The sequence below is a fragment of the Silene latifolia genome, chromosome 5, assembly GCF_048544455.1.
Source record: "Silene latifolia isolate original U9 population chromosome 5, ASM4854445v1, whole genome shotgun sequence".
NCBI lineage: Eukaryota > Viridiplantae > Streptophyta > Magnoliopsida > Caryophyllales > Caryophyllaceae > Silene > Silene latifolia.
The window spans coordinates 57645056-57717144 of NC_133530.1; the positions used below are offsets into that span (position 1 = coordinate 57645056).

Consider the following 72089-nt stretch of genomic DNA (forward strand, 5'->3'; position numbering starts at 1 on the left):
TACTTCAATGGAACTGCAAGTCTGCAATCCACCCCATCAACCACACCTCCAATTCACCTCCTTATCAACGACGACTTCACGTTGCCTCTGCCGCCCCTTCTCACAATCGCCACCTAATCTGCCGCCTCTACAATATACATCTTCATCACCTTCGTTTGCGATTGTTATTTTCGTCCCTAATTCACCATTGTTGATGTTGTCGCCACCTACTATAACCCTTTCTCTACTTCAACCCAACGATTAAAATCAAAAATAAAGAATGTTGACTAGCTGCTGCTGCCGCCACCGCCAACTACCTGGTTTGTATTGATCTTAAGAGTTCAGATTTTAAAATTAAATTCCAATAATCTTTTTAGTTATTGTTTTAATTTGAATACTTGTATTTTTATATTGAGAACTTTATCTTTTGTTTTCAAGGAAGATTCATGGTTTATGTAGAAAACCCTGACTTTTAAATTGAAAATTGGGTTTTATATTATTTCAAAATCTGCACATAAACTTTATAATTTAACAAGTTTACAAGTCAACATCTTAAAACTTGCATCTCATGGGTTTTTTTATTTGTTGTTTTGGGCTTTGTCTAATGTATTGGTCTTATAGTATAAGACCGTCTCATCTAACAATTTGTGTATATTAAATAGTAGCAGATAATTTGTGTTTTTGCTAATGGCTCAGTGGCCGCACAATCTACCTACAACACTTAACTTTTTTGTCTTTCATCGCGGGTTCGAAGTTTATTTGTCTCTTCAACTGAGAATGTCTGACACTGAGCTACTACTATATGGAATACCCTTACTATTTTTTGTCCGTAATTCGTATTGTACTACCCCAAGTACTCGTAGTTTTCTTCATTATGCTATCGATAGGAGTATAAAAAACCTATAGAAAATTACAGTAATTTCTAAAATGTGAAATCATGAATATTTTTAACCTTTAACTTTGAAATTTTTTACATAATATATCGCATTCGTAAGATAAAATATTTTATGCTAAAAAATTTAGTTTTATACAAAGTAATATACTTAGGGCCTCGTTTTTCGTTTGAAAAATTAAAATATTTTTGTGTTTTAATCCATAGGGCCTCATTTTTCGTTAAGAGGTAAACGACTGGCCAAAGAATTTGCTCCATTCCCATTGGGAGGGATCGAACCCCTGACCTCATGGTTAAGGGATGAGGTGAGCAACCACCACACCAAACACATTTGGTTAATTTTGTTTATTTGTCATCTTATAATTGACCATCTCATTTTTCCTTAGTCTTACGGCCAAATTAAAGGATAACAATTGATGGACGGAGGGAGTAAAAGATTAGCACGTAATTTTTTTTTTTTCTTATTTTTTTTTTATTATTACGTTGAAAGTAAACCCGTTATTTGAAGATGTAGGAAAAAACTAGGACCATAATTGAGAATCGCGTTGAGGAAAGTAAGAAGATAAATTATAGGGTAAAGGCGTTAAGAAGAGAGACACGAGAAGAAAGAATAGAAGGCAGAGAGGTAGGACGTGCAAAAGATGGGAAGCACGTCTGGGAGATGAACAACAAAAGGTTGTTGGTGCATGTAATCATATGTTGTTGTTATTATATGATTATATGACGCGACTTTCGCGCCCAACTACTTTCTCTATATCTTCCTCCCTATCAATCCTCCTTCTTCTTTGATATCTCCTGCTCGTTGACATCTTCATCTTCATATTCATCTCTGTCTCATCTCCATTTTCGCAAATATATTCTCCAACATTGTACTTGTCCGCGCCTTCCAATCATTTCCCATTGTGTACGTTTTCTTCCTTAAAGAGTTAGTGTTACGATTTTTCGGGTAAATCTTTTAATTTCATGTAATCATTTTGACGCCTTTTATTATATATATTTCATGGAAAAATGATGGTTTCCTCCTTTTTTTTGGTGGCTGTGTTGGTACATATATTAGAATGCACAATTTCGATGGTGGGGTAATACAGGCATGGATAAGGTTGCAGTGTGACCAATTAATTACCTCTCAATTTATAAAAGCCCTTGAGACAGTAGGGTAATATATTTGTTATTGTTGGATTGGGGAACAAGGTAATGTGGTTAGGATAATCGAAATTGGCAAATTATGTGAGATAGCCATTCCAACTAAAAGGCTAACTGGTTGATGGGTATTAATGTTGGATCAATGATGCTTATACATTAACGCGCCCCTACCCCTTAGATGAATGCGCTATGGGCCTGAAAAGGTCACTACGAAACTTTAAATGTTTGAATTAGGGACTTGGGGCCATTCATCTTTGATAACAGCAAGTCATCTCAAGCAAAGCCTAAATTTGAAGGCCAAGTCCACATTTATTTGTAAAAACATCATGTAGCGTTCTACTTATCTCATATTTCTTTGATTAGGAATGAGTAACACATTTTCTCACTTGAAAATGCAGGGGAATTGAATTAGTTGAAGTTAGCGCCAAAAAAGTGAGATTAAAGCAGGTGATAAGTTAGAGTTTAGTAGATAATAAAGGGAAAGCTTAAAAGAGAGCAACTTTAAAAGTATGTTCTGCTGTGGAGGTGCAGAAGAGGAATTCGTCCCACCTCCGAATCAGTATACCGCCCCTCCTAGAGGACCAGCCGGAGGTTCATTTCTAATCTTTTTGCCATTTTTATTTTCCTTCACTAAATATTGTGCTTGCACTCATACAACATAGTCATTCACCATTTTATGGTTTATGAGGTCTGCAACGTTAAATGGTTTGGTTGTATGTATTGAATTTACTTGCTTCTGGTTTGATATCATCATCATACTTTTGTCATTAGTTACAATTCTATCGCTAAACTAGTTTCACTTCTTTTAATTGTAACGTAGCAATTACATGATGTCTCGGAGAATTTTTCTTCAGGCCTCGCCTACAAGTGGATTCTGTGTTGTTAAATGTTAAAACGCCACTAGCTGTTAATCAATTTGGTATGAAATTTGAGTCGGAAATTAAAAAGGGTTGGACTTCTAAACGAGTATTTAGATCAGTAGACGTTTTAAAGTGGCGCTTTGCAAAGATACTACCGAAGAATCATCAATGAACTCTAATACCAAACACATTGGCAACTTTTAATCTCCTAAATTGATATCGAAAATTTGTGAAATATTATAGGTGGGGACAGAGGGGAGCCCAAAGCAGCCAGAAGTCAAGTGAAAGCATTGCCAATAGAGTTACCAGCTTTGTCACTGGATGAACTAAATAAAGCTACCAATAATTTCAGTGAAAAGACATTGGTTGGGGAAGGTTCTTATGGCCGCGTTTTCCATGGAAAGTTAAACAATGGCTTAGAGGCTGCGATTAAGAAATTAGACACTAGTTCTGCACAGGATACCGATGATGATTTTGCAAATCAGGTAATATTCTAATCTCTTTCTTAGCAGAAAATTACTTTTGATTTTTTCAGATTATTGACAAGTGTTTTATTTGTCTCGTCTCGTTTGTTGTTTGTTTACAGTTGTCAGTAGTTTCAAGAATGAAGCATGATCATTTCACTGAGCTACTGGGTTATTGTTTGGATCAAAATAACAGAATTTTGGTTTACCAGTTTGCTACTATGGGTTCCTTACATGATGTCTTACATGGTATTATTTTTACACTCCACTCAAGTCTTTTGGTTTGTTTTCCGGCATGTTTCTGTCTGATTTCATCAATTCCTGATGTTCCCTGAACAGGGAGGAAAGGAGTGCAAGGCGCAGAGCCAGGACCTGCTCTTACATGGCCCCAACGAGTTAAAATTGCTTATGGTGCCGCGAGAGGTCTTGAGTACCTACACGAGAAGGTGCAACCGTCTATAGTTCACCGTGATGTCAGATCCAGCAATGTCCTTTTGTTTGATGACTACACGTCAAAAATCGCCGACTTCAACTTGACTAATGCATCATCAGAGACAGCAGCCCGACTGCACTCAACTAGAGTCCTTGGAACATTTGGTTACCATGCCCCTGAGTATGTACTTTTCCTCTCCCATTTCTCAATTATAGTGTACGATCATCAGAGCTTATGTACACTTTGAGCTTAGGCTGTAGTACTCTCCTTCCATGAAAGCATCTTGTCGTGTTATTGGCAGGATATATACCACAGCGATCAGGATCAGGCCACAATATCAGTTTTTTTATCATGACTGAAACCGACATTTGATGACTTGTATCTAGTAAATTTTTAATGTGGAATAGGCTTCCACTGCACCACTCTAAAATTGTGATTTTTGCGTTTCTCGTGTGCGCTTGTTACTTATCCATTGCTTTAATATTATTCTAGGTACTTTGCTTAAATTATGACAGAGGCCTTAAGTGTGTGTCCTTTTCTGAACCAGGTATGCCATGACAGGGCAAATAACTCAGAAGAGTGATGTGTACAGTTTTGGTGTTGTTCTTCTTGAGCTTTTAACTGGAAGAAAGCCGGTTGATCATACGATGCCAAAAGGGCAACAAAGTCTTGTTACTTGGGTAATTGTTTCTTTTTCATCTTTAATATTATTTACCACATTCATAAGGTAATTCTTTTAACATGTCTCTTTTTTTTTTTTTTTTTTAACCGCAGGCGACTCCTAGATTGAGTGAAGACAAAGTGAAGCAATGTGTTGATCCCAAACTGAATGACAGCTATCCACCAAAAGCAGTCGCTAAGGTTCTCCTCATCCCCTTGCTTTTAAATGAGCCATTTTACTGTATAATGTCCATTGGTAGCTCTTGTAGTTAAGTTCTCAGATGTTTCCTTATGATTATGGTTATTTTGGTTTTCAGATGGCAGCAGTTGCAGCACTGTGTGTTCAATATGAGGCTGATTTCAGGCCAAACATGACGATTGTGGTGAAGGCTCTCCAGCCTCTTCTCAATGCTAAACCACCAGGACCTGAACAACACGCGTGATCATTTTCCGACATGAAAATACTTGTTTTCTCCTTGTTTATTTCCTTTTTCCCACTTCTGTGTATCTCTTTATATTCCAAAACAGTTCCCCTCAGAATCTCTGAGAGTCAATGTAACCATGCCAATAGCATTTCAACAGTTTTTGTCCCCTTGATTTAGAAGCACTATTTCTCCAACTTCTTCCTTCATGTGAGATTCATATTATTTCCGTCGATTTATAGTGCACACTACTGCACTGGAATATGCTTTCTCATGAGGTATAAAATACCTTGTATTTCCTTCTGGTTTACGGAGTAGATTTGTAAGCTTTCTGCAGCACAGTACAGGAATATGTTGTATCAGAAATTGTAAAGCTATCATTATCTATCGTTATCAGGCTCAAACAGGAGATTCTATACATGAATATACAATTGATGTAATCCATGTACCCGGGCTTCAAAGGTCTCGAGTCTTGTCTATCGCAACACAAGTGATGTACGCACATGTACCCTATGTTGGTTTCAATTGCAGATACTTGAAAAAAATGTAAAATCGATATTTTTCATATAACAATGACTTGGTATTTTTAATAGGACATGATCAACAAATTTCCATGGTCTGTCAGTAGTTGATATAGCGCGCAGAGTGACAGTTTACACATTGGTCGGGGAGCGGGTGCTAACAGGATCTTTTTGCAATTCGCAACCCCAAAAAAAATTATACGGAGGGTCAGAGGATATTTAATTTTATTTTTGTTAAAATTCGAAACAAATAAATTAGGATTATGCACAACTGATTAGTGATTACCAACTTCGGTTTATTAAGCCAAGAAAATCATGTTCACGGGCTCATGACCATGGAGACGACAATGAAGTAAATTTGGATTTGCGAACAACTTTTATGCAGCAGATAAAAATGGTATAAAAAACGTCGCCTGAGAGATTCGAACTCTCGCGGGGAAACCCCATGTACTTAGCAGGCACACGCCTTAACCACTCGGCCAAAGCGACTTTGTTGATTTAATTGTCAGTTGATTAAATAAAAATGTTACGTCGATGCCTGGTTATAGTGAATCAACTTAACGGATGACCTTTTGACCCACAAACTGGCGTTTTTACATATGCACATAATGGAGCATATAGCAATGTAGCATGCGCCTTTTATTCTAGTAATAATATGATATTTTGTAACGATGACATGTATACAAAGTAATTATCGATTTGAAAAGGTGAATTAACTTTCTAAAATTTAGGCCGCCAAAATTAGATTGTGTAACATATACAGCAGTATTCAACTGATTTACATGTCCGATTATAAATTTCAGCTCGTCTCATACTATATGATATTCCTAAAGGAAGATTGTCATTATAACATACTAAGGGGACTTCAGTCACTTCACTGCACGGTGATTTACGCGTACCTTGATGTCCACACAATCCTCTCTAGGAGAAACATTATTTACCTTCTCTTTTCCAACTTATCTTCTACCTTCTTCTCTGATAACCGATTAAAATATTGTTTATTTTGATTTATCCACTGGCCTTTTGATTCCACACGATGTATACTAAATTAATCGATTGTGAGAGGGTAAAGGAAAAAGGTGGGAGAGAAGGTTAGAAGAAGAAGGTGCATAGTGTAAGGAGCCGCACTTTTAGCCGCATAATTCCTGAGAATTGCGCGGGCGGCCCTTTCACTCCGAACCCTTAGATTTTTATTTGTACTCATGTAATTTTATTTTTGTTTTTAGTTTCATTTAGTATTTCAAGACTACTTCCTGCGCGTCGAATCTTGGAGTCCCGTTTTTAGTTTAAGATACGTTTTTAGGTGTTTATAAAACGCATCGCTATTCTGCACAATCAATGTATTCTGCTACAACACTCAAACTATCAAATTTGCTTCTATGAAAGGTGCTAGTCAATCAAAACCGCTTCTCATCTTTAAGCTTGATAATTTGATATTGCTTGTCTCTTGTTTTCAATAATCGTATTGCTCACTTTTATTGCTTCCGTGTACCGGGCTTTGATAATCGTGACTAGAATTCCCGACACACGCCAATCGAGACCGATTATAAATGTACTAGTGGTCCCTCACTAGTGCTTGCCGCTCTCGCTTGCATTCTTGTCGTGTGATAGACAAGGGTGCACGCCACGTTCCGGCTCAAAGTTCCGGACCGTGACGCATAGCATATAAGGTTTGAGTTGAAGGTTTGTATTGTATGTATTGATAATAGCTGAGTTTACAGGAGTTTATATACTAGAGTTAAATCATTAAACTAAGCTAAAGATAAGCTACCACTAGCTACCATTAAGCAGACAAATAAGAAACAAACTCCTTGAACAAAGAGGAGAATATATGCTACACGTTTTACAGAAAAGGGAAGAGTGGGAGATATTATTGTTTTATATTATCAACACTCCCGCGCAAGATGGACGGTCGGAGACGAAGGCCAATCTTGGATGTAAGCTCGAAAAATCTAGACTTGTGAAGAGGCTTGGTTAGATTATCAGCAAGTTGATCATCAGGTCCATCATAGGGACCATGAAGAGAAAGGGTTTCAAGGTCTTTGGTGATGTGGTGAGAAGCACCACTGTCAACGAGGTAGGTTGCGTTGGAGGTGGAGGGAGTGGTGACTGTATGAGCTTGTGGGCGAGGCTGCTTTGGCGGTGGTGGGAAGGCTACATCAGGGTAGTCACGACGAAAGGCAGGGCAGTCACTAATGACGTGTCCTGTTTCGCGACAGTATTGGCAGCGGCCCTTAAAGGGGCGAGGGTTATTGGGGGGTTGGGTTTGGTTTCGGTTCTGATTAGGGGCGGGTTGAGAGTGGCGTTGGTGGTTATAGTGGTGGTAGGATTGGTTGTTGCCACGGTTGTTGGGAGGTCGGGTGGCAGCATGAGCACTGGGTTGGTAAGTGGTTGGGGTTGGTGCTCGTTTGACGATTAATTCATGTTGAATTAACCGTTCGTGAAAATCATCGAAGGATAGTATTGTGTCTCGGGCCCTGACTACATCAATAACATGTTTGTATTGATCAGTAGGAAGACCACGGATAATGTGGTCGATGATATCTTCATCATCCACCGGTTTGCCGAGTTGCGCCAGTTGGGTGGTACAAGTCTTAATAGCGAGCATGTACTCGGAAATGGTGCTATCTCCGAGGGTGAGGTGACGGAGGCGATCTTTTAGTTGAAGGATATGCCCCCGAGAAGGATTAGCATATGTGTGAGCGAGGGTTTTCCAAGCCTCGTGAGAAGAGTTGGCTTCTAGAATAATTGGTGAGACGGATTCATGGAGGGTGCCGGCTAAAGCACCGAGGATGAGGTTGTCTTGTTTGTACCAGGTGATATAGGCTGGGTTCGGAATGGGGTCAGGGGTTGGTTTAGCGGCAGTGGCGGTGGGTGTGATGGTGGTTGGTGGTGACGGCAGAGAGCCATCGAGGTAGGGAAACAAGCCATAACCACGAAGGAGGCGGGTTATCTGGTACTGCCAGGTTCGAAAGGTGGTGGGGGTTAATTTGGTGCAGTTTGGGAAGGAGATTGAGACAAGAGGTTTTGTAGGTTCGTCAGGGTTTGGGATAAGACCATTGCCATTGGTTGCCATGAGTGTGACTAGGTGAAGCAAAAGAGAGGTTGGATCGATTAAACGTCTGATACCATATAAGGTTTGAGTTGAAGGTTTGAGTTGAAGGTTTGTATTGTATGTATTGATAATAGCTGAGTTTACAGGAGTTTATATACTAGAGTTAAATCATTAAACTAAGCTAAAGATAAGCTACCACTAGCTACCATTAAGCAGACAAATAAGAAACAAACTCCTTGAACAAAGAGGAGAATATATGCTACACGTTTTACAGAAAAGGGAAGAGTGGGAGATATTATTGTTTTATATTATCAACATAGCAACCCTCCCCCTCTAGTGGAAAAATAAGTTAATAACCACCACCTCCTATGTTATCTTTTTGGAACTCTCTCACTAACTTTTGGTCCAAATATTCACTTACAAAAGTACCCAAAAAAAAAATTGACAAGGGTTCTTTCGGAGCTATATAAGATAAGTGTATAGCTTAACTTAGAATGTACAAGTAAAAGACATGTTTAAATACAAAACATTGTAATTAGGCAATTTTATATTCATGAAAAAAGAAAATTGGTTGTTCTAGAAAGGTGAAGGGAGTACGTTTAGAACATACTCCGTATTATATTTACAAATTCACAAATATACCGGAAAATTGGAAATTTACACGGAGATAATGGGAAAAAGAGGGCAGTAGAGTGCTACTTTAAGATTAACTGAAATCCTGTAGCTTTATATGTACTCTTGTATCATTTGTCTCACTTCCTCCATTACTAACCAAGCTTTGTGACCGCCAATTACTTCTGCTTTCATTTCACCATCTTTCCATAACTGCCAATAAATTTATAAGACATTTTTTATAACATTCTCCAACTTCAATCGTTATAAGAATGCATGAAATCTGCAGAATGCAAAGTGTAGTTGACAGTTCTCACCTGAATTGTGGGCATTTTCTGATGATACATGCAAAACACGAAGACATTAGTTACTCCAGCATTTGTAAGTCAACCAGACTGCTGTAATATTCTATTTTTGATTGTGGAAGTCAATAGTTTACGTTTCTGTGTTGGACATATTTTGTGTCGTGGAGAATGAAGGTAGGACTCTCTAACGCACTTGCATCGTGTTCCAAAAATAAATGTAAACTATCTGCAAGGGTAGAAGGAGAAACAACTAATAGAAGATGCCTTACAGAGATATTTCCCCGTTTGACAAGAGCTTGAGGCACACTGTTCACATCCACGCAGTAAAATTTGATCCTTCAAATGGGAAGGGGATACAAGAAAAAAAAAATGATGAAGGCAATATAGAAACAAGGCATATGAAATGTATGATAGCATGGTACTAGAAGAAATTTTACAATTGCTACTATGCACACCTATGTTACTTGAACTATTATCTGATATGACGCAACACTACACTTACACGTGCACACACCTTATTCGAACAAAAGCCTAAAAACTTTTCAGTAAAACAGTATCCGACACTCAAACACACGCACATCTTAGACCCAAAACCAAGTCCATGTAAGAAGTCTGATTATTAAAGACGCAGAAAGATATTGTTTATACTTTTCGCCTCTGGTACTCATTTACTCAACACAAACCAGAAACTTAACTACTGCATTAAATTCTTGACATAATAATGGTAGTCCAAATTCTAGGGCCTGAGAGCAATGTGCAAGACCATTTATTTGTACTGAGCTTTCAATTAGAGGGCAAGAGCAAGATGCTATGCGTAGATGCAATATTTTAAGGAGTCAAGTCTTTGATTTCATAAACACACTTGTGATAAATTATTTTTCTCAAGTAAAAACACACCCGTGATATCAAATTCAATAATCTTAACACTTGCATGTTAAATATCAAAGCACCTCTTCATGTGGAAAATCACAAATTCACAATCCCTCATGTTACTGACAACTCACTGTTCATTGTACGGAGTACTTGATTTACTTCAGCAGATTCTATGTCAGATGTAAGTATGGTGATTGTTCCTAGCAAATGGGATGAAGAAGACTTTCTACCTATTGGGTTTGAACCTTTGTGAACCAATTCTCGCAGAACAAAGAGTTATAAATTACAATTAACAATCTCTATGTTGGAGTGCTTCATCATTGAAAGAACAACCCCCAACCAAAAGTCTTCTGATTTACATATGTTGCTGATACTTACGCTTTGACCCAAGAAAACAACAGAAGTTCCTTTTGTCTCCTTAATAATAACGCGTAGCCCAATGGCACTATCTGTCCTACCTTAGTAGTTGTGCTCGGTGGGGAAAAAATAGGAGCTATATGATACATTTGAAGGACTTTCTGAAATTGAACTTTTTTTAAAGACAAATTTTCACAAGGAGTCTAAATACGACATTTGTAGAGAAAGGAAAAGGAAGTGACCAATTTCAGGGATTAGGGTAAGGGTGTGTGAGAAACCGAGGATCCAATTTCTTTCCTCTTTAATGAACCATCTAATAGTTTAATACCATGATTAAAAAGATTTGAAGGGAAAATAAATCTCCATCTCTTCCCTCTCTTTCCTCGCATTATATCGTTCTTTTACATTTCCCTCTTCCATTGCTATTCAAACATAGTGTTAGACAATCATCAAATGTCATGGACCTGAAACTGAACTAAGCATTGCTTATCAGCCACAAATAGAAAGGGTAACAAAAAAAAGAAGAATGGTCCACTCTGCCCAGATAGCAGGGAATAAAATAAAGGTTGTTTTCCCAGAGCAGTGCCCAAGGATGGAGTGAGTGCCTACTTCTCGCATATTAGTAGTACAAGAGGTTTTGCAAGGAAGAAATGTACTCATCAATGAAGCGAACCTCCATCAGGAAATTAGAATAGTTAGATATCGCTTATTAATTACTAATGCTATGTTTTAAAATTAATTTTCGTTTTCATTTAGTTCCTTTCATTAAGATATCATGGTGTATTAGTCAATTTCCTTACTTTTACACTACTTGTATAGGGCAACCTCCTTCTTTTAACAGTCTACTCTCAGGCATTGAAAAATGCAACGAGACAAAAAAAGGTGCATATTTAACACTAACAGAAGGGATCATCTTCACACCCAATTGAGTCCAGAGTCACAATTCAAAAGTATGCTAATTTGCAGTGCTTAATTACAACTTGCAAAGTTCAAAGGTATGCAACCTTACGACTGAGAGGCTTAGGTCTAGATGGAAAGGATTGTTTAACAAAGCTCATTAATTCACTATGCAACTTTTGATACTCTACTACTCGAACAACAAAACTGCACAAAACGCTCAAAGGTATGCAACCCTACCATCAGTCCATCACAGGCTTAAAGGTCATTTTCAAGAGTATATAAAAAGGGGTTGGTGATAACAACTCAATATATGCAATCAATTACAATGATAAATGAGTGCTTCCAATGTATTATAGTGTAATTTGGTGTTGCGATGAAAATAAAAGACAGAAGTTCCTACTTGGTATCGAATTCAGCAGCCATTTTTTCAAGTTTTGGCTTGAGATATATGCATTTCCTGCACCAATTAGCCATCCTGGCAAACCAAAAAAAATTAAAAACAATTTCACATTAAATCTTTCACAACCACTGCATGCTTATGATCATGATTAAGCTCCAAACAATTAAGTTACTCCACAACCCAGGTTCTCAATTTTAAAATTGAAATCAAACACACATCCAGTGGCGGAGCAAGAAGCTTAGTAAGCGCTGTCAATTTCAATTTTTTGTTTACAGTCACTCAATCGCATTACTAATTCGCCCACTAGAATATTAATCGTATCTTTTAGTTATTCTATCGCATTACTCCTCAACACACAAGCATAACTAGTGGCGAGTATTAGTTATCAATGAAAATATGAATCTTTTAGTTAAAATTTTCGATTTTTTCCTAAAATTCCAATTTGTTATAGCCATTTGTAACTTGGAATCTTGGCTCCGCCACTGCACTCAATCAATCAATCAAAACCCACATTGTATCACTCCATCCCGGTCATTTGTTTGCGTTTGTTTTTGGCATAAAGACCAAGGAAAGAGGAGGGGTCAATTATTAGATAACAAGTGGACCAAATTGAGGGTGGAGCATCAAATTGTCAAACAAAGGCATTCCTAAAATAGAAATGTAAACAATTGACTGAGACACGGAATAGGTAAACAAGTGGCCTAGACGGAGGGAGTATCAAATACTGAAAACAAGATTAAGGAGCCAAATTGAAGAAATGGACAAAGTCAAACAAATGTAAGTATGGTAAAACCAAATAATCAAACTGAAAATGAGTAAAATACCAATCAATAACAATGGGTTGAGAATGTTCCTTAGCCTGCTCCAAAATCTGGTCCAACTGATCAGAATCCTTAATTGATTCCATATCAACCGATTGTGGCTGTGACAAATCTGCCCATAAAGCTTGAACCTTGATTACTCTCTTATTAATCCTTTTATAACCATGATTTCTTTGTTCTATACCAAACCCAGATGATTTTACCATAAATAATAACTGCCCATTACTCCATTTTTGCTGATTATAATCTCTTTGGTACACATCTCTGCATAAAAGTTGACAATTTGGAGCTAAAACCGACATTTTATCGTATGATTCTTTTGCTTTTGCTTTTGTTATTGTTTTGAGGTTGACTTAGTGGTTAATGCATGTAAAATGGTGCATTTGAATTGGAGTTGGGGCATATATGAAGTTTAAATTCTTATGGTGGTTAAAAAAATTGAGAAATTTGTGAGTGATACTTTGGAATTTCAAGTATCAATAAGATATTTGTTATTGTTATTATTGGGTTGGCGTTTACTAAAGCATGGAAGGAAGGCTTATCCGGAAAATGAGTTGGAGAGCAAGGGGGCTACAACTTGGAGAATGGTGGAGCCATATTAGCCTCTTCATCGCTCCATCAATTTCTAATCCACTAAAATTGGTTGGTGTGAGCGGTAAGGTTATCATCTCTTAAATAGATAGTTAGGGATTTGATTCATAACTCTTGCAAATGAAAAAACTAAATTTGGGAGGGGTATATTATTAAGTTGCCTTTAGCACCCCTATGGAGATTGCTCCAGCTGTCGGTAGAAGATACCCCGCCATTAGTATGAGACCATTGAGAAAGAGTCCAGAAACAAAACCTACAGGTTTAGCCTAAGGCGGACAATATCATAGTATTGTGACATAGTGGTGGAAGCAACAATCCAACAAGTGGTAGCAAAACCCGGTCTTCGAACGGGTTTTTGCGAGCCACATTTGTTCATCGGTGATCGAGAGAATGGGTGAACCAAGTATTGAGGACCGAGTAGAGTCCTTGGAGATATTGTTGGATAAGAAAATTCTTTTTCTCAAGGGCATTGTGATCCGAGTGGCAGAGGGCATCGAGAAGTGGATAAGACAGTTGTTAGCCTCGAGTCGGCGATGGACGGGATAAATACCCGTCTCCAAGCAGTTGGTGATGCGATCCTTACAGACACAAGAAACAAATCGCTCACCTCCATCGAAAGATCGAGGAACTAGAGAACACTTTTGCCACGCTCTAGAAAGCGGTGACCAATGACGGGAAATCTTTGGGCGTTCGTAAGGTGAAAACACCCCACCTCGTAACTACCATGGGTCGAGGGATTTGAAAGTTGTCGATAATTTCTTTTTCGACATTGATCAATTCTTCCGGGTAAGTGGGCTCGACGAAGAAGTGAAGGTCGACACAACAAGTATGTACTTGATGGACGATGCCAAGAAGTGGAGGCCAGGTACAAGGAAAATGAACGGGTACGACCGTGGTGGAATCGTGGGCCGACTTCAAGAAAAATTTCAAGGACCAATTCTACCCCGAGAACACATATTTTATTGCTCGGAGGAAGCTGAAAGAGGTGAACCACACCAATTCAATCCGGGATTATGTGACGGGGTTCTCAGAATAGATGCTCGAAATCTGGGACATGACTGTGACGGGGTTCTCAGGATAGATAACCTCTACTCTGGTTCCCATTAACAAATCCCTTTCCCTAGCCTCCCACATTAACTTTGCAATCAGTAATCTTATGACCCATTTTCCCGCATCTATAACACGTGACACCATTAACGCCTATGGTCCCAATTCGGCTGAAGCCTCCATGGTTCCCACTCCCGTTCTGCCCGTTGTTCGAGAAAAAGGATCGGTATAGATTTACATTCTGCTTCGTATTCCTAACACTCTCACTTGCAGCCTCAGTCTTTCTCTTCTCACCTTTTCTTTATTTTCTTCCTTGAGCATATCTGCAATTCTCTCAGCGTGCCCAACTCTTTGATACACATCATCCATGTTACTTGGTTGACCAGCTGCCAGGCTCTTCTTGATAGTTGTGGTCAACCCCTTCTCAAATCTAAGTGCCAACATCTCATCACTGAAGTTCAAGTCTGCAACATACTCTGATAGCTCCATGAATCTATTGTAGTAGGTTTCCACTGTCATCTCAGCCGTCATCTTGAAAGAATCAAATTCTGCTCTCAATCTGCTTTTAACGTGCTCTGGAACGAACACAACCTTCATAACCTTCTTGAATCCAGACCACTTCACATAATCACTTCCATTATTTGCAGCAGCTTCTCTCACATCCTCTTTGCTACGGTTCCACCATAAATCAGCTTTCCCTCTAAGATAATAAGCAGCCTGATACACTTGCATCTCCGCAGGACACTTCAATAGCTCAAATAGATTATCAAATTCTCTGTGCCAATCTCCCAATAAGAAAGGTGCTCTCAGTCCATCATACTTCGTCGGGTTGTGCCTCGCAATAGAAGCACTCACTTTAGCTGAATTCTGCACTGACCTCTTTGCTTTCAATGCAGCTGTCAAGGCCTCATTCATAGCAATCAGACGATCAACCTCTTCTTAAAACATAGAAGTAGGTGTAGGTGTAAATGTAGCTCTCTTTGGAGGCATGGTTCTGATATAAGGAAAAATGAACACATAAGCTGCTTAGGAATTTAGGCATAAGGTTTTTAAATATTACACCTGCAAACAAAACAACATGTGGTTGATTAGACTGGCCTAAGACCAGTCAACCACGTGACTCACGGGCTCCAAAACCGCCACACCACCATGTCTTTTAGCCGTCCCATATTAGCCTATCAATTAAAATTTTATTGCTTTTATCGTCAAATTACTACAACTAATTATGGTTCAGGGATCACATAACCGCGTATCACTAAACATAATATTTCTAATTCACATAACATTCATTCATGTAAATTAATAATTCATGCTATTAATCAATTCAAACTAATTTATGTAATTCAACCAAATAATCCAATTTACTATTTGATGCATATTATCATCCAATTTCACAAAACACTCCCCAATTATCACGCCAATTCACACGACCTTAGGCCAAAAATACCGTCACATATTACTTACCTCAATCCGCGTCCTGCAACAAGGTTATAAATTTTCTATCTTAAGACAAACAATTGACCTTTAAGACAGAAAATACTTTCTAGTTACCCCACTCTTTCAATTTCTCTCAAGGTGACCAGTTCAAAACTGGAAGGGCTAGAAGTTTGGTATGAGGGGGCTCCTATTTCTCATCCCAAGCCTTAAGGGGGTTCCAAACAGTTTCTACCCAGGTTCATTTTATTAGACACATCTAAATTCATTGAGTTCATTTGTTTTAGGCCTGAGGAACATCGGCTCTGATACCACTTTGTAACACCCCCATTTATATAAGAGCCTTTACTAGGCAGTCCTAGATAAATGAACGTGTTACCATCTCAGTTGCCTGAGGTAGTGAATGCAAAGGTAAACGAAACCACAATACTTTAAATAAATATAACGTTTAAATGGCCTTATTACATAATCCAAAATAAATAATTGTAATTAATTAAAATACAACTGCAGCGGAATTAAATAAAACGATTATTAAATACTCTTTGCCCATTCCAGGTGATCTAGACAGCTAAGTAAATGTCACAGCCTCTTGCCCTTCAACTCCCCTTCTAAGCCAACTCAATTACCTAAACTCAATCTGCTCCCCAATTATTGTTTCATCACAGGTGTTTACCGAATACATGGTCAACCCAACGGTTGAGTAGGAATATCTAAACAACAAGAATAATGCAACAATAAGACTGTAATACCCCGTATTTTATAATTATATATTTTTTATTTTTTCTACGAGTTATGCATGAGATGGAATAATAATATAATAATAATAATAATAATAATAATAATAATAATAATAATAATAATAATAATAATAATAATAATAATAATAATAATAATAATAATAATAATAATAATAATAATAATAATAATAATAATAATAATAATAATAATAATAATAATAATAATAATAATAATAATAATAATTAAGGGTTGGTTAGGAGAGGGTTTCTCTCTAAAAGAAAGGCGTTTTTCCGGCGATTGCAACTGCGATGATCTCTGATTAATTTCCTTCCTTTCCAACCATGGGACGACCGAAGAAGCTTGTTGTCACTGTTCTGCAGCCACGGCGGGGTAGATCTGAGACGGAGGATCAAATTTCTACACCCATAGCTAAACCTAATTCTGTTAACTCTTTAATAGTTTCGGCGCTTGAGAAGTCTGGGGGTAAAAGTTTAAGTGGGAAGACCATCGGAGTTGCGAAATCGACTCCTAATGTTAGAACTTCCGGGAGTAAGGTTGTCAGTTCTACGAAGGATGGGCAGTCCTCGACTCCTGTAGTTATTGCTGCGACAGTTGTGGGTGAGCCTGTTGTGGAGGCTCCTGTTCCAAAACCCACTTCTGTGACTCAGGGTGCTGTTCCTATCGAGACTGTTCCTTCTGTAGCGGGGAAAACTCGCTGGGTGGATAAAGTTACAAATTCTGCAGTGGGAATGGAATTACATTCTGTTCCTGATGCTTGTTCTTCTGGGGTAGTGGTAATAGAGGTTGAGGATATTCAGAGTCAACTTGTCTACTGGCAGAATACTTTAGTAGGTCAATTTATTGGAGGGAAACCGGCTATTGCACAAGTTAAGGAGTTTGTGAAAAAGCAATGGACTCATGTTAGTCCACCTGATGTTCTTTACTTCAAGAAGGATTGGTTTTACTTTCGTTTCACAAAGTTGGAAGATATGCATACCATTCTAAGGGGTAATGCCTGGAACTTAAATGGACACTCTCTCATTCTTAAACAATGGACTCCACAGTTCCCTACTGAGCTTGACAAGATATCCAAGGTGCCTGTTTGAGTCCTTCTTCATAATTTAGACCCACATCTCTGGTCTGCCAAGGCTCTTAGTAAGATTGCCAGTCAAATTGGGACTCCATTGTATGCTGATCCTGTGACTACAATAAGGGGAGACTATCCTTTGCCCTTGTCATGGTGGAAGTGGATTTAGCTCAACCTTTGCCTGATTTTGTGGCCATACACACTCCTTTTTTGGGTCAGATTCTGCAAGGAGTGGAGTATGAATGGCTTCCATTTTACTGCACTCACTGTAAGAAGCTTGGTCATGAAGAGAAAGTGTGCAAGTTAAAGAAAAAGGAAACTAATCAATCTCAGGGAGAACAGATTAAAGATAGTGGGAAATTGACTGTTGAGGAACCTACTGTCATCATTTTGGACAAGGATGTTCTTGTTCCTAATGTCACTAAGGAGGTTGGGGATATTGGGGCCCCTGAGGGGAAGTGGTGGCTACAATGTCTGATGGGGGTGGTCAGTCAGGTACTGTGCCTGCCCTTTCTTCTCCTAGGGTGTCTAGTGGGAGGGCTTCCTTGGAGCATCATGAGCATGATGTTTGCCCAGCTCATGCTCTACCCAATAGGTCACAGATCACTAGTACTGAATTGGTCCCTGGTACTCAGGATGAGACTGGGGGGAGTCCCAAGCTCAAATTCCTGTTTCACCAAACCAGTTTGCCCTGCTGGAGGTTAGGAATGTGGAAAGTGCTATTATTCCTGATTCTAAAGACTCTCATAGGGCACAACTAGTGGTCACTCAGATTCAAGTTCCTGCCAGATCTTGGGCAGAGCAAGAGGTTAGAGATGAGGATCCCCCCCTTTACATTCCCCATGTATATAGGGGTTTGGAATATTAGGGGGATGAATAAGCTACTAAAGCAATCAGACGTTACTTCGTTTTTCACTTCAGCTAGGTTAGATATTTTGGGTATTGTTGAGACTCGTATTAGAAGGAATAAAGCTAATAAAGTTCAAAGGAGGCAGTTCAAACATTTCTTTGTTCTGGATAATTATTCCTCCTATATAAATGGTAGAATTTGGGTTTTTTGGAAGGATTTCAGTATTATGGTCACAGTTCAGCAGAGCACAAGTCAGTGGATTCATCTTTTGGTTACTAAGGGGGCTCTCTCTATGTATTTAACTTTTGTGTATGGGTTTAATCATCCTTCACAACGGTTGCCTCTCTGGGAGTTTATGGTGGAGCATCATCAGAGTAATATGCCTTGGCTGCTTCTAGGGGATTTTAACTGTGTCAGGACTCTGGAGGAAAGGATCAGTTCTGATCCTCCAAATCTGGTGGCTCTCGTGGAGTTTAATGATGTTATTTCTCATGCTGGTTTGGTGGAGTTGAACACTCAGGGCTGCTGGTACACCTGGACCAACAAGCAGGAACATGATGATTGTAAGTGGATGAGGTTGGATAGGGCTTTGGTCAATTCTTCTTGGCTTTTGACTTATCCTGATTCTAATGCTGAAGTTTTGACCCCTGGTATTTCTGACCACTCCCCATTAGTGGTTAACTTGGGAGTTCGAACTCAAGTTAAGAAGGCTTCCTTTCAATATCTTAATTGTTGGGGGCAGGATAGACTTTTTCTGCCTCTGGTGCAGAAGGAATGGCACAAATTTATCAGAGGATGTCCTATGTATAGGCTGACTCAGCACCTTCATGGGATTAAGAATCAGTTGAGGAGAATTCATAAAGACAGTTACTCTAACATCACTGAAAGGGTTGCTAAGCTTAAGCATGACCTTCAGTTATGTCAGCAACGAGTCCATTCTGATCCTACCAATATGGCCTTCCATGAGGAGGAGGAGCTGTGCAATAAAGCGTACTTCACTCTTAGAAACACTGAGCTTAATATTGCCTATCAAAGAGCCAAGGATTTTGATATTAAACAAGGGGATGCTGGGACTGCTTATTTTTATTCTAGGGTGGCTTCTAGACGGAATACTGCTAATATTTCCAAAGTTATGGATATTCATGGCTAACCTTGTATTGACATGGAGGGCATTTCTAAAGCTTTTCTGGAGTATTACACTGGTTTGCTGGGAAGCAAGGAGTCTGTTGAAGTTTTTGATGGCAGGGTTATGGCTAATGGGCACTGCCTTACCAGGGATGAGGGTCTTGCATTGCTGAGTCCTGTCACCCCTTAGAAGGTTCAGGACGCTTTATTCTCCATTGATGTTAATAAAAGTCCTGGACCTGATGGTTTTTCTGCTGGGTTTTTTCGTGCTGCTTGGGGTGTTATTCAACATGAGTTCACTGCTGCAGTTTTGTATTTTTTTGCCACTGGGAAGCTCCTAAAGAAAGTTAATACTACCATTATCTCCCTTATCCCAAAAAGTGCCTTCCCCTCTTCAGTGCTTGACTATCGACCTATCTCATGTTGTACTACCATTTACAAGACCATAAGCAAAGTTTTGGCTGTTAGACTTAAAAAAGTTATGCCTCTTATAGTTGGTATGGAGCAAGCTGCTTTCGTTTCTGACAGATCTATATTTGATAACACAATGCTTGCCACTGAGCTGGTGAGGGGATATAGCAGAGCTTATAAGACTCCTAGATGTGTGGTTAAGGTTGATATACGGAAGGCTTTTGACTCTGTTAGTTGGGATTTTCTTGCTTCCATCCTTCCCCGTTTTGGCATTCCTCAGGGCTTCTGTAATTGGATAATTACCCTTGTTACTAGCTCTAGGTTTTCTTTAAAAATTAATGGGAGTTCGGTTGGTTTCTTTGAGGGTAAGAGAGGACTCAGGCAAGGAGATCCCCTTTCTCCTCTTCTGTTTGTCCTCTATATGGAAGTTCTGACTAGGAGCTTGAAGGACCTCAAGTTTTCACCTCAATTCAGTTTTCATCCTAAGTGCAGTAAGTTATCTCTCTCACATTTAATCTTTGCTGACGACTTGTTGGTTTTTGTGAGAGGTGACCTGCCCTCTGTTCAGGCTGTTCATAATTGTCTTGCTCAGTTCTCAAGGGTGTCTGGACTTACCCCTAATCCAGCCAAAACGAATATATACTTTACTGGTGTGACAAATGTGGTTAAACAGCTTATCCTTGCTAATACTGGGTATGTGGAGGGCTCCTTTCCATTTAAATACATGGGCACTACTTTGCATTCCTCTAGGCTTACTCGTGCTCTTTTCCAGCCTTTAATGGCTAAAATCAAAGGTAAGCTTGGCTATTGGACTGGACTGCAGCTTTCTTATGCTGGGAAAGTGCAGCTCATTAACTCATTAATTTTTAGGATGGAGTCTTTTGTGTGCTTGCATGTTGCTCCCAAAGGGTATTATTCAGGAAATGGAGAAGGTTTGCAGGCAGTTCCTCTGGGGGACTTGTGAGAATAGAAGAATGATTTTCTTTAGTTGGGAAAATGTTTGTCGTAGAAGGAAACAAGGTGGGTTTGATATTAGGGAAATCCTAAGTTGGAACAAAACCTTGATGCTTAAGATGTTTTGGAATTATAATCATAATTGTACCCCTATCTGGATGATTTGGTCCAGGGAGTACATTTTTAAGAATCATTCTTGCTGGGAATTAACTCCCACAGATTGTGTCTCATTCATTTGGCAGCGTATTTTGGGAGTAAGGGATGATTTCGTACTGAAGATGAGTTCTCAGGATGCTGCTCAACTGCTTTTCCAAACTTGGCACCAACAGGGTAAGTTCCCCTTGAATGAGGTCTATGATATCTTTCATGGCACTTCTCATGAGCTTAGATGGATGAAGCCTCTTTTGGATAGCATTGTTGTTCCAAAGCATGCATTCATTGCCACTCTTGTTGCCCATCATAGTCTGGCTACGGTTGATAAGATCTGTCAGAGGGGAATGCATTTAGCAAATCGGTGTACTCTCTATTATACTGCAGCTGAGACGAGTTTGCATCTCTTTTTTGAGTGCCCATTTTCCACTGCCCTTATGCATGGTCTGCTAGCTTGGCAGGGAGTCACTAGACGTGTCTTAAGCCTAAAGCACGAGTTGTATAAACTTGCCCTTAATAGGACTCGTAAAGGGAGGAGGAAGCTGGCGTGTTGTGCTCTTGCTGAGGGGGTTTATGTGATATGGCAGGAACGTAACTGTAGGATTTTTATGGGAGCTCGCAGAACTGTTGAGCAACTAATTAATTTAGTAAAGTATTTTGTTTGTTTACGAATGTACTCTTGGAGTCATGGACTAGAGAATGATCAACTCTTGTCCTTACTCTTAGATTAGACGGTCTTGTTGCTTGTTTGTTTTAGCTGGTTCTTCTTGTAAGATCGGTTTCTTCTCTTTTTAATGAGAATTACTCACTTCTTACAAAAAAAAAAAAAATAATAATAATAATAGCAATAACAGTAACAATAATAATAATAGTAATAATAATAATAATAATAATAAGAGATAATTCACGTGGTACCCCTGAGGTTTGGCTTAATTCACGTCGTACCCCTGGTTTTAGAAATGTGAACATGGTACCCCTGAACTTTCGTTTTAGTGCACCATCTGCCCTTACTTATTATTCCGTTATAACGGTGTTAACTCTCCTCAACCTAACACCTTTTCCCCTCAACCTAACATCTTTTCCCCTCAATTTCACTAATAACAAATAAAAAAAGTACATCTCTCTCAGTTTCCCATAACCATAAACCATTATTCCATAGATTTCTCACATTTCTATGAAGGATACAACCATCGATATAATTCCAATCTTGTGCAACCCGCCATATGTTCCCTAAATGACGAATCCCATATCAGTAAATTTTGATTCGAGTCCTATAATCACTTCATCATCAACTCCCTCTTCTACAGGGAGCCAATTCGAGACTGCTCAGAAAAGGAAGAGAAAATGAGCAAATTTATTCGATAAATTGATGAAATCTGTGCTTGCAAAACAAGAGGAGTTGCAGAACAAATTACTGGAAGCCATACATTGTTTGAGCAAAAGAGATTAGCCAGAAAAATGGAGCGGAAGATGCAATAAATTGAAAGAATCAAGAAACAACATGAACTTTTGATTCGTGAAAGATCGATATCGGCAAAAAACGATACAGCTGTACTTCCTTCTTGGAAAAGATCTCGGAGCAAGGCAATTTTTCTGGGATGTTAGGCTTCAGCTGTACTTGACGAATTGCTGAAATCAAAACCAAAGCATTGTGGGTAAAAAAGAGAAAAATGATGGCGAAAATTCCAATTCACAGTGGCCAAAAGAGGAAGTTGAAGCCTTGATTAGAATTAAAACTAGCATGGAATTACAAAACCAAAGAATGGGGCCTTTATGGGAAGACATTTCAATGGGTATTGAAAATATTGGGTACGATCGAAATGCAGACCATTCAATATCTGATTTATGAGTGAAATTGGTACCCTTGAATTTTCTTTTATTTGTTTATGAGTGAGGTGGTTATGGGGAAGAGAGAGAGAGATATATATATATTTTTTAGTTGTTTATGGGTGAAATTGGGGGGAAAAGATGTTAGGTTGAGGGGGAAAAGGTGTTGGGTTGAGGAGAGTTAACACTGTTATAACGGAATAAGAAGTAAGAGCAGATGGTGCACTAAAACGAAAGTTCAGGGGTACCATATGCACATTTTTACTAGACTTAGCTTTGCTGTTGCTAAGGGCGTGGGAGCCCAGATTGTCTCTCGGCTCCCCACCTGTAGATACCCAGTATCTGCTGAGACTCCAACAAACACCCGATGATTATCGGACTACAACATGTTTTGGAATCGCGGCGTTTGATCGACAGTTTGTGTACAACTTTACGTCGGAAAACTTAAAACGATTTCGAAAATAAAACATTTCAAAAATACTTGGAGTGTTTAATGCACGACGACGGGGTCGCAATGACACTAACTAGAGTCAAAACCGACACCGGACCAAAAACCGACTCAAAAATTCAAATCCCGACTCCAACAACGAGTCAAACCGCGTCAAACACAAAAAACCAAACATTTCAAACCTTCTACCTTAAGTTTTCCCAGATTCATGTTGGTCAAGTACCAAACATGTGACTACAAAACCTAGGATAGAACAAATCATGATTGCGTTTGTTGTGAAAGTGACAACACAACTCGAAGACCCGCGACGTGGCTCGCGCCTCTTTGAGCAGCCCAAGTGGCCACGTCGCTCAAAACTCACACAACCACTCATTCTCCTATAAATACCCCTCAAATGCCACCCATTTGAGACTTACGCGAGTGTCCGCCCCCTCTTTTCTCCCTTAAAATTCTCGACTCGACTTCTTAAGTCACAACCCGACGCGTATTTACGACCTACCGATCGTAAATACAAGCCTTACTGTAGATACCTCATTTCTGCACCTCCCGCAAACCACCCGATGATGATTGGGCCGCATGTTTGCTACGCGGAACGATTTGTGACAGTTCGTAAGTCTATCGTCAAGTGATTTCTCAAACACTAATGTCTACCTCTTAGTTGTCATCTACGTGCCGATACGGTCGTTTTGACAGTAATTAGAGTACATTTGGAGTCCGGGCCTAAAACCGTCTTCATTTTCTGATAACCGTTAAATCCCGAGTCAGAATGTTCTGGAATGTTTCGGATATTTCTATTCCATATTTTTATAAATATTTCACAATCTTTAATCTTTGGTAAACAATTTCCCGAAATATTCACATAAAATATTAAGGAAAACAAAGTTATTCCGTCCTACCATAACTTATACACGGAAATCTTTCTTCCGCAGGAGGAAACCACTTAGGAACAGACGCAGCAGGTGCTGCGCCTCTTCCAAGAGACGCAGTGGCTGCTGCGCCTCTTCCCAGGTCCTTTTCTGCGTAATTTTCGTATCTTTTTTTTATATCTTTCCGAGATTCACTTCCAAAGAGTCTCCGAAACCCTAAATCCTTCACGTGATTAGTATAAATAGGAGCCTTCGCTCCTCATATTTCTCACGCGAGTGTCTGCCCTTCTCTTCTCCCTTTGCATTCTAGACCTTTGTTCTTACTTTTTGGCGTCTACGTGCTTGAACATTCGACCACGTAAGCTCGGATCCTTCTGAGTACCAGCCTCGTTTGCATGACCGACCAATTTGACCAACTCCACAATCAATCAACTTAATCAATCTGTTTTAATTCCTCTTACGAGGGCACTTTCTTTACATTCGCGTCGAGCATCACTAATCGATATCTTAGTCCTTCTCGTTTCGTCAAACATGTAAGTCTGAGGGTGTAAATCTATCTTTTATTATTGTTATTTACCTTTTTGTATCACTATTGTAAGGTTTATGTCGAAAATACCAATTAAAACCGATTTCTAAAACCGTACTTTAAAACCTCTTTTTACGGATTTTCAGAAGACAAACCGTCGAGAAAGGACGCAGCAACTGCTGTGCCTCTTCGAAGGAGCGCAGTACCTGCTGCGCCTCTTCGAGGCTGCCGCAGTTCCTGCTTCCTTTCTTCTTCCTTCGTCCTCTGTAATTCGTTCGTGTTTATTTGTTTCGTTTGTTTCCAGTTAATTCTTTGATATAATAGTCTAATAATCTCATGTATGTTATTTATCATTCATTAGCATATAATTCGTCAGTAAATCCGACTTAAATACCTTATAATCCAATATTTGCGGGTTTTCGTCATTAAACTCAATTCGGGTTTTAGAGGTTCGATTCAATCAATATTGAGTCTCTGGAATTCGTCGTTGACATATTTGCACCTGTTATTCATCGTTTGTTCATCACATTCATCATTAATTCGTCATGCTTAAACTAATTAATTTGTTTAGTTAATTTATATTTGTTAATTATTAATCTCATTAATCTTGTAAATAATTCATCTTTAATTCGTCTCATCCATGTTTTACCGCTTTTATGACTCATTCGTATGTAATTAATGAATTAAATCACTTTCATCCGAGTAAATATATTAATTGATCCTTAAATTCACCAATTCAAATTAACGATTTGCAGTTCCGGCTTCACAGCCAGAACTCACCCTTGGAACAGACGCAGCGCCTGCTGCGCCTCTTCCAAAGGGCGCAGTCCTGCTGCGCCTGTTCCAGGATGAGTTCTGCCTCTGAACTCCGTTGTTGCTTGACTTAGTTATTTAGCTTACGTATAATTAACTATTATCCGTATTACCGCCTACTGACTTGTTCGTTAATTCATTCTTTCATTCGTTTTCTCAATTATCCGTTTTAAAGGTATTTTCGACATAAATCGCCTAATCCATTGTAATTATTGTAATTTTCATTTTTGTAATTTTCTTTATTGTATTTGTCATATTTATTGTATCATTTGTATGTTTTCACATGTAATTGAACATTAAATCCTACTTCGACCCAATTGATTGCTAATTACGTGTCAAACGACTTAGCCTAATTCTCACATGATAGGATTAAAACTTGGATGTTGCATTGCATGCATACGACCGACGATATATCGAGTATGAATAACTTCCCTAATCATTAGTAGAGGCCGCTATCGAGGCGGGCGGGATTAGGTGTTCGATCAAAAGAGCTTCCTAATACGTACCCTCACCCCTTACTCCAGATCTCTGTGAACATCCGTGTTCATTGGCATCCACGAGAGTCATTCTAGACATAGAATGCTAAGGGTAACGATTGCTTAGTGTTCATGTCTCTACTTTGTGTCTTGACATGACACGAGGTATTCGAACGGTTCCAATTTCCCATAAAAATTGGTGGCGACTCCAACAAAAATGCAAACGCTTGTTCTCTTCCTCCCAAGCGCCCCCGTGGGCCCCCCGCTGTTCACAGTTTGGCGACTCCGCTGGGGATAATACACTTACGTGTAGCCAAGGGTGAAACTTGAACAAGGTTAGGGAATAGTTCGTATGAGACAATTGTCGGTTTTCATAACTCGGTCTTCCTAGACTGTTTTATTCGGCCTTCCTAGGCCCAACCCAACCCATTCGACCAATCGTCTCGTCTAAACGGTCCTAATTCTTATTTGGGCCTAAGGATGGATAGCGATTGACGTCATCCATACCATAATGCTTACTCTTGTTTGTATCAAGGGCCTTCACTACTTGAGGAAATGGACTAGGAATCGGCCTTACTCTTGTTTGGTACGAGCCTCTCCACAGACTTCGGGTTTGATGGTTCGGTATGGCAACCCACCCTTTAAACCAAAACCCTTTTAAATGCACTCGGCATCCCGTTATAATGCTTGTATGCTTGTACCTTACGTGATCACCATTTCTAAACAAAACCATGACGATTTTGCAAAAATCAAAACCCTCTTTTAATCAAAATTTCGAAAAAAGGCCTTTGATTAGCGCAAAACCCAGTCGAAACTCTGTCCGTTTATCGAGTCAAAATCCGGGTCACAATGCAAGCCCATTTCAAAACCTCACTTCAAGTCCACTCCTACAACTACACTATAGTTGACTAGGATACACATTTTCAAAAACCTTGTCTTTTCTTCAAAGCTCACTCAACACAAGTGGCACACACCCACTTCACGAGTAAAAACATTTCTTCTTTTAGCAAGTGTGTTTGAATGGTCGATCGTGTTTTGATTCGTCATCGATCTCTTATCCAGTTTTCAAGATGCCTGGATCCAGCGAAACAAACCTCCACCAACTTCAAGATGGTAATGATCGAATCCTAGCCGCGCTAGCCCAAATCCAAATTACCCAAGACCAAGTCCATGATCGCCTTGAGACCATCGAGGGACGGATCTATGCCGTAGAGGGAAGATTGCCTCCCCATGAAAGTGAAGTAATGGGTGACTCCGCGGATGAATCCTGGGATGAAAATCCTCCCATGGGACTAACTGTAGCCGAGAAAAGACTCCAATACTTAGAGGAACAATTGATGTACCTTAAAGGGGATGACATTTATAGGGAGAACAATCGCAAGTATGAAGCCGTCAATTCCAAATTGCCAACCAACTTCAATATGACGGATATCCCTAAATTCAAGGGGCACGAGAACCCTTTGAATCACATCCGTGCCTTCAAGGATTACATGTCTATCAAAGGCATCAAACCCGAGATGTTCTTAAGGATCTTTCCTTCATCTCTTGACACCATCCCGAAGCAATGGTTCTACTCCTTAGAATACAAGAAGGTCGCTACTTGGGAAGATGCCGCAATCGAGTTTTCTAAACAATATGCGGATAATGCCGAGATCCAAGTTAACATGCGCACTCTAGAGGTTCTTACCTAAAATGACAAAGAAGGATTCACCGACTTCCTAAGTAGGTGGAGGAAGACTAGTACCCAACTAGTTGAACGCCCGGATGAGGCTACCCTTGTGGAGAAGTTTGTGGACAATCTCAAACCCATCTATGCCAATCATTTGAGATACCAAAATATCAAAACTTTCAAGGACTTAACCGTACTAGGGACAAGGATTGAAGATGACATCCGTAAAGGACTCTTGTCCAAAACGGTAGGACGAGGATATCAAGGCTCAACAAGTCGTTCATACGGCTCCACTAGCAAGACAGATGAAGTTAACCTTCTCGAGCCATCCAAGAAAACTACCCCACCAAGGAAATTCACAAATCTTGGGGACACTTACTCCAACGCTCTAAAAAGGTTAATGAAGCAAGGCAAACTCCAACCCATTGGACCTACTCCCGAACCCGAAAGGAAATCCAAATTCTGGGACGAGAAATCGTACTGTGAATACCATAGGGGCAAGGGGCACGACACAGAAAAATGCTACAAGTTGAAAAATGTGCTTCAAGACATGATTGAAGATGGTCGATTGCCAATACCGCCGGGAGGTAAACCCAACAACACTCAGAATCCTCTTGGAGTTCTAGTGATTACAAGTGACGAATCTACCTTAGATTGCTCACACCTCATTTCTCCAATTGAAGATGAAATCCATGCAATCGAGAATGAAGGGTTCTATTCTACTATCTCCCCTACCATTTCCGACTTCATCACATGGGCAAGGAGTGTGGATAGGCAAGTTTGGGAATTAGGAAATATGGTGACAACTTTACGCGATCCCAACGCAACACCCAAAGAACATATGCCACTGATCTTCTCTCAAAACGCTACTATGCAAGAAGTAGTCGCCGTGGTAGATAAACTAGTTGACCAAATCATATGACTAGAAGATGAAATCATGAGAATGAGGAAACTAGCTACAATCAATGGAGTTTGGGCCGATGATGACGAGGACGAGTACCTCATTGAGAACTCCCTAGTCAAGAAAATAGTCCAAAACAGTGAAGACCAAGATGTGGACCACCTAACTCGTTCGGAACGTCCATATCAAAGCACTACTCAAAATGGTCCAACCAACGTTGTCACACCAAATGATAACGAAGAGGACTCCACTGACCATTTGCTCAAGCAATTCTGAAGACAAAGGTGATCTTTCGGTCTGGCAATTAATAGCGAGCTCATTCCCGCATCGCCAAGCTTTACTGCAAGCTTTGGCCAAACTAAATGTAGCACATAACTCGACACCCGAAGATGTAGTCAACTTGGTCTTCAAAGAATCACCAAAGCTAAGTAATCCTATTACTTTCTCAGACGAAGATTTGCCACCTTTTGGCGCTAGTCACAATTTAGCTCTTTACATCACTGTAATTTGTCTAAGGAAGAACGTGTCAATGACCTTGGTAGATGATGGCTCCGCGGTCAACGTCATACCCCTCAAAACGGCATACAAATTAGGCATGAAAGAGTCGGATTGGACCCCTACCAATCAAGGTGTGCGTGCATATGATGGTACACGACGAAAGGTGGTAGGACTTGTTAACCTAACCATAGCCACAGGGCCAATTGAGCGAAAGGTTAATTTCCAAATAGTGGACATCGAAGCTTCCTTAAACATACTTCTAGGAAGACCTTGGATTCACGCTTCCAAAGAGGTAACATCCACCCTTCATCAAAAGATCAAGATCCCACTAAATGACAAAGTGGCGACGATCACTTCGTCGCCCATTAAGGCAATAATCGAAAAGCAGTCAAACAATCAAGTCCTTGCAGATCCCGTATACGAACTTGGGGGCTTCCAAAGCATAAGCGTCATAGAAAGCGAATTGGCACCCTTATACTATGATCCCTACTCTAACTTGGTGGTCAACCACATGCTCAAAACCCAGGGATACTTCCCTGGAATGCCTTTGAACCCTACCCGAAGAAATACCTTCGCACCATATAAGGAAGGCAACTCAAAGAGGATACCACTTGGACTAGGGTACAAACCCACTAAAGAAGAGGTTCTCGAAATGCTTGCTCAAGTTCAAAACCGTAAGCATGTAGGAGTCCAAATACGACCCTATCTCCCTACCCTAAATGGGTACTTTGTTGAAGAAGGAAGTTTAGAACTCTTCCACGGATTTCCCGAGCCTTGGCGTTATCTCGAGAGGAAGCTATCCGAAATCGAGATCTTTCACGATTGCTACTTCATCCCTCCAGAAACGGTTCCTACCGTCAAAGCCCATCAAGCACCTTGCTTAGACGAACAAGCTGTTAGCCTATTACTTGGAGAAGATCGATTTGTTAGGGCCGCGCAGGATGAGATCATTACCATGATACTTCAAGACGATCGCTTCAACCCCACCGCGTTAATCACAGAAACCAACGCAAGTCAGCAGAAAGGATGGAGAAAATCAATCAAGTGGACCAACAATCAAGGAAGACTCTTCAAGCTCACCACTGGAGAAGGAGAGATGTTCAAAGGAGAACCAGAAGACGATGAGTTCGAGTCGGAGTCGGAGTCGAGTCGGAGTCTAGAAGAGTCATTAGAGAGTCTCCTCCTGTCGTCATCCCCACTCCCTTTGTTTCTCCTAGCTTAGCCTCGAGTAGTCACAGTAGTTCGGGAAGTGTCCCAACCACTGTCCCTTTGCCGCCACTGACCATGGATTAGATGGCTTCTTTGTTTCAACTCTACTCAAATTTTAATATGAATAAATCAGGTTCTGCTTACTCTTTGTGTTATCTTGAGTGCAATTCTGTTTACGATGATACTGAGGATGACCAAGACCCAGACTCGATCGAAATACCTCCCTACGTAGCCAAAGAAATACTACAGGAAGGGGAAGGGGGACCAGTAATAGAGGACACCGAACCCATCAACGTAGGAACCGAACTAGAACCCCAAGAACTTAGGATAGGGACTACCTTGAGCTCTACCGAAAGGGCCGATTTCATAGACCTCCTAAACGAGTTCAAAGACGTTTTCGCTTGGTCCTACAAGGACATGCCGGGGATCGACAGGGATATCGCCGAACATAGAATCCCGATTAAGCCAGGTTTCAAAACCAGAAAGCGAAGCTTCGACGAATGAGAACAGAATGGGCTCTCAAGATTAAGGAAGAAGTTGACAAGCAATTCAAAGCCGGGTTCATCAAAGTTTCCGAGTATTCTGACTGGGTAGCCAACATAGTACCCGTACCCAAAAAGGATAGGAGAATCCGCGTTTGTGTTAATTTTAGGGACTTAAACAAAGTAAGTCCTAAAGATGACTTCCCTCTACCACACATCGATATATTGGTGGACAATACTGCAGACCACGCGTTACTATCCTTCATGGATGGGTACGCGGGTTATAATCAAATTAACATGGCCATAGAAGACATGCATAAGACCGCCTTTGTCACTCAATGGGGAACCTATTGCTATACGGTCATGCCATTTGGATTGATCAACGTCGGAGCTACATATCAACGCACCGCAACTACACTCTTACATGACATGATGCACAAAGAAGTTGAGGTATACGTAGACGACATGATTGTCAAATCCAAGGATAGAGAAGGGCATATTGCGAACCTTCGCAAATTTTTCACAAGGCTACGAAAGTACAACATGAGGCTCAATCCTCAGAAATGCGCATTCGGAGTAACATCTGGCAAACTCCTGGGATACGTCGTTAGCCAACGAGGTATAGAAATAGACCCTTCCAAGATCAAGGCTCTGATCGAAATGCCACAACCTCAAACAGAAAAAGAAGTCAGAGGATTCCTGGGAAAAGTGCAGTATATAAGTCGATTCATATCGAAACTCACCATGATTTGTGAGCCTATCTTCAAGAAGCTCAAGAAAACGGATCACACCATGTGGGATGATGATTGTCAGAAGGCATTTGACCGAATCAAAGAGATATTGGCTAAACCACCAGTGCTCATGCCACCTCAACGAGATCAACCTCTTGGTTTATATCTCACAAGAATGGAAACTTGACCATGGGTGCCATGCTAGCTCAAACCGTAGGAAGTGAAGAAAGAGCTATCTACTACCTTAGTAAGAAGTTCTTGGAGTATGAGTGCAAATACTCACAACTCGAAAAGACATGCCTTGCTCTTGTGTGGGCAACGAAGAAGCTACGCCATTACATGCTTAGCTACTCCGTCAAAATATACTCCAAAATGGATCCAGTCAAATACCTCTTCGAGAAACCCGTCCTCAACGGACGCCTAGCAAGATGGACTCTGATGCTCTCAGAATTTGACCTCAAATACGTGCCTCTGAAAGTAATAAAAGGGCGCGCCGTTGCCGAATTCTTCGCAGAAAATCCCATCAATGATGCATAAGCAATAGATACTTGGTCATTTCCAGACGAGGATATACTCCAAACTGACATAGACTCCTGGGACCTTTATTTTGATGGAGCATCAAACTTAAGAGGATTTGGAATAGGAGTGTTGCGCATTTCTCCTGAAGGCGAGCATACACCAATTGTTGTCAAACTCGACTTCGAGGTGACAAATAACGCTGCAGAATACGAAGCTTGTCTCATTGGACTACAAGCAGCAGTGAGCTTAGGCATTAAAAACCTCCGAGTACATGGGGATTCATCCCTGATCATCAACCAAGTTACGGGATCTTGGAAAATTCGAAGCGAAAGCCTAACACCTTATCAAGCCAGAATAGACCAAGTTGCCCAATTCTTTGATCACGTGACGTATCTACACCTACCTCGGGAAGAAAATCAATTTGCAGACGCTCTTGCGAAACTTGCAACTTTGATTAATATGCCAGATAACATGGTGGAAATGCCTTTGTGCATCGAGCTACGGTCAGAGCCGGCTTATGTACACCAAATCACCGACGAAGAGGAAATCGCACAGGAACCCTGGTTCCAAGCAATCCTGAATTTTAAGCTCAATGGTACCTATCCACCCGATATGGACAAGAGGGGACAACGTGCTATACGCCTACTAGCTTCCCAATACGTTCTCATGCAAGGAGAATTATACAAAAGAACACCTCTTGGTGTAATCCTACGTTGCCTTGATCATTCACAGGCACGGAAAGTGATGGAAGAGGTCCACGATGGAGAATGCGGTCCTCACATGAGTGGGCCCATGATGGCAAAGAAAATCACACGTTTGGGGTATTATTGGACAACAATGGAATCCGATTGCATCAAATACGTAAGACATTGCCACAATTGCCAAATCTTCGGGAATGTACAACATGTCCCTCCTTCATTGCTCTATACAATGACATCTCCTTGGCCATTTTTACGGTTGGGGAATTGACATAATCGGAAGATAACCCCCACCGGAATAGGAGGTCACTGTTTCATCCTAGTGGCAATCGACTATTTCACCAAATGGGTAGAAGCAGCTTCCTACACCAGTCTCACGGCTAAAAATGTGGCAAAGTTCATACAAAACAACATCATTTGTCGATACGGTTGCCCACATGAGATCATTAGTGATAATGGATCACATTTCCAAGCTGAGACTAAGCAATTGCTAGCCAAGTATAAAATTAGGCATCACCACTCTTCGCCCTATAGACCACAGACTAACGGCGCGGTAGAGGCGGCAAACAAGAATGTTGTCACGATTCTCAAGAAAATGATTGACAACTATCAAGATTGGCCAAGCAAGATACCCTTTGCTTTGTGGGGGTATCGTACATCTGTTAGGACACCCACTTGGGCTACTCCTTTGTATTTGACCTACGGCATGGAAGCCGTACAACCGGTGGAGCTAGAGATACCATCCTTGCGTATCCTACTCGAAAGTCAAATCCCAGAAGCCGATTGGAAGAGGGATAGATATGAAGAACTCATCCTCCTGGATGAACGTAGGCTACGCGCCTTGCATAATGTCCAAACATATCAAGCACGTATCAAACGAGCTTTCAACAAAAGGGTTAGGCCAAGAAACATCAAGGAAGAAGACTTAGTACTTAAATCGGTTAGAGCTCTTCTACCTGTTGACCCACGGGGAAAATTCAAACCTAATTGGTCCGGACCATTTCTAGTCAAATCCATACTTCTAGGGGGTGCGGTTAGAATCACAGACCTAGACGGGAATGAGTTTTCAAACCCAACAAATCTTGACCAACTAAAGAGGTACTATGCCTATAATAGGAACAAAAACGTGCCTCGCGTAACCCCACATGTCGCTCTTGTGGCACTAAATAAACGGCCCCTGGCCAAGTAGAAATAAGCTAATGTCACTGTGCTCTTGCATTTTGACAAATTTGTCATCCTCATGTCATCAAATAAACTAAATTTGCACCTTCAGAGTAAGCAAAAAGCTCATGCTTATTTTCTAAGTTCATTACAAGCTCTTGCTTAGAACAATTATTCTTTTACATTTACTCGAACTACGCGCAAGGGTTTGATTTCATTTTTTTAAGTGAATACGTAGGCAATCCTTCACAGGATACAACCCATTATATTTAAAATGTAAATAGAAGGACATTTGCATTACATTTGGAATTCGACAAGAATAATAAATAGAAAATCACAACGGTTTCATAACCATTTAACCTTTTTTATTTCATTCATTTTTTTTAATAATAGTACGCTATAATAAAAATAGAATAGGCTAAGATTCTAAAAACCCCACTTTTTTATTACAACAATAAATAATAATAATAACAAATAATAAATAAAGACTCGGGCTATTCCTCCATCTTCCCTTTGCCCTTGTCATTCTTGTCATATTTCTTGTCACGACCTCGAGCCGGACGCTCTTGCGCCACTTCGGACCTAATCACCAAAGGTCTTTCTCGAGGCCTAGACTTTCCATTCTTGCCAATCACCATCTCTACGACAGGAGAGGTCTTCGGTTTCTTCGAAGGATGAACGACTCGAAACCCGGCTTCTTCCTCTCCCTCAGTCAAATGCTTCTCTTTTTCTTTCTCTACCTCGCGCACCTTATAGTCAACGGGCTCGCGCTTCCTCAATCTCTCGCGCTCTTCCGGAGTAGTAGCTTTCCTCCATCGCAGATAAGAATCCGACACCCACAAGGCATTTGCAGAAGAGTTCAAGAACCACACATTTCTTTGAGCCCATTTAATGGCCCACTCCCTTCGGCTCTCTGTAGTAAGTGCCACAGCAATCTGCGGGACGGTGTCAAGCTTCGGGATTGTCTGTTTTAGTCCCACCTGTCTCATCAGCCTCTCCGGGAAAATGCACACCATAAACTCCAAACCAAGAATGCGCACGGACCGAGTAGGATCCAAAGAAAACACTCCAGTAACAGATTTGAGGTGCCACCACGGCACAATCCACCTAATCAAGGGACCATCATCGCTCTTCAGTTTGTTCTCCCAATAATTGCAGACTCGGGTGAAATCCACCATGTAAAGCCTAGTCCTCATTGCAATTGAACGAGCATGATAGGAAGGAACATGAACTGGGGGCTCGATCAATCGGAGCCGTTCCATAAGCCAAACCTACCAAAAGCGGGTATTAGACATCAAAAAAAAAAAACAAAAAAAAAGGAAGACGAAAAAAAAAGAAAAAAAAGAAATGTCTTTTACCTGCAGAATGACGGGACTTCCCAAATACGGTAGGTCACGATTGGCTTTCCTATTATCCAAGCCCAACAGGATCTCTCCTAACCATAAACAAGCTGGGCTCCTGCGTAGCTCCATTTGCTCAACAAGGCCCAGAAGACGGGGATCACCTCTCAAGTCTTCATCAACATGCCCTTGGAAGACATACACATGCAACAAGCAAAAACCAAATGCCCTCTGCCTAGCAACATAAGAAACGGTAGCGTCGGCCCTGTTGATGAATCGATCTATGAAGTCCAACATTCGCACTCCCTTCGAGGTCACTAGACGGTCCACCTCGAGTCTAGTCAACCCAAGCAAGTCTCTAAATTTGCTCTTGTACCCTTGCGAAGTAGAAGGAATGGCAGGCAAGTGTTCAGGGTCCCACCCACCAATAGCGGCAATTTCTTCAGGAAATGGGCAAATATCACCTCCAGGAAACGCAAAAACATGGTAATTCGGGTCCCAATAATCAAGACAAGCATCCAAGAACGGTTTGACAACCTTGATGAGTTTTAAACTCAACAACGACCCAAGATTATAGGCGCCCATATCATATTTCTCCATGTTCGAAAATTCATTGGTCCATTCCTTCAAGCGATTCTCCAAAATATTCATGATGTAGAGTTTATTTTGAGAATTTTATGTAATAAGACGAAGAAGAGACGGAAGAATTGTGTGAATAAAAGCTCCATCGACGTTTCTATTTATACTAATTTCTGTTTCCAAAAATCTGCCAGAATAGAACCACTGGGAACAAAGGCGCAGACATGTCTGCGCCTCTTCAAAGGGACGCAGCTCATGCTGCACCTCTTCCTCAGCTTAACTTCTGTGATTTTCCGCGTTGGATCTTTCCTAATTCCATGACGAATAATTTCCTATTCCTATGGGTTATTATTTTGGCAAATACGTGAAAATTACCATGTTTTAGGTTTCCTAATTCAGCGGGCACACATTTCGAGGCGACATCGATATTTTCGCCATTTTACCACACTTGCACATTTTCATTTTCATTTTAGGAAATAATTTTCATAATTCATTTTAGGAAATAATTTTCATTTTCATTTTAGGAAATAATTTTCATAATTCATTTTAGGAAATAATTCTCATTTCGATTTACATTTATTTCATTTCTTTTTTAAATCATCTCACTTCTAACTTATAGATTTCTGTTTTTTCCTTTTTTTAGGGGGTAACCATCCCTACCGTCCGGTCATTTCCGGCAAAATTTTTGCAAATTTTTGCAAATTTTTGTTTTGCGCTAATTAAGGCCATATGTATATACAAATGTATGTTTTGCGTGATTTCTATGTAAATTTCGGCGGCATGACGGCGTAAACCGTCATCTACCAAACCTATTCAAAGCTAACCTGCAGGCACAAGCAACGCAACCCAGCAGCAAAGGCACTCGGGCCATCGTATATACAACCAAAAAGGGAAATGTACAACAAACTGGGGGCTCGAGCCCCAAACAAAGTCCAACATGTTCAAAATGAAGGTCCAAATGTACAAATGTGCAAAATACGGCCAACAAACAAACAAAAACTACACAAAACTACTGCTGGTCGCCCTCCAGCTCCGCAACTCTTGCCGCAAGAGCGGCAATCTCGGCGTCTCGAACCTCGAGCTCCCTCAACAAGCGAGGTGTCTCCTCTAGAGACTGGGTCAACTCTCGCTCCAGCTCGCGGTCACCCTGTAAACAACAAAATTGGCTCATGTCAATCGTTTCAAGAAAAATCAGAAAATCAAAATTCAAAAATAGAACAGGCACAAGGTTCATACCTGACGGCCTCGACCGCCGATAAGTGCCTCGACGGCAGTAGCTCGCAGCCGGTTGGCCACCCTCCATAACGCCACGAACCGAGACGGCGCGACCTGGATTTTCAAAAAGAAGTTCTCAATAATTGAACAAACTCAATCAAATGTGTTCTTACACAAAAAGTTATGCAAAATTAGAGGTTTACCCTCCGAATCGAGATCTTGCCGTCGTCCGGCCAGCAAGATCCGTCACCACACGTCAAAGTCACGCAGCTCGGAGATCGTCGTCCTCCCGGTCGCGTCAGTGTACTCGAGGGTCTCGGGGTACTCTGGGGGCTCGATGCCCGCCGCCTCAACCTCCTGCAAAGTCAAATGTTTCTCATTAATCGATGATCTTTCATCATAGTTCTAAAAAAAAAAATCAAGTAAAGAAGAAGGGTAAAAATGCTCACCACTACCGGCCAGTACGCCAGCCTCCCGTAGAGGAACGCCGAGTAGTCCTCACCAGGAAGAAGGAGGGCGTCACCACTAGCGCCAGCCAAGTCCGCCTCCCTCTCTGCCTCAGAAGGCTCCCTGAACATCGTCCTAGGAGGATCGATGGGAATCGTCAACACGTCCCGAGAGCACTGGCGAGCCAAGCGCTCGCCCAAGTACCACACAGGACCCATCGACGTCCTCAACAGCAGCCGGCTCGAGCTCCTAGGTCGAAGGACCTCAGCCACAAAAGGAGGCACGTCAGCGTACTCCGCCCAAGGCCTGGGCACCCACTGGGACAAGATAAATAAAGGAATCATTCTTATGATCTATTTAAAAGCAATATAGAAGCAAATGAATATGAGATGCTTACGTTTGTCTAGTGAAGAGCATTCACGTCCCGCAGTAGACACCGTGAGAAGAACGCTTGCTCTTCGTCCCGCACATCACCCAATCCCTCACCACGGGATAGGCCTTCTCCGGGCTCGAGTCCTCTTGGGCGCGAGGCCGGAAGTAGGAGTACACCCACGCTGCGAGGCAAGATAGTCAATGATGATCTTTCGTAATTTGGTAAGGAAAGGAATTGATTTGGATCTAAATGAAGGTTCATACCTCCAACAAGTAGTCCGGTCCGACGGCGCCGGGGAGAAGTCCCCTTCTCCATCAACTCCGGACGAACCATGGCCCTCATGAAGCGGATGAGGACCGCAAAACCAAGCAAATGACCCGGCCCCAACGCCCTAGGGAGCTCGGGTCGTAAAGAAAGGAAGGGAAGAAGCTTCATCGACGACCTCTCGCCCTTGTCTCCGAGGTAAATCGAAGACAGAAACCACAAGAGCCACAAACGGACCCTCCGCTCACCAGACAGGAGGAGGAGGAGCCGTCTCCTTCCCGTCAATCGTCACCGGCGCCGGGATCTTTCCCGCAAAGTAGTCTCGAACGTAGGAGGCGGGCACCAAAACCGCAAGATTGTGACGGCCCTCGGCGACAAGTTCCGGCCGATCAACCTCCTAGCCTCGGCCGAGTCCACCCTCATGGCAGTCTCCGGCCACTCCACGGCCTCAGACCCACACGGCAGACCAGAAATCATGCCGTAGTCCTCAAGAGTGACTCCCACCTCATCAAAAGGCATGTGAAATGTGGAAGTCGTATCCCAGAATCGGTCCAAGAAAGAGCGGACCAGGCTAAGGTTAGCCCGCAGCTTCCTCTTCGCGATACCCCTCCAGGCCTGCACCAAAGAACCGAACGCTCCGCGCTCGATCATGGCGCGCTCCTCCGCCGACAGCCGCTCGTAGCACTCCATCGCTGTCGTGTAGCCCGAGAACGACCTGATGTTCCCGACCTCCTATTATGATTTGAAACAAAAGCTATCATTAGTTTCTTTCGAATGAAAATTGAAAGAGATGTGAACAAGTGAATGAAAGAAGAGGGGTGATGAGTAGTGAATTCCTATTTACCAAGCTCTTCACCGTCCTGTAGGACAGGTGACCCTCTGCAGCCCACAACAAATGCCTACTCTCCCAGGTCTCAGCCCACGCAGGAGCTCCTCTCAGCCGACGACCTCCTCGTCCAACGTTGGCCCGCCTCGGGGCCTCCTCCTCCTCGACAGCCTCCTCCTCATGGACCTCGTCCCCAGCAGCCATCACCGCGGCGGTGAAGGCCTGCTCTAAAGTCTCCTCGACAGCAACAACGTCTATCTCCATGGGAGTCCTCCCAGAAGTAGAAGCCTCGTCACCTGCAACATTAAAGCAAATTTAGGCCGCGTCACGTGACGACAAGCCTTGGTTAAGGGATTTTCAAGCCTTTGGAAGCCCTGAAACCGCTCTTTTCGCGCCATCTTTGGCCATATTCTCACCAACCCGATCACTCATGTGGTAATTAGGGTCAAGTCAAGCCTAATTTGAAGCCTAGTCTTGGGTTCGACTCGAAATTTCGGCAGCATTTCGTTATAACGACGATTATGCCCTAGAAAAGTGTCCTGAAAAAGCTGACGCAAACCAAAATTCCAAGATGGTAGGAAGTTTACCCATCATCCAAGGATCCCAAATATCAAGTTTCATCGCAAATGGACAATCCTAAGGCTATTTTCGAAGCAATTTACGGTTTAGCTGTGAAACCGTCTCAAATTTCACTCAAAGGCTCAAAACTTAACGAAAATTCGAGACAAATACATGGTGATGTTCCTTATATTACCAATTATCCATTTCTAATGTCAATATCACAAGGCAAATGCATTTGGGGGAAAAGCCCCAAATTTTCGATCAATTGGGTCATAAACCCTAATTTTTTCGATCCAAAATTGGACAAATACCGAAGATTAATGCAAGAATGAGACACATACCTCGATTAGTCATGATTAATGCAAGATTTTGGATCAAACCTTGGCGGAAATGGTGAATATTTGAGAGAGAAATGTGTAATTTATGTTTCGAAATAATGATTTTCAACTCCTCTGATTATCGCGTTTTTACGGAGAAAAAAACACTTTGGGGAATAGACGCAGCAGGCGCTGCGCCTCTTCCAAGAGACGCAGCTCTTGCTGCGCCTCTTTCTTGTGTTCCCTCAATACGAATTTTCAAAAATTCGTTATGAGTTCGTTATTTGTGGGCCAATCTTTGGTGCGCCTCTTCCCCGATGCTATTTTATCCTTTTGGTCCGGTTGACGATTTTCTTTCGTTCCGGCCCGCATTTTCCAAGCCAGCAGCAGACTGTTGCATATTATTTATTTTTTCCGAGACCTTTGCTTGTCGCAACGAGCATTTATTCCTTCACAGGTGTTTCGACACGCCTTCGTTATAACGAGAGTAAGCGGATATACTTTCCCTCTCACGACATGGAGATTAATTCCCGATCATGTTCCCCAACGAGAGTAAGCGGGTACACTTTCCCTCTCAAGACATGGAGACCAAGCAGTTTTCTCTCAGCAGTTCCCGCCTGTGTCCTGCTACTCGCAATTATTTCTCGAAGACTACCAAGCGAGTTTTCTCTCGGCAGTTCCTTTGTGTCCCGCTATTCGCAATTATTTCTCGAAGACTACCCAGCGTTTTCTCTCTCAGCGGTTCCACTTTGTGTCCTCGCTATTCGCAATTATTTCTCGAAGACTACCCAAGCAGTCTTCTCTCGGCAGTTCCCGCCTGTGTCCTGCTACTCAACTTATTTAGCCCCCACGCTTGACCTTAGCTCAATAGCTCCCATGCACCTCCGGAAGCATCTCGAGAAGAAGTCCCAGGTATGGTCTCTTCTTATGGCTGGCGCGCCTCCTTACGTAGTCTAATGGACTTTAAACGACCCTCCCCGATAGTCGACAGACTCTAAAATGTTCCCGACGATAGGTCCTTGGCTCAGACCCCTTGAGCCGCCTCGCGTCGCCATAGTCGTCAGGTTGTAATCTTCGATTTACCTGATGGCTATACTTTGACTTTTGCCTTGTCCAAGCCTCAGTCAAAGTGGGGGCTCTGTAGATACCTCATTTCTGCACCTCTCGCAAACCACCCGATGATGATTGGGCTGCATGTTTGCTACGCGGAACGATTTGTGACAGTTCGTAAGTCTATCGTCAAGTGATTGCTCAAACGCTAATGTCTACCTCTTAGTTGTCATCTACGTCTTCGATACGGTCGTTTTTGATAATTAGAGTACATTTGGAGTCCGGGCCTAAAACCGTCTTCATTTTCTGATAACCGTTAAATCCCGAGTCAGAATGTTCTGGAATGTTTCGGATATTTCTATTCCATATTTTATAAATATTTCACAATCTTTAATCTTTGGTAAACAATTTCCCGAAATATTCACATAAAATATTAAGGAAAACCAAATTATTCCGTCCTACCATAACTTAAACACGGAAATCTTTCTTCCGCAGGAGGAAACCACTTGGGAACAGACGCAGCAGGTGCTGCGCCTCTTCCAAGAGACGCAGTGGCTGCTGCACCTCTTCCCAGGTCCTTTTCTGCGTAATTTTCGTATCTTTTTTATATCTTTCCGAGATTCACTTCCAAAGAGTCTTCGAAACCCTAAATCCTTCACGTGATTAGTATAAATAGGAGCCTTCGCTCCTCATATTTCTCACGCGAGTGTCCGCCCTTCTCTTCTCCCTTTGCATTCTAGACCTTTGTTCTTACTTTTTGGCGTCTACGTGCTTGAACATTCGACCACGTAAGCTCGGATCCTTCTGAGTACCAGCCTCGTTTGCATGACCGACCAATTTCACCAACTCCACAATCAATCAACTTAATCAATCTGTTTTAATTCCTCTTACGAGGGCACTTTCTTTACATTCGCGTCGAGCATCACTAATCGATATCTTAGTCCTTCTCGTTTCGTCAAACATGTAAGTCTGAGGGTGTAAATCTCTCTTTTATTATTGTTATTTACCTTTTTGTATCACTATTGTAAGGTTTATGTCGAAAATACCAATTAAAACCGATTTCTAAAACCGTACTTTAAAACCTCTTTTTACGGATTTTCAGAAGACAAACCGTCGAGAAAGGACGCAGCAACTGCTGCGCCTCTTCGAAGAAGCGCAGTACCTGCTGCGCCTCTTCGAGGCTGCCGCAGTTCCTGCTTCCTTTCTTCTTCCTTCGTCCTCTGTAATTCGTTCGTGTTTGTTTGTTTCGTTTGTTTCCTGTTAATTCTTTGATATAATAGTCTAATAATCTCATGTATGTTATTTATCATTCATTAGCATATAATTCGTCAGTAAATCCGACTTAAATCCTTTATAATCCAATATTTTCGGGTTTTCGTCATTAAACTCAATTCGGGTTTTAGAGGTTCGATTCAATCAATATTGAGTCTCTGGAATTCGTCGTTGACATATTTGCACCTGTTATTCATCGTTTGTTCATCACATTCATCATTAATTCGTCATGTTTAAACTAATTAATTTGTTTAGTTAATTTATATTTGTTAATTATTAATCTCATTAATCTTGTAAATAATTCATCTTTAATTCGTCTCATCCATGTTTTACCGCTTTTATGACTCATTCGTATGTAATTAATGAATTAAATCACTTTCATCCGAGTAAATATATTAATTGATCCTTAAATTCACTAATTCAAATTAACGATTTGCAGTTCCGGCTTCACAGCCAGAACTCACCCTTGGAACAGACGCAGCGCCTGGTGCGCCTCTTCCAAAGGGCGCAGTCCTGCTGCGCTTGTTCCAGGATGAGTTCTGCCTCTGAACTCCCTTGTTGCTTGACTTAGTTATTTAGCTTACGTATAATTAACTATTATCCGTATTACCGTCTACTGACTTGTTCGTCAATTCATTCTTTCATTCGTTTTCTCAAATTATCCGTTTTAAAGGTATTTTCGACATAAATCGCCTAATCCATTGTAATTATTGTAATTTTCATTTTTGTAATTTTCTTTATTGTATTTGTCATATTTAATGTATCATTTGTATGTTTTCACATGTAATTGAACATTAAATCCTACTTCGACCCAATTGATTGCTAATTGCGTGTCAACCGACTTAGCCTAATTCTCACATGTTAGGATTAAAACTTGGATGTTGCATTGCATGCATACGACCGACGATATATCGAGTATGAATAACTTCCCTAATCATTAGTAGAGGCCGCTATCGAGGCGGGCGGGATTAGGTGTTCGATCAAAAGAGTTTCCTAATACGTACCCTCACCCCTTACTCTAGATCTCTGTGAACATCCGTGTTCATTGGCATCCACGAGAGTCATTCTAGACATAGAATGCTAAGGGTAACGATTGCTTAGTGTTCATGTCTCTACTTTGTGTCTTGACATGACACGAGGTATTCGAACGGTTCCAATTTCCCATAAAAATTGGTGGCGACTCCAACAAAAATGCAAACGCTTGTTCTCTTCCTCCCAAGCGCCCCCGTGGGCCCCCCACTGTCCACATTTACACATTGTTTGGTACCGTCATCGTGCATTAAATCACTTGACCGACCACTTCGACCACTACACCATCATTAAACTTTTAAAACACTCTTTTACTTACCAAAACGGTTTTAAACCGAGTTTTTCCGATCAAACGAGTTATACACTTACGTCGGTCACTCGCCATAACCAAACATGTAAGTATGAGGGTGTAAAAATCCTCTTTTATTATGTTTTCATTCGTTTCATGACTATAACATGCTAAAACATGCATAACATGAACCAAAACATGGAATAAACGAGCCAAAACTGATTTTTGGTCTGAGGCAGAAACCCCTTAGGTCGCCAACTAGCCCGCGCCTAAATGGGGTATTCAGACCAGAGATCAACCGTGTTTGTTCTCGTCATTTCCCTTAATCCATTTTTCATATTTGTAATCGGTTTTCACCATTTCAAGTATTTTCAAACCATTGTTATTTTATTTCACATGTTTTAACCATAAAGCATTTTTCACCCTTGGTTCCTCATACCATGACGGTTAAATCCGTGTTTCGGTGATAATATTTGGTTAATGACATTTAAAAGGTATTTTAAAGCCTTTTATTTCATTTCTTTACACTTTTCAAACAAACATATTAGTCACCAACACAAAGTCATCCTTGGTTCTACATACCATGCCGGATTTTAACCCGGGAACGATGATGAGTACCGACAAATTACATTCAAATGGACTTAAAACAATTAGTACTCCATAATCATTTTCAAAACTATTCATGTCAAGTTTGTTAAATCGAACCCGACACCGAATATTATCAAAATAATGATGATTATTCGAGTCTAGTTCTTCAAATCAACAAATGCGGTCTAAACGACCCCTTCAAATCAAACCGGGTTCAAATACCCATTTTCAACACGTTTTATAACGTTTTCTAAAAGGTCAGAACACGGAACATAAACCGTGGGCTAACCCGCGCCTAAACAGGCTCTCCTTTTCTCATTTTCAAAACCAGAGGGAGGCCCCTTATACCGCCGGCTGGCTCGCGCCTCATATAGCCGTCCGGTACAGGGCCTGTTCCCTTCAAAGCATTAGTCCAGGACGATCCCGACTCCGGTTGACCCGGATATAGGACGGATCAGATGACTATTTGATTATTCAAAACCATATTTGCAAAATGCCTTACCAGGACAAATGGATCATGTTATGCACCCTAAACCTAATACGGTAAATGGATGTTTAATTTCCGTCTTGCATGCAAATCAACCATTAATCCAACTCGACATCTTATACTTGATACTTGGATTAAATCAACCGACTTAGAAAGCTCTCACATGTTAGGTTTAAATTATTGGATGCGCATTCATGCATTTAAACCGTTTTATCAACTTTTGCATTCAACCAACCAAGATCGAAGAGAGGCCGCTAAACGGGCGGGATTGGGTGTCCGATTAATGGGCTTCCCAATACGTACCTTCACCTCTTACTCAGAAACTTTGGATAGTGGACGACCTTATCCGGGCGTACGAGAGTCATTCTAGAGATAGGATGCTAAAGAGGGACGATTCCTTATCTTTAGTACCTATGTCAAACGCTGCTTTGTGCTTCGATTTGACCGAGGTATAAAGTGGAATTCGAATGGGTTCCAGGCATCCCACAAATGCTTGGTGGCGACTCCGAACATCTCTAATCGTTTCGAGACCCTTACCGAGACGAAACCGACCGATCTAAAACGATCCGGTCGAAAGTATCTTTACGCCGCCGAGCGTGGCTTTCAAAAGACCGCTGCATGTCCACAGATTGGCTTGGCGTGCAGGTGGCCTGTGACTACGGACCGGTAGGTGGCCCAAATCCACAGACCGAGACGTGGCCCATGCCCACAGATTGGCGACTCCGCTGGGGATAACTAGGACACTTACGTCTTTGTGATCCCTAGATGGTGAGACTCGAACGAGGTCTTGGTTGGAATGCTTTAATTGATATTACGGTCATGGTCGGGTTCCTTGTCCGGGCCCACAACCTAACCCTTTTCGACCAATTGGCTCGTTTCGTCGGCGTGAGTTTTCTCATCCCCGCGTTTCGAATCCCGATTGAGTCAAGCATACCGTTGACGTTACACATTTCTGTTTCGTCAAAGAGCTTTCATCACTTTCGAGCACGAGGCTAGGGCACCCTCCTTACACATTTTGTTTGGATTGGTATCCCTCTCGCAAATCGGGGTTTGATTGCTTGGTGTGTAACCCATCCTTTTAAGCCAAAACCCGTGTCAGCATATTGCATAATATAATGAACTGCGAGTGCTTATGTGCTACTTGATCATAAGTCCTTCCGTGTCATTTTCAAACTTTCAAAAACACCTATTTGCGCCGTTATAATGGCCATTTCAAACCTCGGTCTTTCGCCAACCGATGCACGCCTTTCTAGGCCGTCGTAATGACGATTTTCCAATTCGGTTTTGTATAACCATTTCAACACGCCCTTCTAGGCCGTCGTAATGACGATTTTCAAACCCGGTTTTGTATAACCACTTCAACACGCCTTTCTTGGCCGTCGTAATGACGATTTTCAAACCCAGTTCTGCATAACCATTTCAAATCACCTTTTTACGCCGTTATAATCGCCGCGTCTAGACACGGATTTTAACCCATTTCGCGCCGACAATGGCTTTCTTTCAAAACCCGAGAAAAACACACACCCTTTTCTCGAGACACTTTCGGGATCCTGAGGACCATACACCGTCCGCGAGACCTCTTCAAACATTTCAAACTCGATTTTCAAAACATACAATTTTGAATTTCAATACCGTCTTGGGAAACAATGCACTGTTTTCCGAGCCGACTCAAACTCAAACCGTCTTTTGCAAATAAACTTAAGACAACCCTTTCAACTGATCGACTTGCGGAGATTTCTATCTTCTGAAGCCGCCCATTAAAGCGACAAATGAATCTTTTTGAAAATTCCTATTTTCGAAAACTTCAGTCCACCATTCCAATTCCGCCTCGTGTCTATCGAGTCAAAGCAAACATACTTATGGGTCTTTACTTATGAGTCGTCTCACCACGAGACCTGTCCAATGGCGTCGCGCCGTCATGTTGGACTCGTATCAAAGGTTTGGTCAAACACCATCACGTCATAAATCGAGTCAGCACCGAGGGACCACACACAGTCGCCCCGTCTTGTTGGGTCTGATCTTTGTCTCGTCCTTTGTGTTGTCTGCGTTCAGTCTTAGAACCGTGTCGGATTGAGTTGTAATGTGAGCCGTTTTTCTGCCTCAGAACCATGGCCCCGTCTTCAGCTTCGTCCAACAACAATAATGATAACAACAGAGATGTCACAACTGATCAGCTAGCCAGCCCGCTTACCGCTCATAAGGTCACCTTGGATCGCGTCGAGACCGTGTCGACGCCCCGGAGAACAAGGAAAGCGGGGAACATAATACCCCACCTCGATCGAAGGCGAGAAGAGATCGAAACTCCTGGAAGAACAACTCCTAGCCGGGGTAACAATATCCATCTTGAGAACAACCGAAGGTTCGAACTGTTGGGGACCAGTGCACGACAACTTCACCCGACCGATGTGCCTAAGTTCAAGGGAGTGGAGGACCCACTCAACCATATCCGTGCTTTCAAAGACTACATGGCCATTAAGGGGGTCAAACAGGAGCTTTTTACCCGGATCTTCCCATCCTCTTTGGAACCGATTCCTCGCCAATGGATCCGAAAAACCTTACTACTTGGGATGAGATCGCAGTTGAGTTTGCCAAGCAGTATGCCGACAACGTCGAAATCCAGTCCAACACCCGTACTCTCGAGGTGTTAACCCAAAACGACAAGGAAGGGTTCACTGAGTTCCTAACCTGTTGGAGAAGGGTGAGTACTCAATTGGTCGATGGCCGAGTGAATCAACTCGGTGGAAAAATTTGTCAACAATCTCGCCCGGTTTATGCCAACCTACTGAGGTATCAGAATATCAAAACTTTTCAAGATCTGCAGATTCTGGGGACACGTATTGAGGATGACCTCCGAAAGGGTGTCTTAGCAAAGACCACTGGCATGGGTTACCAGGGATCCACCTCAACCGGATCTCGCCCTTACGGTCAGACAAACAAGATTGATGAGGTTAACCTCGTCGAACCATCCGCCAAGAAAACTGAACACCCCCAGAGAGTGTTCACCAACATAGGGTCGACTTATGCAAGTGCCCTGAAAAGGCTCATGGACCAAGGGAAGTTATAACCGATCGGACCCACCCCGGATCCGACCGATGCCAAGAAGTCCCGATTCTGGAACCCCAATGCCTAGTATCAATATCATTGAGGGAAAGGGCATGATACCGAAAATTGCTTCAAACTCAAGCACCTCATTCAAGACATGATTGAGAAGGGAGATTTGCCTTTACCCCCACCAACTAAGCCGAACAACAAGACGAATCCTCTGGGAATTCACGCCATCTCTGACGATGAGCCGACCCTAGACTGCTCTCACCTTATCCTGCCAATTGACGACGAGGTGAATGCTTTGGAAAAGGATCCTTTAGACGGAGTGCTTGTGTTTAGTGCTGCCACTATGCTTACTATGTTTCAACAAGTTGAAGAGGCCATAGCCAGCCTCTCTGAAAGAATCACCCGACTCGACGACGCCTACCGTCGACTCATCTTCAATCCCCCAACACTGCGCCCAAGGGAGAATTCCCCAAGCATTCAAAACTACCCACCCCAGGATGGATTGCTCCCGCGACAATTCTGGCATAGACCTCACGAAAATCACCTTCAAAATAATCACCCTTAAAATAACTACCCTCAAAATAACTACCCCCACAAAAATCGCCCTAACAAAAATATTCCCCACAAGAACTACCCGCCGAGGATTACTCCTCCAAGGTATCCTCGAGACTCTGAAATTAATGGCATATGGAGGGATGATGTTGAGGATGTCTATATCCTCCCAGGGAAGGAGAAGCGGGCGAAAGAAATCGGACATCTCACCCGGTCCGGACGTCCCTATCAAAATCCAAACAACCCAACGGTCGTTCCAACAACGAATGACCAAATCTTCCCAGAGGTGGACACTCAACCAAGGGCCCCCGAGAACTCGATCCTGAAACAGCTCCAGAAAGCAAAAGTCGAAATCTCAATTTGGCAACTGATCGCAACATCTTTTGAGCATCGACAGGCCTTGCTGCAGGCCTTGGGTAAATTAACCGTGCCCTCCACCTCTTCCCCAGAAGAAATAGTGGCGGATATGACGAGAGACGCCCCTGATCTGAGTAACCCGGTCGTCTTCTCCGACGAGGACATCCCTCCGTTCGGAGCCAATCATAACATGGCCCTGTACATCACCGTACAATGCCTCCAGAAACATATACCCATGGTCCTCGAGGATGACGGTTCCGCTGTGAATGTCATTCCTCTCAAAACTGCCCACAGGCTGGGTGTCAAGGAATCTGATTTGATCCCAACGAATCAAGGAGTACGCGCCTACGACGGCACTCCTCGCAAGGTCGCTGGGCTAGTCACTTTGACCGTCGCGACCGGACCATTAGAAAGACAAACCAGTTTTCAAGTGGTCGACATCGACGCGTCCTTCAACATGCTCCTGGGACGTCCCTGGATTCACGCCGTCAAGGCGGTCACATCAACTCTCCACCAGAAGATTAGGGTCCCCTTCAACGGGAAAACGATCACGATTCTCGTTTCCCCAATCAAAGCAGTTATGAGAAGGGGGATAGCCTCCCAAGTCATTGAGGAGGACGACAATGAAATGTGGGGTTCCCAAGCCGTAAACGCCATAACTGATAAGTTGACGACCTTTGATTGTGACCCGTTCACCAACCTCACGGTCAACCGTATCATGATGCGTCAGGGTTACTTCCCGGGTTTGCCGCTCAATCCGCTAAAGGACCCATTGCCTCCCTTGAAGCAGGCTAAGGTCCCCAACATTCCTTTTGGGCTGGGGTACGAACCTACTGACAAAGATATCCAGGAGATGAACCTCCTAGTCTGAAAACGCAAGAAGCACGGGGTTATCCTCCGTCCCTACCACCTGGCTCTCAACGGATACTTTGTCCCCGAGGGAGAGTCCGAGCTCTACCACGGTTTTCCGGAACCAATCTATGACTCTGTGGCGAAGGCTAGGTACCCGGGAGTGGAAGTCTTCCAAGACTGCTACTTTATCCCTGACAACATCGAAGCTGCATCAACTGAGTCCAAGCCGTCACCATGCCTTGACGGACAAGCTGTCACACTCCTCTTTGGGGAAGATAACGTCAAACACCTCGACTATGAGGACATCATCAACATCGCCCTGAAAGACAATCAATTTGATCCAACCGCCTTGATCTCCGATCTTCGACCGGAGAAAGCCACCCAGGGCTGGAGGAAAACCATCAAGTGGACCGATCGCCAAGGCCGCATTCTCAAGATAACAACTGGAGAAGGCCCTATGTTCAAGGAGGGAAGTGAAGAAGGATCTGAGTCTGAGTCTGAGTCGGAGTCGGAGTCTGTCATAGCTCCTAACACTCCTGATGTCCCAGTCAAGGTCCCCTTCCCACTTATCACAAAGTCGTGGCTGATTCAGAGGCTGAGTCTACTAGGGTCACTCCCACTCCCATGAAAGGTGACAACCTGGAGCCTGTTCCAGGGGCCACTTCCTCTGTTGTGTCGCCTCTGATTGACCACGAGATGTCTTCCTTTCCGAGCTTTTTGCTCGTGTCAACTTAATGAACGCTAAGTTTGCTTATGACTCGTCTCAATTTAACTGCAATGCAATTCTGAATGACTATGAGGAATTTGACTTGAGTGACTACCCACCTCACTTAGCCAAAGAACTTGACAAACGGGAAACCAGAACCCCCATCATTGAGGAAACCGAACCTATTAACGTAGGAACCGACAATACACCTAAAGAACTTAGGATAGGGACAACCCTGGACCCCTTGGAAAGACAACAGTTCATTGACCTCCTCCACGAATACAAGGACGTGTTCGCCTGGTCTTACAGAGATATGCCTGGGATTGACAGAGAAATTGCAGAGGACCGGATACCCGTTAAAACCGGGGCTAAACCTATGAAACAGAAGCTACGCCGGATGCGTCCTGAATGGGCCCTAAAAATCAAGGAAGAAGTGGACAAGCAGTTCAAAGCGGGGTTCATCAAAGTGTCCGAATACTCGGATTGGGTGGCCAACATTGTGCCGGTACCAAAGAAAGACGGAAGAATTCGGGTTTGCGTCGACTTCAGGGATCTGAACAAGGCAAGTCCAAAAGACGACTTCCCTTTGCCACATGTTGACATTCTGGTGGACAACACTGCCGAACATGCTCTCCTATCATTCATGGACGGGTATCTTTGGGTACAACCAGATTAAAATGGCTGAGGAAGACATGCAAAAAACTGCGTTTTACTACCAGTGGGGTACATATTGCTACACGGTCATGCCTTTCGGCCTCATCAACGCCGGAGCAACCTATCAGAGAACCGCTACCACTCTCCTACATGATATGATGCACAAGGAGGTAGAGGTATATCTCGATGACATGATCGTCAAATCGAAAGAATGGGACGGCCACATCAGTGCCCTCCGAAAATTCTTCGCTCGTCTGCGGAAATATAACATGAGACTAAATTCTCAGAAGTGTGCATTCGGGGTCACCTCCGGAAAACTCTTGGGACATGTCGTCAGCAAAAGAGGCATTGAGATTGATCCAACCAAAATCAAAGCCCTTCAACAAATGCCTCGGCCTAGGAACGAGAAGGAGATTCGGGGATTTCTCGGTCAGGTCCAATACATCAGTCGGTTCATTGTCAAGCTCACTATGATCTGTGAACCAATATTCAAGAAGCTTCGTGCCTCCGATCACACCGATTGGGACGACGACTGTCAGAAAGCCTTCGACAGGATAAAGGAAATCCTATCCAAACCTTCTATCCTCATGCCACCTCAACCGGGGATTCCTCTATCCCCTATACCCGATCATTACAACAACACGACCATGGGAGCAATGCTAGCACAAACAGTTGGCAACGAAGAGCGAGCCATCTACTACATCAGCAAAAAGTTCATTGAGTACGAGACAAGGTATACCCAACTAGAAAAGACATGCCTTGCCCTAGTATGGTCAAAGAAGCTGCGGCATTACATGCTCAGCTACTCGGTCCACATCTACTCCAAGATGGACCCGGTTAAATATATCTTTGAAAAACCCGTACTAAACGGAAGGCTGTCTAGGTGGAAACTCATGCTGTCCGAGTTTGATCTCAAATTCGTACCCCTCAAGGTTATTAAGGGAAGAGCAGTCGCCGATTTCCTAGCAGAAAATCCCGTCAACGAGGATCCAACGACCGACACATGGTCACTTCCAGACGAAGACATCCTTTATGCCGACTCCGACGCATGGGACCTATACTTTGATGGTGCATCTAATCTGAGAGGCTTCGGGGTAGGAATCCTTCTAATATCACCAGAGGGAGAACACGTTTCGATCTCGGTCAAGCTGGACTTTGCCGTCACCAACAATGCCGTTGAATATGAAGTATGCCCTCATCGGCCTACAAGCAGCCATCACACTTGGCATCAAGAGACGACGATTCCTCACTAATCATCAATTAGGTGTCCGGATCATGGAAAATCCGATCTGACAGCTTAGCTCCCTACCGAGCAAAGATCAATCAAGAGGCCGAGTTCTTCGACCAAGTCGACTACTTCCACTTGCCACGAAAGGAAAATCAATTTGCTAATGCCCTGGCAAAACTTGCCGCGCTCGTCAACATACCTGACGACATGACATCAATGCCCCTATGTGTCGAAAGAAGGAGCGAGCCAGCTCACATTTGTGCCATTATCGACGACGAGGAAAGCCATGATTAACCTTGGTACCAAGCCATCCTCAATTACAAAACCAAAAACGAATTCCCTCCCAACTCTGACCAAAGAGGACAAAGAGCCATCCGTTTACTTGCATCACAATTTGTGATAAACCAAAATCAACTCTACAAAAGAACACCCCAAGGAATCCTCCTCCTTTGCATTGACCATCACAAAGCCAAAAAAGTCATGGGAGAGGTTCACGATGAAGAATGTGTCCCTCACATGAGTGCAATGATGCTTACACGGAAAATCATGCGGCTAGGTTACTACTGGACCACCATGGAAGCCGATTGCCGTAACTACGTCAAACATTGCCACAATTGCCAAATCTTCGCCAACATATAACACATACCACCATCCCTTTTATACACCATGACATCACCCTGGCTTTTCTCAACCTGGGGCATCGACATCATCGGGAAAGTCAACCCGGTAGGCACCAAGGGGCATTGCTTCGTCCTCGTCGCCATCGACTACTTTACCAAATGGGTAGAAGCATAGTCATATGCAGTCTTGACCGCCAAACAAGTGGCCAAGTTCATTCAAAACAACATCATCTGCCGATACGGGGTACCCCATGAAATCATCAGCGATCAAGGCTCTCACTTCCGGGCGGAAACTCAAGATTTTCTGGAAAAATACAAGATCAAACGACATTGATCATCCCCCTACCGTCCCCAAACTAACGGAGCGGTGGAGGCGGCGAACAAAACTCTTGTCACCATTATCAAGAAAATGCAAGACAACTACTGCGATTGGCCGAGCAAGCTCCCATTCGCGCTCTGGGGATACTGAACCTCCATTCGAACACCGACAGGCACCACACCCTTCTACCTAGCATATGGCATGGGGGCGGTTCAACCGGTAGAGTTAGAGGTCCCTTTTCTACACATCCTACTGGAGAGTCAAGTCCCTGAGGCGGAATGGACCCGTCGAAGGTACGAACAACTCACTCTCCTAGACGAACGACGACTCAACGCCTTGCACACCGTCCAGCTATACCAACGACGTATACAACGGGCATTCAACAAGAAGGTCAAACCCAGAAATATCCAGGAGGGCGACTTGGTCCTCAAGTCAGTTCGAGCACCATTACCCGTCGATCCGAGGGGAAAATTCAAACCCAACTGGGTCGGGCCATACCTGGTCAAGAAAATACTTTCGGGGGGTGCAGTGAGACTGAGTGACATAGATGGGGAGGACTTTACAAACCTGACCAACCTAGATCAACTCAAGAAGTACTACCCTTGAACCCTAGCAACCAACGACCTAGCCAAGTTTTTACAACTAGCAACGACCTCAACCCTTTTCAAGTCAAGTTCCTCAACGTGTTCTGATTTGAAATTGCATGTTTTATCGAGTCTAAGCTGCGGCACCTTGCCCGTTTCGAATGTCCTTTGATATGTCAAAGGCAACGTCCATTTACACTAGAACAAAAAAAACCCCTGAACTACGAGCTTGGTTTGATTTCACCTCTTCAGGTGGATACGTAGGCAGTCCCTCTTATGCATGAGGGATACAACCACAAAACCCAATTCAAATTCACAAAACATCCCGAAATACGATCATGGTTTGATTTCACCTCTTCAGGTGAATACGTAGGCAGTCCTTTCTTTCACGAGAAGGATACAACCATTCCCACAATAAAAAAAACATCACCCACATCAACTTCCAAAAAAAAGAAAGGGAAAAACATTCCCTTTCCCACAAAATACAAAAATGAGCCTTTCTCCCTTTCCGCAAAATACCACTTTCCCAAGTGCAATTGTTTAGGACGATTCAAATCGAATTGCCTTTACAAAATGGATGGAAGAAACAAGTGTTCACAATTTTCGACACGAGCAATCCTCTTATTTAATTAATAACGGGAGGGATTACAATTTCAACAACAAATAAAGCTCGACGAGTTTACAACTTGTCGAGGCTAAGGTGTCAACTACAACACCTCACATAATAAAACTAGCACAAAACATACAACAACTAGCTAGTACAACATAATAAAAACTCACAACGATAATACAACATAATAATAAAATGGGTAATGGAGGTTTTCACTCTTCCATTCTACCCTTGCCTTTTCCCTCGGGGTACATCTTCCCCTTGTTCTTCTTGCTGGCCCGCCTAACATGGACTTCTTCCTCGGAACGGATCCTAAACGGATCTAAGACGGCGATGGCCTCTGGTCTAGCACAAGACCCCATATTCGATCCAAGACGAGCCAATGCACGGCCCGCCATATTCTTGGGACCAAAACTCCTCCTCTTCGGTGGTCTCATCACATCGGAAGTGGCTCCATCAACATACTCCTCAAAGAAGGCACGGTTGGCCTTGCCAACCTCTCGGTACTTCAAGTCGACAACCTCGTCCTTACGAAATTTGGATCTCTCTTCCAAGGACGGAGCTCGTGACCACTTGACATAAGCGGGAGTCACCCATGTCGTGACAACGGGGTTTGGCACCTCCCAAAGTGGCCGAGTGGCCCACCACCTTTCAAAGAACTCCACGAGCTCGGAGTTCCGGAAAACATTCTCTTGGACAAGAGTATCTTGAGCGGGCACCTTTTGTTGACGCCCCATTTGCCTCATGAGCCTTTCGGGATAAATGAAGGAAACAACCTTCAAACCACCACCATCAAAGAACGAGGACTAGCACCCGAAGCGGGCAACCCCGTGAAGGACCTCAAGTGCCACCACGGCACCACCCACCGGATATGAGGACCACCCTCCTCCGCCAATCTTGCGGCCCAATAGGCCTCGGTAGAAGCAAAACTATCCGGGTACAACTTCTTCCTCATAGTAAGGTGACGGAAGGAGTAAGAAGAAGGATCAACCGGAGGCTCTACATACCTTAGCCTCTCCAATAGCCACACTTGGAGGATCCTTGGGGATCCAAAAGACGGAGCTTCCCCACAAGAGCCTTCCTTGTCCAAAGCTTGGAAAATCTATCCAAGCACCAACCATGATGGATTTCTACCATGCTCCATTTGCTCAATCACGTGAATAAGAGTCATGCTACCATGGCATCTTGGCCCCTCCTTCTCCAAGACATCAACAAAGAGGTACACATGGACGAGGTAAAAAGCAAGAGCCTTTCTCCTAGCCACCTCCGAGACATTAGCATCTAATCGGTTTGAAAAGATGTTGATAAGAGCCAACATATCCACACCATGTGGAGCAAGAAGAAAGTTGATTTGGCTTGTTGATAAGCCCAACATGGAGCGGAATTTCTCCTTGTAGCACAACCGAATCGGAGGAAGCACTGGAACACAACCCGGCCACTCACCAATGGCTCCAACTTCTTCGGCAAGAGGACAAAGCTCACCTTTCGGGAAAACGAAAACATGATGTTTCGAATCCCAAAACCGAGAACATGCTTCAAGAAACGAAGGTTGCACGTTGACTTGACGAAGCACCAACAATTGACCAACTCCCATGCAAGCGAGTTGATACTTTTCGGGAGGCGACAAATCCCGACACCATTGTCGCAAAGCATTCTCAAAAGCATCCACGAAATATTTTTGTGGAAGAAGAAGAGGTTTTGTAGAGATTATTTTGTGTTTTGGATGATGAAACAATGAAGCACAAACGTCCCTATTTATACAAAATGATCAGCGCATTTTTTCAGAAAAAGGGGAGAGCCGGCTTCCATCGCCAGGCTGCTCGCGCCTCTTTGAGGCTTCTCCAGGATTCCCGCTGTTGACTTGTCTCTTTCAACATGTGTTTTCTCCTGACACCTCAAACCTCCCGCCAGGAAGCTCGCGCCTCTTCGGTATAATCCGGCACATTTTGTGTTTCCTCACACTCACATTTCCTTGTTTTTGCGTTTTACGAAATCCGACACGGTTTCCATGACGCAGCTTTAAACATACGGATTTTTCTTTCTTTTTTTAAGGGGAGAAGGGCTAGTCGCCCCGATCCGCGATGGATCGTTTCCACGTCAGTCGAAATTCCAAAAAATTTTCGCTTTTTCGCAATTTTCTGGCAAAAATCAAAATCGGAAATTGATAACACGACATCAATTTTCCTCAAAAATTCAAGCACTCACAAATTCGAGTCTTGACCTCAAAAAGCAAATGTACTCGCAAAAATCCTTTTCTAAAAATCTTTCCTGACGGTTTGAGTTTGAATTTTTCGAGTCAATTTCAATAATTTCGATGCAATTTAATTCACAATGATTTAATTGCTCAAATTTTCAAATCATTTCCTTTTGAATTCCGAACGTAACGATTTGTCACGGAATTTTCAAAATTCATTTCAAAATTTCAATTTTAACTTCAAGTCATCTTGGTTAATTTTGATTTTTCAATCAAATGCTTTACGTGTTTTCAATCAAATGCTTTACGTGTTTTCAATCAAATGCTTCTACGTGTTTGCGTTTATGTATATGTGCTATCTGTTGCCTGTTTTCTACACTAACGATGCAGGAACTGGTGCAAGCATCAAATGGAGAATCAGCAACCGACAACGCTCCTCCGAAACACAACACAAAAAAGCCAAAAATCACAAAATAAACCACAATCCAAAAACACATATATACAAACTGCCTCACGCAAAATGTAAATATGTACAGACAAAGAGTCCAAGACACGGACAAGCTACAAAACTACTCGACGTCTTCCGTCGGACCAGTCCTGGTCTCACTAGAGGTCGCCGCTAACGTATACACCACCACCTGCTCAGGCTCCCTCTCCGGAGAACTCTCCAGCGTCTCCTTCTCCATCACGACGCGAAGCTCCTGCGCCGCAGCCAACTGAGCCCTGAGGGAGGCAATCTCCGCGTCTCGACTCCGCAGCTCGTCCTCACGACGCCTCAAGTCCTGGTCCCGGCGAGTGATCCCCAACCCCTGGGCCTCGATCATCGACCTAGCTGCCTCCAACTCAGCACGGACCCGAGCAAGCTGAGAAATACAATAACAGATCCTCAAGATCTAAAAACGTGAAATACAACACCAAATACACAAAAATAGCACACAAAACGTAGCTGAGAAAGTCGAGCCTCCCTCGTAGCCAGGTCACCAGCAAGCGCCCTCCAGCGGTTAGCCATCTGCCACAAGTTCTTGTGACTAACAGTTGTCACCTAAAAAACAAAAATGTCCTTCAATACAATGTAAGGCAAAGTATAATCGGAGAAAGTGTTCAAGTCAGGAACTCACCCTCAGAACAATCAACCTCCACTCCATGCCGGCATCGGTCACCTCGGCCGCCGCGGGCTCCGGTAAACGCAACTGAAGCTCCTCGCCGCCCGGCCCCTGAAAAGTGGTCTCCGTCGGGAAAGCTAGGGTCTGAGTCCTCATCAGCGGGTCGACTCCCTATCATGTGGATCCACATCAAAAATGACAAACCCTCCTATTAAGAGAGGCAATGGAAACAAAAAAACAGAGGAAAATATACCTCGATCGGGTACCAAGCAAGCCTCGACAACCGGAAGGTGTCGTAGTCAACGTCCCGCAACAACAGCTCCTCACCTCCCCGACCGTGAAGGTGCTCCTCAACCTCGTCAGGGGTCGACTCCTGGAACAACACCCTAGGCGGGTCAACCGGCACAACGAAGGTCTCGGTAAAGCACTGGCGAACTAGACGCTCGCCCAAGCACCAAACCGGCTCAATCGCCGTCTCCAAGTACAGACGCAGGGAGCTGCGAGGCAGCAAACGCTCCCTGATGGCACAGCCGGTACACCCGTGTAGTACTCCCAAGGCCGCCCAACAAACTACACTCAAAACAAAGCTATTCAGCTGACTGGGGGGCTTCATGAGCTACCTAATCATCCTATCTCTATCTATTTCTATAAAGGAGAGGGGAAAGAAAGCGGAAACTTACATCAGCAACCCGAAGCTTGTTCACGCGACGCCTGCAGTCCTTGTAAGTCGACTTAGTCGACTTCTTCCGAGCCACCGTCCAACCCCACACAGCAGGGTAAGCCGAGGGAACATCGTCTGTAGTCCCCGGACGCAGAGGAGTGAAGTAAGCATACAACCAAGCCTGCAATCAAACACAGCAAACACAAATCAGCCAATTTCTCAAAAATTGCCAAAGTCAAAATCAAAATCAAACTAAAAAAAAAACTACCACAAAAAACTCGTACCTCAAAGATGAGGCCGGGACCAACTAAGGCAAAAGCACTACCCGCTCCCACTGTCTCCGGATGCACCGCCGCGTGCAAGTACCGGGTGAAACTCGCCAAAGTCGGCGTAACCCAGTCAAACCGACCCAAAGTGTCAAGGTCGGTGAGGAGAGGAAGCACCTTGGTCGACAAGCGCTCACCCTTGTCACCAATGTACGTGGCACCCAAGAAGTACCACAACCACAGCCGCGCCTCCTTCGCGTCGGCCTCAACCTCTGCCTCCGGGCTCGCCAACGGCGCCGGAGCAACACCTGCCACCCTCTCAGTGAAGTGGTCCTTCACGTACGAGCTCGCAATCAAGTACGGAGTGGCGTCGGAAGGCTCCGGCAAAGCAGTACCTATCAAAGCAGTGACCGCAGGAGAGGACACTCTCTCCGGCGTCTCGGTAAACTCAATGGGCAACTCGCCACAAGGAAGGCCGGATACCATGGCGAAGTCCTCTAAAGTCACGCCGACCTCCCCAAACTCCATGTGGAACGACGACGTCGTGTCCCAATACCGATCCAACATAGCGCGGATCAATCACAGGTTCGCCCTGATCGAAGACCTGTGAATGTCCCGCCAAGCGGCCACCAACGGCCCAAAAGCCGACCTCTCTATCAAAGCCCTCGACCCGGCTCGGAGAACGTCGTAGAGACCCAAGCGGTAGAAAAGCCCGAGAAAGTCCTCATGGTGCCAATCTACTGAAATCAAAAACAGACAACGTCAGAATGCCTATTTAGGCCCGATATTTCAAAAATGACAAAATTCAATCGGCGAACACAACTCACCATGCCCTCGTGAGCACGGTAGGAAAGGTGTCGGTCCAGTCGAAGCAACAACTGGCTACCGTCAAAACCCTCGGCCCACTCAGGCGCCGCCCGTAAAAGCAACCCCCGCGGGGCCGTAACTCGCCTGCCTCTCCAACTAGCGACGTCTGCATCGTCCTCGACTGTCTCCACTCTCCGTCTCTTATGGCCGCGAGACTCGACGTGGTGGGTAGGACCCAACTCAACGACCTTGTTGACATCCCGTAACGACCGTCTGGTCCCCCGAGGACGACGTTCCCTCGTAGAAACCCTCCTCCTGGAGGTACTCGCCTCAGCCCCAGTCTGAGCTCTCTCAGTACTAGCAGCCCCAACAACGGGCTCCTCACGCTCCTCGACGGCCGCTGAGGCCCCAACAGTATGCTCAGGAGGTCTCTCCTCCTCAGTGGCGTCCTCCACAACCACGGCGGGCGTGCTAACCGGGCCCGTCCCGAACAACTCCTCAAGAGTCGCAGCCATGAACTCGGCCTGCCCCGAACACTCTCCAACAAACAGAAAACGTCAGCCGGAATTTCGGCATTACAACGGCATGAAATGGATAAATCCAAAAACAAAAAAAAAACAACCTGCAATACAAAACAAAGGCAATCCCGCCCAAAATCAAACCAAACAAAACCATTCACAACAAACAAACAAAAACGACTCGCCCCTCTTTTCAAGCAAAAGACGAGTCAAAATCACAAAAACGGCATTTCAAGACCCATACGGGGTCCGCCTACAAACCAAAATACATTCCCGACACAATGGGGTATTTTTCCACGGCTCAAAAAGGCAATTCATACGCTAATTTGAGCCCAAACCGGTCAAAATTCAAAAACGACCGCAAAAAGGCAAACATGATTTTATCACGCCTCAAGGTGACCTAAATTACCAATACGGTCCATTTCAAGGCAAACTGACTCAATTCAAGCCCAAACAGGCGCTTATTTCGTCAGACGTAAGACCGTCGCAAAGGGCAAAAATCGAATTTTGCCCACAAATATCCAACGAAGGTCCATAAATGGCAAATACGGGTTTTCCCAACTAAAAGGCAACCTAGTGGGACCCACTACCCAAGCAAATAAACTTGGCATTGTGAAATGAGACGGTTTCTCGCCTCACTCACGTTTTTCGAGCATAGGGAGCGGGAACGGGGACCAAAATGCAAACTAAAAGCACCCCTATACTCCTAAACAGGTTTCTAACCTAATGCAAACATCAATTTCACTCGAAATGGGCTCAATCAAAAACGCCCAATTCGATTTTCTAGGGTAAAATTCGCCCTAATTCAATCAATCTAAAGACCAACAAATTTGAATGGATTCAAGAGGAAATACTTACCTTGAGATGACATTGTTGATGATGGCACAAGTGAAAGCTAGCAAAGGTCCTTCAAATGGCGATTTTGCGGGTTTTTGTGTCGAAAGGAAGAAGACGAAGTGAATGATATGCGGCCTGACCTCGCGTCTTTTACAGAAAAATAGGGAATCCCCTTTGGTTCGCCAGGTGGTTCGCGCCTCAATCAGACGTCCCTTGCTTTTTCAGCGAATTTTGGGCTTTAGCCCCATTTCCACATAACAAACTTCGAATTTTCATTCGACGATATTAAAGGTCGTCATTTTCTCACAAACAAAAACAAATAGTGAAAATTCAAATTCACTATTTTCGAAAGCTTTAAACGACGGCACATAAACCGTCCCTCCAGTCGAATAGTGAAAATTTAAATTCGCTATTTTCAAAGATTTTCAAAGCAAACGGCGATCAAAACCGCCAATTCCAAAAATAATAGTGAAATCAAATTCACTATTTCCCCTCCAATTTCAGAAATAAATAGCGAAAATGCAAAAACCGCTATTTCTCCAAATTTTAAACGACGACAATTAAAACCGTCATTTACAAAATAATAGTTGGAATTCGAACTCCACTATTTTCACCACGCATGTCAACAGCGGCACATAAACTGTCACCTCAATCAATAGTGATGATTCCAAATTCACTATTTCCATCAAATGTCAACGGCGGCACATAAACCGTCACCTCAATCAATAGCGAAGATTCCAAATTCACTATTTCCATCAAATGTCAACGGCGGCACATAAACCGTCACTTCAATTAACGGTGAAAATTCCAAATTCACTATTTCCATCAAACATCAACGGTGGCATATAAACCGTCACTTCAAACGTAATAGCAGACTTAAAATTTGCTATTTTCCTTCAAAATTCAAACGAACGGCGATCGAAACCGCCACTCCAAGTTCAAAGAAGAACGACGAATGGTGAAGATTCAAAATTCACTATTCCTTCAAATACCAACAGGGGGCTTCCTCGCGGAACCCGCTCATTCCAAAAACAGTGATAGTGAAAATCCATACCCACTATTCCCACAGCGGCATCACGAGTTCGCTACTTTTAAAACAAGCCCATTCGACGCGGCTATTCCCGTGGTCCATTAACCGACCGTACCATTGGCTGGCGAGCCTTTGTCCGCAAGCAGTCAAGGACAGATCTCGAAGATGCCTCGGGTACATTTCCTTATCATGGCTGGCGAGCCTTTGTCCGTAAGCACTCAAGGACACATCCCAAAGATGCCTCGGGTACATTTCCTTATCATGGCTGGCCAGCCTTTGTCCGCAAGCACTCAAGGACACATCCCAGAGATGCCTCGGGTACATTTCCTTATCATGGTTGGCGAGCCTTTGTCCGCAAGCACTCAAGGACAGATCCCGAAGATGCCTCGGGTACATTTCCTTACCATGGCTGGCGAGCCTTTGTCCACAACCATTCATGGACAGATCCCGAAGATGCCTCGGGTACATTTCCTTATCATGGCTGACGAGCCTTTGTCCGCAACCATTCAAGGACAGATCCCGAAGATGCCTCGGGTACATTTCCTTATTATGGCTGGCGAGCCTTTGTCCACAACCTTCCAAGGACACATCCCGAAAAATGCCTCGGGTACATTTTCTTACCATAGCTGGCGAGCCTTTGTCCGCAAACGCGCAAGGACATATCCGAAGATGCCTCAGGTATGACTCCTTCCTATGGCTGGCGAGCCTTTGTACGTAGTCTAATGGACTTTAAATGACCCGCACGGACAGTCGACAGACTCTAAAATGTTCCCGAAAACAGGTCCTTGACTCGTACCCTCGAGTCACCTTGGCGTCGCCCTTCCCGACGACAGGTCCTTGGCCCGAATCCTTTCGAGCCGCCTCGACGTCGCTTGGGTCTCCAGGTTGTAATCTTCGATTGACCTGGGGGCTCTACTTTGACTTTTGACCTGTCCAAGCCTCAGTCAAAGTGGGGGCTCGTAGATACCCGATGATCTCTTTGAGACTCCAACAAACACCGATGATTATCGGACTACAACATGTTTTGGAATCGCGGCGTTTGATCGACAGTTTGTGTACAACTTTACGTCGGAAAACTTAAAACGATTTCGAAAATAAAATATTTCAAAACATTTCAAAAATACCTGGAGTGTTTAATGCACGACGATGGGGTCGCAATGACACTAACTAGAGTCAAAACCGACACCGGACCAAAAACCGACTCAAAAATTTAAATCCCGACTCCAACAACGAGTCAAACCGAGTCAAACACAAAAAACCAAACATTTCAAACCTTCTACCTTAAGTTTTCCCGGATTCATGTTGGTCAAGTACCAAACATGTGACTACAAAACCTAGGATAGAACAAATCATGATTGCGTTTGTTGTGAAAGTGACAACACAACTCGAAGACCCGCGATGTGGCTCGCGCCTCTTTGAGCAGCCTAAGTGGCCACGTCGCTCAAAACTCACACAACCACTCATTCTCCTATAAATACCCCTCAAATGCCACCTATTTGAGACTTACGCGAGTGTCCGCCCCCTCTTTTCTCCCTTAAAATTCTCGACTCGACTTCTTAAGTCACAACCCGACGCGTATTTACGACCTACCGATTGTAAATACAAGCCTTACATTGTTTGGTACCGTCATCGTGCATTAAATCACTTAACCGACCACTTCGACCACTACACCATCACTAAACTTTTAAAACATTCTTTTACTTACCAAAACGGTTTTAAACCGAGTTTTTTCCGATCAAACGAGTTATTACACTTACATCGGTCACTCGCCATAACCAAACATGTAAGTATGAGGGTGTAAAAATCCTCTTTTATTATGTTTTCATTCGTTTCATGACTATAACATGCTAAAACATGCATAACATGAACCAAAACATGGAATAAATGAGCCAAAACTGATTTTTGGTCTGAGGCAGAAGCCCCTTAGGTCGCATACTAGCCCGCGCCTAAATGGGGTATTCAGACCAGAGATCAACCGTGTTTGTTCTCGTCATTTCCCTTAATCCATTTTTCATATTTGTAATCGGTTTTCACCATTTCAAGTATTTTCGAACCATTGTTATTTTATTTCACATGTTTTAACCATAAAGCATTTTTCATCCTTGGTTCCTCATACCATGACGGTTAAATCCGTGTTTCGGTGATAATATTTGGTTAATGACATTTAAAAGGTACTTTAAAGCCTTTTATTTCATTTCTTTACACTTTTCAAACAAACATATTAGTCACCAACACAAAGTCATCCTTGGTTCTACATACCATGTCGGATTTTAACCCGGGAACGATGATGAGTACCGACTAATTACATTCAAATGGACTTAAAACAATTAGTCCATAATCATTTTCAAAATTATTCATGTCAAGTTTGTCAAATCGAACCCGACACCGAATATTATCAAAATAATGATGATTATTCGAGTCTAATTCTTCAAATCAACAAATGCGGTCTAAACGACCCCTTCAAATCAAACCGGGTTCAAATACCCATTTTCAGCACGTTTTATAACGTTTTCTAAAAGGCCAGAACACGGCACATAAACCGTGGGCTAACCCGTGCCTAAACAGGCTCTCCTTTTCTCATTTTCAAAACCAGAGGGAGGCCCCTTACACCGCCGGCTGGCTCGCGCCTCATATATCCGTCTGGTACAGGACCTGTTCCCTTCCAGCATTAGTCCAGGACGATCCCGACTCCGGTTGACCCGGATATAGGACGGATCAGATGACTATTTGATTATTCAAAACCATATTTGCAAAATGCCTTACTAAGACAAATGGATCATGTTATGCACCCTAAACCTAATACGGTAAATGGATGTTTAATTTTCGTCTTGCATGCAAATCAACCATTAATCCAACTCGACATCTTATACTTGATACTTGGATTAAATCAACCGACTTAGAAAGCTCTCACATGTTAGGTTTAAATTATTGGATGCGCATTCATGCATTTAAACCGTTTTATCAACTTTTGCATTCAACCAACCAAGATCGATCAGTAGAAGCCGCTAAACGCGGGCGGGATTGGGTGTCTGATTAAAGGGCTTCCCAATACGTACCTTCACCTCTTACTCAGAAACTTTGGATAGTGGACGACCTTATCCAGGGCGTACGAGAGTCATTCTAGAGATAGGATGCTAAAGATGGACGATTCCCTTATCTTTAGTACCTATGTCAAACGCTGCTTTGTGCTTCGATTTGACCGAGGTATAAAGTGGAATTCGAACGGGTTCCAGGCATCCCACAAATGCTTGGTGGCGACTCCGAACATCTTTAATCGTTTTGAGACCCTTACCGAGACGAAACCGACCGATCTAAAACGATTCGGTCGAAAGCACCTTTACGCCGCCGAGCGTGGCTTTCAAAAGACCGCTGCATGTCCACAGATTGGCTTGGCGTGCAGATGGCCCGTGACTACGGACCGGTAGGTGGCCCAAATCCACAGACCGAGACGTGGCCCATGTCCACACCACCAATTTCATGTAAAGTCTTATTTTTATTTTAATGAAAGTTGCGCGCATCCTATAATAATAATAATAATAATAATAATAATAATAATAATAATAATAATAATAATAATAATAATAATAATAATAATAATAATAATAATAATAATAATAATAATAATAATAATAATAATAACAACAATAATAATAATAATAATAATAATAATAATAATAATAATAATAATAATAATAATAATAATAATAATAATAAATAAATAATAATAATAATAATAATAATAATATAATAACAATAATAATAATAATAATAATAATAATAATAATAATAATAATAATAATAATAATAATAATAATAATAATAATAATAATAATAATAATAATAACAGTTAACTCGAGTTGGTAGTAATTGTAATGGTTGCTAGAAACTTCCACTCACCTACCTTATATACTCCACCTTTATCCACCCATCACTCTTATCCACTAAAAATCTCACAAAAATTCACACAATGAGAGGAAGAGAGAAAAAGGAAGTGAAAGTGGAGATTTTGTCCCTCCGCCTCGAGATCGTAAGGTAATACCGTCTTAAACTTGTTTATATATTATTTAATTAATACCGTTGATCCGTCTTAACCCCGACTCACCTCTGACCGTCATTGACCACCCCGTTTGTAACACCCTCATTTATTCAGGAGTCTTTAGCTAGACATCGCAAGTAAATGAGAGCGTTACCATCTCGGTTTTCCGAGGTAGTGAATAACAAAGTCCAACTCACCAAAGTACTTTAAATAAAACTTTAGCGATTACATGTTTATTAAAAATTAACCAACTAGAACTTAATATAAATTAAAGTACAACTCGCAGCGGAAATAAATAAAGCGATTAAATAATCTATGTGGTCTAGACTTCTTGGTAGATTGGCCAAGTCCTCAACATTCCCATAAGTTCTCAAGTCAGTTAATCTTTGGTACGTATCAATATGCTCCCCATTATGGTTCATCACAGGTGTTCACGATTACACAGTCAACCACGAGGTTGAGTAGGAATAAATACAAACAACAAGAACATAGGACAAAAATCCAATTTCCATTTACATAGCACTACTCGCTTAACAACGTGCTCCTTTTCATGACTTAGCACACTTCCCTTAACAACGTGCTCACATTACTTTGGCACCCTTCCCTTAACAACGTACCGGCATTATGTAATAGTACCCCTCCCTCACAACATACATATTACCATTTACCCCAGAGTAAAAACTCCCTCAACAACGTACATCTGACTGTAACACAGCTTATCACAATTTCCACATTCATATTCAACGATAGCAATTAAACTCATCTCATCATAATTATTAATAACAACCAACACGATGCAATATAATGTCTCCCTTTCAACAAATACGATAATATCAATATATGAACAATTCACCTATCAACATACGACCAATTTAACTTTAATATATATAATCCAACTTGCCGAACATTAACAAACATCAGTTGAGTAGGATTTATCCCTAACTGGAAGCAATTCCAAATATGCAGCTCAAGCGATCCAAATAATTAAAGCAACCGAACTCGATTATAATTTCTTCACAAATTGTCACCTATCATAAATATTATAATTTTTCCTTTAGTTCTTAATCATTACATTCTATTATTATTTATTATTATTATTCAAATTATTATTATTATTATTATTATTATTATTATTATTATTATTATTATTATTATTATTATTATTATTATTATTATTATTATTATTATTATTATTATTATTAGAGGATTACGATATTAAAAACCCGATTATAACAAACCCGAATAACTCAATATAAAACCCGTCACAAAACACACCAAATCACCCCTCTCATACACGGTTTAGAACCGTGTCCAACCCCCTCACAAAACCCGCCAAATCCCGACACCATAAGCCACCACGGCCACCACCGAACCCAGCTACCTCTTGCATTCACCACAATGCTCCCAACCACCCTCTTACCACCAGCCTTACCGCCACCAGAAACCCACAAACACACGCCCTAAACAGCCTCTCAAAACCCGACACAAATAACACAACGCACACTCACCTCTTTACACCACCCCATGACCACCAGTGGCCACCGCCGTGGTCTCCCTTAACCCACGGTGGTCCCACCACCAGCCACAACCTCTCACTACAACCCACGACCACCCAGAAACAACACACAACCCGTCTAATACACAAACACCCAAACAACCACGTCACTCGACAGGCACGATACCTGTAATAATAATTATTATTATATTATTCTGTCATACCTTTGGGAATAGTTTATGTATGTTGGGCGGATAGCCATAACACTAACCTTAAGCGTGAGCAAGTCAGTCATACCTTTGGGAATGGTGATACGGAGGGAGAGTCTTGTATTTTCCTTAAGGAAGTGAAGTGGGAAGCTTGCGAGGTGATAGAGATTAGCGATGATGAGGAAGAAGAAGTGAATACTATGTGGATGGGATCATTAGACAATGATAATAATAGACTTCAACCACGTTAACAGAGAACCTTAGATTACGAGCTGGATGAAGATGTGGGTATCTTGGCCAAACAAAGACACCAAACCTGGAATCAAGGAGGCATAGCTGGACTCGTTTTGGGAATAGGCTTCTAAGAATTATATAAAGCAAGAAAAGATTAACTAAACCTTTATGCGTATCTTTTGCTATAGATTGTTATTTACCCCGGCAATGTATTCACCAGTAGATAAGTAAGGTAGTTAAAATTTAAAGAAAGATTAGTTCGAATATGCTATACAGTGTGGATTTTGCTATTTCAAAGTAATTCGAGAAAATTGTTAATTCATTATTTATCAATTAATATTGTGTTAAAATATTTAGTTGTATTATGCTATGATGTGTGTTATATGTTCTTGTGGGGTTATAATAATTGGTTTAATTATTGTCGTTGTTTGGTATCTTGAAACTTCGAGGACGAAGTTAATTTTAAGGAGGATAGAATGTTTTTGGATTATTGTTGTGACATCTATTGATAAGTTGGTGTAGCGATAATAGTACATGGGCCATTGTGTTATCATAAGTTGGGATAATGATCATTCATATAGATGTTGATAAAATGTTGTTATAGTATTTCTTGGCGAACTTCAGGACGAACTTAATTTTAGGGGGGGGGGGGGGCTGTATCCTTGTGATTTAATAATATTTAGGAGAATAAATAATGTAATTCAAATAATTAATTAATGACATTTATAATAGTAATTGCATATAAGACGATAATTAAATAATAAAGTAAGTAAGCAAGTCAGGAATTGTACTTAGTTGGTATTAAGACATTGGGCTGTGTGATATAGGTAGGAGGGCCGATTTTATTGGCCTAACATATGATTGATCGGGATTTGTATCGGGAATTAATAATAAGAATAAGAATAATATTAGTAATTCCTACAATAATTAAATAAGGCAATAGTTTCCTAATTAGTATCTTAGACTCTCTAAACCCAGACTATATATACAAAACTAATCTGAGAAATAGTTCATAAAAATAGAAGAAGGAGATTTAAGAGTCGGAAAGAGCAAATAAGCGATAAAAGGTAAAGATCGTCGTAATTTATGTTTATATCGTCTTAATGATTTAAGTTATCGTTTATTCACCGTATGGACCACTGTGAACGGTGTCGATGACCTTAGTAGTTGCCTTTGACCGTCGTAGTTGTAGTCGGACCATTGTTGACCGACGTTGACCACCGTGGGAGGCGGAATTGGCGTCTAATGGTGGGTGTGCCGTGAACCTTAAGACGGATTTTGTACCTTGCGTAGCTATCGACTTGACTTGGGACTTGGGTGGTTGGTTTTGTCGGCTAGGGGAGGTCCTAATGGTGGTGTTGGGGTGGTGAGTTATAGTGGTTGGTACGGTGGCTGTCAAGGGTGGAGGTTGTTGCGGGTTGTGTTGTTTTTACGGGTCTTGTGCCGTTTATGGGTGGCCGTGGGTTTTTGTATGGCGTCGTGGCAGGTGGTGGGACCACCATGGGTCAAAGGAGACCGCGGTGGTGGCCCCTGGTTGTCGTGAAGTGGCGTAAGGTGGTGAGTGAGTTACTTGTGTTGGGTTTTTGTGAGGTTATCTAGGGCGTGTTTAGTCGGGTTGTAGGGGGTGGTTTTGTAGGTGGTCTCTGGTTTTTGGGTTGCGTCGTGGTGCAAGGTAGTGGCTGCTAGGTTGGTTGGTGTTGGTGGTGGCTGATGGAGTCGGGTTTTGGTGGTTTAGGGAAGGGTGCCGGGCTTGGTTGGAGTCGGGTACGGTGGTGTTTTGGCGGGATGTTTTAGGTGTTGGGAAATTTGGGTTTAAGTGATTAAAGATGGGTTTTACACATCGTATTAATTTACACGAGAAAATAATTAATGTAAATAAATTACAATTGATTAAAATAAATATAATAATATTTTGGATAATTCATAAGTAAATTATAAGTACTATTTATTTATAGGTGACAGGCTTGTGGAACGGGTTTGTGGAAGAATATATTTTTAGTAGACTGCATTAATTGTAGGAAGTGCTTGCTAGGTAGGTTAACTACTCAACTATACTATATTGGTAACTGGTGAATTGTTGAAAGATGATTATTGTTGTAATTATTGTCCTGAGCACAATCTCGTAATTATTGTCTTGAGCGTATTGTTATAATTGTTGTCTCATAATCATATTGTTATAATTGTTGGTTGGCTATCTATTGTTGGTTGGAATTGTGAAAGAGGAATGGCAATGCTTTGAGATTATTTGGTCGGTCAGGCACGAGGATGTGAAAGAGCCGTGGTCCTGTACGGTTTTGGTTGGCCAGGCATGGCGGTGTTCGGAGTTTGCCGTGGACCTGAGCAGTACACTCTGTGGTGTCATTTGATTTGAGTTGCGTTGGTTGTGACGTGTGGGTGGCACAAAGTTGAGACGTGTGAAGTGTGACGGATTTGGTTGTGTTCCTTTGTTATATCTTGTTGCAGGATATCGTATTACTATTGTTGTTTAGTAATCCTACTTAACCTCGCGGTTGACTGTGTATTCGTGAACACCTGTGATGAACCATAAATGGGGATAGATATTGCAGGTCTTAAAGATTAGCTAACTTGGGGAGCTTACGGGAATGCGCGAGGACTTGACCAGTCTACCTAGAAGTCTAGACTACGTAGATGATTTAATCACTTTTCTAGTTCTGTTATTACGAGTTGTATTGAAATTTTAAAGCCGAGTTTCGTTAGTCATGTTGTAAAAGATGTGCAATCCATAAAGTTTTATTTTAAAGTACTTTGGTTTGTCGAACTTTGTTACTCACTACCTCGGAAAACCGAGATGTTAACAGTCCTATTTATCTAGGAATGTCTTGCTAAAGGCTCTTAGGTAAATGGGGGTGTTACAGTACCAACCACCACGGCTCACTGTGGACATGGGCCACGGGCCGGTCTGTGGATTTGGGCCACCTACCGGTCCGTAGTCACGGGCCACCTGCACGCCAAGCCAATCTGTGGACATGCAGCGGTCTTTTGAAAGCCACGCTCGGTTGTTTAGGCATGTACCAAGAAATTGGTGTCAAAGTTGGATTTATATTGATTTGCATGTGAAAACGGAAATTAAACATCCATTTACCAAGTTCGGGTTATGATGCTTAACACGATCCATTATTTGAAAAAGGGTGTCAAATGACAAAGTGTAAAATCGTAAGCTTGTCATTCTGATCCGTCATGTATTCGGATTAACCGTAATCGGGATCGTCCTAGACAAGTGCTAAAAACGAGACAGAACAGTGCCAGGCAGCCCCATTAGGGCGCGAGCCTATTAGCGAGGGGAAGGGCTCTGCCAGGTTTTTAGACAAGAAAGCAGACGACCTCTTGGGGCGCGAGCAATGAGCCGACCTAAGGGGGCTTGTCCTGGTTCTTGAAAAGGTTATTTAAAACCGTATTTATGATGAAAGATTTGCAAATGTTGTTTCCATGACTCGGAATAATTACTATTGTGTTAGTAACATTCGTTGTCGGATTTGCATGTTTGAAAAGTATATTTTACAAATAAAAATGTAAAATGTTTGATTTGAACTAATCATGTTAAGTTCATTTTTTTGTAATTAGTCAAGTTAATCATCGTACTCGGATTAAACCGACATGATATAAAGAACCAAGGATGGTTATGAATTATCACTAATATATTTACAAATGTAAACAAATGAGAAAAATGGTAAATAAAATAAAAGGTGGGAGGGTTAAAATACCCTTTAATTTGTAATTAACCAATAATATCATCGAGTCACGGAATAAACCGTCATGGTATAAAGAACCAAGGATGATTTTTGTAATGTTCAAAACATGTTTAACATAAAAATGAATTAAAATGGTAAATAAAAGAAAAGAATTTCCTTTAAAATGTAACTAACCAATTAATATCACCGAGTCACGGATTAAACCGTCATGATATATGGAACCAAGGGTGATTATAATTTATGGCTAAAAAGTTTGTCATAAAAATGATTTGAAACATTTGAAATGGTAAAAACCGATTACAAATAAGAAATGAAATAAAGAGGAAAGACGAGAACAAACACGTTTGAGTCTGACCCGAGAACCAATAAGAGGCGCGAGCCTCTTTGCATAGCAAATGGCTTCTGTCTCCAGCCAAAACTCGGTTTTGCCTCGTCTAACCTATATTTGAATCGTGTTATGCATTGTTCATGCATATAAACTCATGAAAACAATAAAGACATGAAATAAATGAGTTGTTTATACCCTCAAACTTACGTGTATTGATGTTTGCGACGTAGACGACTTTAGAGACGGTTTTCTCGTTGTGACTACTCGCGACCAAAGAAGTTTAAAAGAGTGCCTTAAAAAAGGATTTTGTTTTGAAAATATGTTAATTAAAACATGTTGATTGATGAATTGAGTTGGTCAAATGGGTCGATCGAATGCACGGCTTCGGTACCAAACAATATGTGTAAGGCTTGTGTTTACGATCGCTAGGTCGTAAACACGTGTCGATTTTGTGACTTAGGAAGCCGGGTCTAGAAGTTTAAGGGAGAAAGAGGGGGCGGACTCTCACGTGAGTATTATGGTGTGTTAAGGGTGGTATTTATAGAGAAATGGGGGTGGTAGCAAGTCGGTTAAGTTTGCTTGC

General features: G+C 42.4%; 4 protein-coding genes and 1 non-coding gene across 8 annotated transcripts; 3 read left to right on the forward strand and 2 right to left on the reverse strand.

Moving 5' to 3' along the window:
- The first annotated feature begins 1379 nt into the window (after positions 1-1379).
- Positions 1380-5139, forward strand: LOC141657440 (putative protein kinase At2g41970). 4 transcript variants are annotated; one of them, XM_074464684.1, is made up of 8 exons: positions 1380-1775; positions 2413-2605; positions 3118-3359; positions 3461-3587; positions 3678-3951; positions 4319-4451; positions 4546-4632; positions 4749-5139. In XM_074464684.1, exons 2-8 carry the CDS (start codon positions 2524-2526, stop codon positions 4872-4874), a joined length of 1071 nt encoding a protein of 356 aa, XP_074320785.1. In that variant the 5' UTR covers positions 1380-1775; positions 2413-2523; the 3' UTR covers positions 4875-5139. The 4 variants fall into 4 exon arrangements, with proteins under 4 accessions (XP_074320785.1, XP_074320786.1, XP_074320788.1 ...); XM_074464685.1 differs by having other exon boundaries at positions 1405-1817; XM_074464687.1 differs by lacking the exon at positions 1380-1775 and adding an exon at positions 1984-2062.
- Positions 5140-5781: 642 nt separating this feature from the next.
- Positions 5782-5863, reverse strand: TRNAS-GCU (transfer RNA serine (anticodon GCU)). Its single transcript has one exon. It is a non-coding gene; the product is annotated as a tRNA-Ser (tRNA).
- Positions 5864-8941: 3078 nt separating this feature from the next.
- Positions 8942-13341, reverse strand: LOC141657441 (thioredoxin-like 3-1, chloroplastic). The gene is made up of 5 exons (XM_074464689.1): positions 12701-13341; positions 11877-11951; positions 9616-9682; positions 9359-9376; positions 8942-9254 (listed from the first exon to the last, which is right to left on the reverse strand). The coding sequence occupies exons 1-5, from the start codon at positions 12997-12999 to the stop codon at positions 9156-9158; spliced, it is 558 nt and encodes a 185-aa protein (XP_074320790.1). The 5' UTR covers positions 13000-13341; the 3' UTR covers positions 8942-9155.
- A 3507-nt stretch (positions 13342-16848) lies between these two features.
- Positions 16849-19594, forward strand: LOC141655411 (uncharacterized). Its single transcript, XM_074462492.1, has 4 exons — positions 16849-17601; positions 17721-18089; positions 18280-18402; positions 18659-19594. The coding sequence occupies exons 1-4, from the start codon at positions 16849-16851 to the stop codon at positions 19592-19594; spliced, it is 2181 nt and encodes a 726-aa protein (XP_074318593.1).
- Positions 19595-20954: 1360 nt separating this feature from the next.
- Positions 20955-21815, forward strand: LOC141655412 (uncharacterized). Its single transcript, XM_074462494.1, has one exon. It carries the CDS (start codon positions 20955-20957, stop codon positions 21813-21815), a length of 861 nt encoding a protein of 286 aa, XP_074318595.1.
- Positions 21816-72089: the final 50274 nt, after the last annotated feature.

Bases quoted from the DNA above. Each gene is read 5' to 3' on its own strand.
- LOC141657440 (XM_074464684.1), top strand. From the start codon at position 2,524: ATGTTCTGCTGTGGAGGTGCAGAAGAGGAATTCGTCCCACCTCCGAAT. The intron at 3,360-3,460 runs GTAATATTCTAA...GTTTGTTTACAG, and splicing joins ATGATGATTTTGCAAATCAG to TTGTCAGTAGTTTCAAGAAT. The intron at 3,952-4,318 runs GTATGTACTTTT...TTTCTGAACCAG, and splicing joins TTTGGTTACCATGCCCCTGA to GTATGCCATGACAGGGCAAA.
- LOC141657441 (XM_074464689.1), bottom strand. From the start codon at position 12,999: ATGTCGGTTTTAGCTCCAAATTGTCAACTTTTATGCAGAGATGTGTAC. The intron at 11,952-12,700 runs GTATTTTACTCA...TTGGTTTGCCAG, and splicing joins CAACCCATTGTTATTGATTG to GATGGCTAATTGGTGCAGGA. The intron at 9,683-11,876 runs GTAGGAACTTCT...TCCCATTTGAAG, and splicing joins GCTGCTGAATTCGATACCAA to GATCAAATTTTACTGCGTGG.
- LOC141655411 (XM_074462492.1), top strand. From the start codon at position 16,849: ATGGGACGACCGAAGAAGCTTGTTGTCACTGTTCTGCAGCCACGGCGG. The intron at 17,602-17,720 runs GTGCCTGTTTGA...GACTACAATAAG, and splicing joins AGCTTGACAAGATATCCAAG to GGGAGACTATCCTTTGCCCT. The intron at 18,403-18,658 runs GTTAGAGATGAG...GTTTTTTGGAAG, and splicing joins GATCTTGGGCAGAGCAAGAG to GATTTCAGTATTATGGTCAC.
- LOC141655412 (XM_074462494.1), top strand. From the start codon at position 20,955: ATGATTTTCTTTAGTTGGGAAAATGTTTGTCGTAGAAGGAAACAAGGT.